Consider the following 52,587-nt stretch of genomic DNA (forward strand, 5'->3'; position numbering starts at 1 on the left):
TGCCTCTCCAGAAATCAGGCATGATGAACATAGAAGTGTGAGTGTGGTTCACCTTCGTCACGTATCTCTGCAATCTCTGCAAGTACAATCAGAGGTGCCATTCCAAAGAGGCTGAGTAGAACAAACAGACAGAGGTTAAGAACATGGAAGAAGAGTCCACTGAAAATATTAGAGAGAGAAAGACACCGTGAAATAGATGGAGATAGTGGGAGAACGAGGGAGAAAGAGAAAGAGCGAGACCTTGCAGTATCTGGTCGTTTTCAGTCCGCTGAGCACACAAGCTGTGCTGATTGCTGAGTGTCAAGCATTGTCACAGTACCACCAGCCTCCCCACAACCCCCCTCCCCCACACACCACACACTCGTTCTCCTTCCCTCCCTCTTTTTCTCCTTTCCCGTCTCTATTCCTCCTTCCCCCTCTCTCCCTCTTTCTCTCTAACCTCAGCCCCCCCCCCCCCCGCTGCCACCTTCTCTCCTTCTCCCCATCTCTATCCTTTTCATCATCTCACAACAATAGCCTACTGATGAAAGCGGCGGAAGGAAGGATGGAGAGAGGAAAGATACGGCGAACAGAGGAGATAGAGGGAGACCGCAGACTGAAGGAGGGGGTGGGAGAAGCGGAAAGAGAGGGGGAGAGAGAGGGCCGCGTGGCTTGATGCAGCTGCAATTAAGGAAGCCGTTCTGTGCCAGGGAATATGTTAATTCCTCCTTTGTGTGAGCAGCTGATTGGCTATCGAGGAGCAAGCCAGGAACGAGGGAAGGGGGAAATATCGTTACAGACGAGTGTGTGTCTGGCACCGCGTCCATCACGGGCCTCATTTAGTTCCTCAGCCTCCGCTCTGGCGCCCGTCGTTTACTCGCCGGAGAACACAGGAGACACGCTCGTGTTCTGTCCTCCCCTCCCTCGTCGTCTCCACACACAGCCTTTGTGCACCGGCTCCATACCTAGGACCGCAGGCTCAATTAGCCCGACTCTCCACACACACACAGTACAACACAGACTCTCATTAACAGACACGTATGACCTTTATCTGTCGTCATGTCTCTGTGGTACGCTGCATCAGCCCACTTATGGCTTCCCGGTCATACGCTGGGAGTAGCAGCTCCTGCGTTCTGTCTTTCTGTATCTCCTTTTTGCTCTCTTTTCTCGCTCTCTCAGCCTGGCGGATCTGTCTTCAGGCATGACATCATCAGCAGGGGACGGCACCCTGGCCTGACACCATCTGGCCTCTAAAGGAAGGAGGCACAGTGCTCCCCTCACCACCTACAGCCTCCCACACACACACACACACACACACACACACACACACACACACACACAAGCACACTAAGGAACCCAAGAACATGCAGACCCTGCCACATACACTGTCTGCCAAATGCAGTCATTCCATCTGCTGTGACAGAACACACACACATGCACACACAAAGAACTCTTTGTAACTCCATCTCTCTGTGGGACTAGATACTATATGGTACTGTATGTGGATGCATCGTATGTAGATGTATGTGTCTGTATGTGTTTATGTGTATTTCTTTATACATAAACAAGGTTATAAAAACAACCCTAGGCAGGTTACAAACCGAAGTACAAAAATATGACTGAAACACAAACCACTCTGAAGGAAAGCTGAGGCACATTAGCGGACATGTACACACAAGCACACACACATACACACCCACACACCACACACCAGAGTGTGCACTGAAATTAGACAAGTTTTCAGCTCTTTAGAGAGACTTCAGGTCTCTCCTGAATGGCTGTCCACACTCGTAGCTTCAAACATCACACTGGCTGTTTCACTCTCTGAGTCCCTAAATTAACTCTAAATCCATTTACCAGCTCCTCCAACTTAAGCTCAGCGGTTTGGTCCTGGTCTGCGGCGGATTGTGATAATTAAGTTCCAGGTAATTACTGGAGAGCTAATGCATCTTAAATGGTTTCTAAATGAAGGGTAAAGATTTCTTTCAGACGGTGTTTTGCTCGTATGGATTGTGTGCTCCAGGCTTCGTCATTTTTGAGAGTATCTCTCGTCTTTCTAGTCTAGTCTGTCTTTCTGTCAGTCTCCTTATTACCTTATTTCTCACACTTTCTCTCTTCCCCCCCCCCTCTCTCTTAATCTCTAGCTACCTCCAGTCCTTTACCCCCAGCATCACCAGTGGGGAGGCCAGGAAGGTAGCTTCAGTCCTGGCCTGGTCTTCCCAAGAGGACCTGGGCCTGGCCTGCTTTTATTCCCACTAATAGGACCAACTCAAGAGCCAACAACCCACAGTGACAGTCAACCTCACCCTCTCTTTCTCCCCTCCCCTACCCTCTCATTTCCTCTCCTTTCTTTCTAAGCTGTAGCTTGCCATGTCACAAGAAATGCATTATCCAGAATGACCCTGTTGTACTGTGCACATGATAATAAATCTCTTTGATTTGGACTTTTCTTCTCCTCTCCCTTCCTTTCCTCTCCTCTCCTGTCATCTTATTTCCTCTCCTCTCCTGTCATCTTATTTCCTTTCCCCTCCTCTACTCTTTTTTGCTCACTCCTCTCCTCCCTCCCTGAGCATGAATGAACATGCATCTTCTGCTACCTGAGGAGAAGAGGAGGAAGGGGTGTTCTCTCCTCTCTGTACCCCCCACTAGAGCTCTCTCCCTCCCTCTCTCCCTCTTTCTCTATTTCTACCTCCATCTATTTATCTCCACCTTCCCTCTCCAACACACATAGCACAGTGAGGCTTAACTGATCCCACCCTCTGAGTAGAACTCAGTCTCTGTGTCTATGACAGTGTGTGGGGCTGCTGTCCCAGTAGGACTGAACTGGTCCTTAGAGCCACAGTTCTGCTTCCTCCCCTCCCCTCTCCTCCCCTCCCCTCTCCTCCCCTCCCCTCCCCTCCCCTCCCCTCCCCTCTCCTCCCCTTTCCTCCCCTCTCCTTCCCTCTCCTCCCCTCTCCTCCCCCTTTCATGTTGTTGTTGTTGTTGCTGTCTTGCCATAATATAGATCAGTCTGATATAGTCAGTTAGCAAGTGAAACAGAAGAAGGAAAAAGGGGAAAATTAAAGATGGGAAACAGACAGAAAGTGGACTAAAGGGGTGAGAGAAAGCGAGAGGGAGAGAAACAGAGAGAGAGAAGATGAAGTCTGAAGGACGTGGAGAGGGGGAGACACAGGAAGGTGAGGGCAGGTAAAAGCGAGGCCAGCTCCTGTGGGGGAAAGATGTCAGCTGCTATAACACATGAAGACAACATGGGGAAGCGTCTGTGAGCCCTGCTGCCTGGAGACTCTCTTTCTCTCGCTCACTGCTTTTCTCCCTCTCTGTCTGTCTGCATCTCTCCCTCTCTCTCTCTTTGTCTCTGTCTCTTTGCATCTCTCCTCGTCTCTCCCTTTCTGTCGCTCTTTCCTTCACTGTCTCTCTAGCTGTCTCTCTCTCTGCATCTCTTCCTCGCTGTCTCTCTTTCCTTCACGCTGTCTCTCTCTCTGCAACCCTCCCGCTCTGTCTCACTGCATCTCTGTCTCACTGCATCTTTGTCTCACTGCATCTCTGTCTCACTGAATCTCTGTCTCACTGCATCTCTGTATCACTGCATCTCTGTCTCACTGCATCTCTGTCTCACTGCATCTCTGTCTCACTGCATCTCTGTCTCACTGCATCTCTGTCTCACTGAATCTCTGTCTCACTGCATCTGTCTCACTGCATCTCTGTCTCACTGCATCTCTCCATCCCTCTATTCTTCTCTCCATCTTTTCACCTGCGCCCTGAGCAAAACCATCACTTCATCCCGTTATCTCTCTAACTCTCCATTACTACCTCTCTAGCACTCCATCTCTCTTTCTCTGTATCTACCTCTGTATCTACCTCTTTATCGCTCTACTTCTCCATCTCTCTACCTGCTGGCTGAACACCACTTTTCTCTGTCAGCATAGGTGTGTGCTAGTTACCCTGCTAGGACAGGGAGGAGGAGTACAATGTTCTGGATCAAGAAACAGATTGTTCCTATCAATGTCTATTGAGTGTGTACGTTTGTTTGTGTGAGCTTTTGTAGAGTAGAAGTCGAGTGGACGAGTGGCTTCTTCATCGTGAGTGTGTGTGTGTGTGTGTGTGTGTGTGTGTGAGTGTGTGTGTGTGTGAGTGCTGTTGAGGGCTCCTGTCTGTCACCTCTGCACATGTTCCCCATTAGAGTGACAAACACAGACGGCATCTCATTTCCCCCCTCACAACAATAAATGGAGGATGGCGAAGAGTGAGCGTGCTGACGGGGAAGCACATCTGTGGGCTCAGAGGAACAGCGGCTGCTCAAACCAAGATGGCTGACATGCCTGACTGACTGGCACCTCACTCCAAACAGAGGGCCGCAGCCAGACAGCAAACCCTCCAGATTGCGTGACAACACTGTCGGTTAGCAAAACGCTGATGGCGCATCACTCATCGATGAGGATGCGAGACGGCGTTTTGAAGGGTCCATCAATGAGGGAGCTTTTAGTGGACAGGGTCTCCTGATGTCCAGCCGTTCTATGCTGGGAATGTGTGTGCGTGTGGGTGGGTGTGTATATGTGGGAGTCATGGTCGGTCACCAGTGACTAAGCTGAGGCCCTCCACCTCTCCTCTCCAGCCTATCCCTGTGTTGACCACAGGCAGCTCTGAAGCCGACACCTCAAGGAGCAGCCTGTGTCAGACCATTGCTAAATAATGTTGAAAACATCTGACATGCCTATTTGGGCTTGACTTCTGGTTCCTAGTGAAATTGGCTGTTTCTAAAACATTCCTTGCAAAAAACTAACTCAACTCATCTGACATTGCGGTAGACAGTACCAAACCCAGAATTTGATGAGTAAATATAAGTTGACCTGGGTCTGTTCTCTCAGTCTATCAGTGAAGAGAAGAACTAGGTCTGCTGACAGTTTTGATGGTGAACATTATAAGCAGTCAGATGTTTCCCCCTAGTGGACAAATGAAGGAATTGTATATTTCCTAGTAAGTGTATGGTATTTCAGCTCAAAACAACAAAGCTCAATTTTGACTCCTTGACAAAATTCTGAATGCATTATTTGCTGAATGTACTGTATGTGAGAAGGGCTGTGTAGAGGTTTTAGGCAACATGGCCAATATACCGCAGAGTTTTCAGTTGAGATTTTCTGAATTTTTTAAGAAAAGAGCCCTTAAGCTGCTGTTGCTTGTCCTCCATCCGAGAAACTAAATCAAATATTACAACCTCATCCCTCTTATCCTCCCCTTTTTGCTGAGGGATCAATGAGTTTTGTTATCTTCTAACAACACCTCCTGATGTTGTTACGGGTGCTTCTCCACGCATAGGCTGTGAATCAGAAAGGCCAAATTAAATTTCCTAATTGGTTTCTGTGGGTAGACTAAAACAGATTTAAATTGATTACCGGTAATGGCCTTTTGTGAGACAACGTTGCCTTCCACTGTTCAAGGAGGATTCAACGAAACCAATTAATTAGTTTCACTTCATTGTGTCTTCTTTTTCTCCTGCTCTCGCTCTTTCTCCTTTAGTCCAGTCTCATTTCATTAGTGGTTTGGTCCATGTTACTTTCTTTCATGCACTCTCTCTTTCTTTACTATATTTGTAGCTAAAAGCTTGTACCTCCAAATGTTGTTTCTGTCAAAGCCCAAGTCCCCATAATCCCAAAACAAACGTCAGCAAATACATTGACATTAATTCATTTCAACAAACACTTACAGAGGCATATAAAGAGTGCAGAAGATAATCAGGACCTGAAAGGGCACAGTTCTATCTAACAATATTACAGTGGCCAGAAAGAAATAGTCAGTAGGTCTCTGATGGTTGACTAATCCACACATTAATAAATTAACATATTTGTCCCTCATAATTTACTTTTCAAATCATCTTAACCTTCTTTTACACCAAACTTTGAACCTTGCCTCACATGAATATTACATGATACACAACCTTTATTTCTAATGTAATAAATATTTTTTTTAAACACTGGTTTCAAAAGATACTAACATGTTTGATTCCATATTTGCCACCCACATGCCCGGTCATAAGTGGGTACTTGTACTAGCCCCAGGTCTTTTGATCCAATTCCAATTATATATTTGTACTCCAATGCTGGACCATACATCCTGTCCTGAAGTCTCGACTTTTACAATACTCAAACGATGCAATGTTAATAAACCTCTCTGATCTAACGAGTCTGACTAGCTTTCGTGACCTTCAGGTCACATGACCCGAAGGTTCACAACGAACCAACGTTGTGTTGCAACAACTTTACACAATACAAAAACAAATAAAAAGCATTTTCTTTTAACCTTCGCGATGTGGGGGGTCTGAGACAGCCCGACAGTTAAAATAAAATGCTTCACTTTGTTTTTGTACGCGGTAAAGTTGTTGCAATACAACGGTGGGTCACAATGACTGATGGGTCACAATGACCCGAAGATAACACAAGGGTTAAATTGACTGATTAATACTGTACATGTGCAGACATTCCTTTTTCATTAAAAGTACATATTTAGTATTTATACATTGTTGTAGTTTTTTTTTTTACTTGAAACAACCACAATTCTACAGGAAATTACTGTAGGTACACGGGGCGTTTTCATAAATTAACTACTAGATAGCCTACATTTATATTGATTGGCCGTAAATGTAGCTATCTTTATGTACTATGCTTGTTTTTCCACTGTCCAATGAACATTTTTATATCTACTAATTCCTTAAATTGACTGAGTAGTACCGTAAATATATATTTGTCGTTTTTATACATTTTTTTCTTAGTCATTATACTTAAAAAAAACTAAAATTTAATAAGAAATTTCTTATTTAATTACTTTAAATAGACTGGAATGTTTCATGTAGTAACAAACAAATGCCCTAAAATTACGGAGATTAACCTTAGATGTAGTTAGTTTTTAAATGTATTTTAACATAGTATTTCTGTTTTTTTGCGGTTTAATCAACATTTAAGAACGGTAATGAACTATAATTTGATTAATTTTGACTGTAGACCGTGCTCTGTATTTTTACATCTTATTACATGTAATTTTGTGGTATGGTTATTTACTGTAATTTTACAGAATCGGTCTGGAAACTTTGCTCCCAGTGCTTTCTGTTTTTTTACGTGATTTTTTTTTTTACAGTGCAGGACCACCAGGAGCGCCACAGACTGCATCCTGGAGAGACAGAGACACTTGACACCAAGCCTGCCTACTCATCACCTATCGACTAGCTATCTCTGCAGGGTGACTATACGTCCTCTTTTACCCGGACATGTCCTCTTTTCGAGACCTAAAAAATACTTCCGGTGTTGTATCATCCGCACGCGCGAATCAAATAGTGAAGGATTTCGTCTTGATATCGCATTCGCAACAAAACGAAGGGGAGACAGAAGTCTCACATTATACTTTCTTTGTTATCGAAAATCCTTACAATTCGTCATTCAAACTGTATAGTTACGAACGCGAACCAACATTCTTGCTCCACGACATCGCATTCTGAGGAAATATACCCCAGTATGATTACCAAAGGAAAATTATTTTGTGTAGCAGGTTCAAAGTATTTCAGATGGCTCTTCATACTAATGTTCAAAGGCATGCGATTTTAATGCAGTTAGCCTGCGCGTAGGGTGGGTTCAGATAGGTCGAAAACAACAGCCTCCAGAATAGGTTATCAGCTGTCCTGAAAAGGGACCAAAGGTTCACATGCCTATAGCCTACAAAAGACAAGCACTAAAAACGATGTATCAACTATGTATCAACATCAAAAGAAATGTTCTCACCATCAAATCCTTTTTTAAGATAGGAAATATTACTCTTATTGTTTAAGTCAATGAAATAAATGAAAAAAATAAAACATAATCCCACACCTGCCATTGACTATTCTGATTTCAGACCTGTCCACCCTATACATACACATTAATTGGTATTAAATGTTTGCTATTAAATGTACATATTGCTGGAGTAGAAGGGAAGAAACGTATGCAGGTCGAGAGCATTTCATGGCAGGCCTTGTTTTCTATTTGATGTAAGTGCAATGCACTCCCTGCTAACACTGGGAAAGTGTTACATGCCTGAAACTTACTGTGGTTACTCATACTAGTGCCCTCAGTGTACAGAAAGAATCATTTGATGCTGGGATATACAGAACAGACAATAGAGGGGGGTGCATTTCACGACAGGCTTAATGCACCCCCTGCTATACCTGACTAGGAAAGTGTTACATGCCTGAAACTTACTGTGCTTACTCATACTAGTGCCCTCAGTGTACAGTAAGAATCATTTGATGCTGGGATATGCAAAACAGACAATAGAGGGGGGTGCATTTCATGACAGGCTTGTTGTATTCCTTCTTGCCATGAAATGCACCCGCTGCTAATTCTGACTAGGAAAGTGTCACATGCCTGAAACTTACTGTGGTTACTCATACTAGTGCCCTCAGTGTACAGTAAGAATCATTTGATGCTGGGATATACAGAACAGACAATAGAGGGGGGTGCATTTCATGACAGGCTTGTTGTATTCCTTCTTGCCATGAAATGCACCCGCTGCTAACTCTGACTAGGAAAGTGTCACATGCCTGAAACTTACTGTGGTTACTCATAGTAGTGCCCTCAGTGTACAGTAAGAATCATTTGATGCTGGGATATACAGAACAGACAATAGAGGGGGGTGCATTTACATTTATTTACATTTATTCATTTAGCAGACGCTTTTATCCAAAGCGACTTCCAAGAGAGAGCTTTACAAAGTGCATAGGTCACTGATCATAACAACGAGATAGCCACAAAACATTGCGAGTAGCCAAAACATGAAGCACACATTGTGAACAACCAAAATAAGTGCCAAAGGGCACTTATTTCACGACAGGCTTAATGCACCCCCTTCTAACCCTGACTAGGAAAGTGTTACATGCCTGAAACTTGCTGTGGTCATAGTAGTGCCCTCAGTGTACAGTACGAATCATTTGATGCTGGGATATACAGAACAGACAATAGATGGGGGTGCATTTCACGACGGGCTTGTTGTATTCCTTCTTGCCATGAAATGCACCCCCTGCTAACCCTGACTAGGAAAGTGTTACATGCCTGAAACTTACTGTGGTTACTCATAGTAGTGCCCTCAGTGTACAGTAAGAATCATTTGATTCTGGGATATACAGAACAGACAATAGAGGGGGGTGCATTTCACGACGGGCTTGTTGTATTCCTTCTTGCCATGAAATGCACCCCCTGCTTACTCTGACTAGGAAAGTGTTACATGCCTGAAACTTACTGTAGTTACTCATAGTAGTGCCCTCAGTGTACAGTAAGAATCATTTGATGCTGGGATATACAGAACAGACAATAGAGGGGGGTGCATTTCACAACAGGCTTAATGCACCCCCTGCTAACCCTGACTAGGAAAGTTTCACATGCCTGAAACTTACTGTGGTTACTCATACTAGTGCCCTCAGTGTACAGTAAGAATCATTTGATGCTGGGATATACAGAACAGACAATAGAGTGGGGTGCATTTCACGACAGGCTTTTTGTATTCCTTCTTGCCATGAAATGCACCCCCTGCTAACTCTGACTAGGAAAGTGTCACATGCCTGAAACTTACTGTGGTTACTCATACTAGTGCCCTCAGTGTACAGTAAGAATCATTTGATGCTGGGATATACAGAACAGACAATAGAGGGGGGTGCATTTGACGACAGGCTTGTTGTATTCCTTCTTGCCATGAAATGCACCCCTTGCTAACTCTGACAAGGAAAGTGTCACATGCCTGAAACTTACTGTGGTTACTCATACTAGTGCCCTCAGTGTACAGTAAGAATCATTTGATGCTGGGATATACAGAACAGACAATAGAGGGGGGTGCATTTCACGACAGGCTTAATGCACCCCCTGCTAACCCTGACTAGGAAAGTGTCACATGCCTGAAACTTACTGTGGTTACTCATACTAGTGCCCTCAGTGTACAGTAAGAATCATTTGATGCTGGGATATACAAAACAGACAATAGAGGGGGGTGCATTTCATGACAGGCTTGTTGTATTCCTTCTTGCCATGAAATGCACCCGCTGCTAATTCTGACTAGGAAAGTGTCACATGCCTGAAACTTACTGTGGTTACTCATACTAGTGCCCTCAGTGTACAGTAAGAATCATTTGATGCTGGGATATACAGAACAGACAATAGAGGGGGGTGCATTTCACGACAGGCTTTTTGTATTCCTTCTTGCCATGAAATGCACCCCCTGCTAACTCTGACTATGAAAGTGTCACATGCCTGAAACTTACTGTGGTTACTCATACTAGTGCCCTCAGTGTACAGTAAGAATCATTTGATGCTGGGATATACAAAACAGACAATAGAGGGGGGTGCATTTCATGACAGGCTTGTTGTATTCCTTCTTGCCATGAAATGCACCCCCTGCTAACTCTGACTAGGAAAGTGTCACATGCCTGAAACTTACTGTGGTTACTCATACTAGTGCCCTCAGTGTACAGTAAGAATCATTTGATGCTGGGATATACAGAACAGACAATAGAGGGGGTGCATTTGACGACAGGCTTGTTGTATTCCTTTTTGCCATGAAATGCACCCCTTGCTAACTCTGACAAGGAAAGTGTCACATGCCTGAAACTTACTGTGGTTACTCATATTAGTGCCCTCAGTGTACAGTAAGAATAATTTGATGCTGGGATATACAGAACAGACAATAGAGGGGGGTGCATTTCACAACAGGCTTGTTGTATTCCTTCTTGCCATGAAATGCACCCCCTGCTAACTCTGACTAGGAAAGTGTTACATGCCTGAAACGTACTGTGGTTACTCATACTAGTTCCCTCAGTGTACAGTCAGAATCATTTGATGCTGGGATATACAAAACAGACAATAGAGGGGGGTGCATTTCATGACAGGCTTGTTGTATTCCTTCTTGCCATGAAATGCACCCGCTGCTAACTCTGACTAGGAAAGTGTCACATGCCTGAAACTTACTGTGGTTACTCATACTAGTGCCCTCAGTGTACAGTAAGAATCATTTGATGCTGGGATATACAGAACAGACAATAGAGGGGGGTGCATTTCACGACATACTTGTTGTATTCCTTCTTGCCATGAAATGCACCCCCTGCTAACCCTGAAGTGTTACGATAGTTTTTCGAATAACACAACCTTATGTATTAGGTTTTACAAGTTGTCATTTCCCGAAGTTTCTTTATAGAATTAATTCATCCATTAGTATTCAAAATAAATAGCTACAAAAATGTTTTTGCCTGTAGAAGCTAAGTGAAAGTCTGAAGAACATATGCTAGTAAAATCTAACCTCGGAATCATTGTCATACCATTGTCGATATTAATGACATAACATACACCCATGAAGTATGTAGGAATGTCGCCTACTTTGCACACTGACTTCTTGAAGTCGCTAACACCAGAGTAAACGTTTTAACATAGGCGTAGGCTACTTGTTGTAAGCGAGAGGCCAATTGCATAAAAAATGTCTTTATATCTTGGTTTTTAGCCTGATAATTCGGAAATCCTCTCAGATTGGCAGTAGAATTGGAATTTGCAGCATTATTTATTTTTTGCATGAACATTCCCTGAAAACTCTATCAGTAGCCTAGTCCCTCCTACGATTAACCGTAGGAGGTTATCAAAACGTCTTTGTGCCCTGAGTAGGCATAAGAGACCGTTTAGGAAATAATTCTGACTGTTCTTACTCGGTCTAAATTATTTCAGACTGTGTAAGCAAACACTTATTACAAGTAATATTGTGTAGGCTACTTTAAAAGGAGGGGGGTACAGGATCTTTGTTTCTTTCTGGTGCAGTTCTTGCAGTGCTTGTAAAAAAGAGTATACAAATACAATTTGATAAGGAAATTAAAAAGGTAACATTGCATTTAAGTTAAAAAGGGCATTTATGGAAGTGTAACAACAAACAGAAGGTTTTGTTTCAAATGTTGAAATCACATTTTACACATCAACATGCATATATATTTTATTAAAATTTCACATCCAAACATTGACCAGCGCATTGAACGATCAGTGTGTTTACTGTGTTTACAACACGACACAATGGGCCAAACAATTTAGTTCCCAAATGTTTCACACAACAAAGTCAGGCTTCTTGTTAGGATGAGGAAAGATGATGTGGAGGGTGCACCATGTGATGCTCCAGAAAGAGACAGGGGAATAATAGATAAGAAAAGAGCAAGGGATGGTGAGAGAAAGACAGGAAGATAAGAGAGAGTGGAAGAGAGCAAGACAGAGTTTATATTGCCATATAAGGGACAAAATGGATGGAGGGATCAGAGTGGAGATAAGTGGGCCATGGTCATGCCTATTCATGTGAATGGAATGGACGGTTGTTCAGGTGGTGCGGGAAAAGGTCCTCCTGTCGGAAAAAACAGTTGATCAAACACAATATTAGCAGGCAACAGTTTTACTTCGATGAATAGAAAGCAAAGGGGGTTTATTTCATCATGACAGTGTTAGAACAAGATGTACTGTGGATGTATGGATTAAACAGCTTTTATAAGTGGGTAAGGCCATACCTTCTCATCAAATCGTATGGGCTCAGGTGTTGTGGGCTGTTAGAAAAGGCAGACACACGCAAAAATGTTTTGTCATAAAAGGTTATTAGTGTTATGATCATAAATATGTTTAGAATAGATACACAATCTGGTTTGTATTGATTTCAAAGGTTTTGCATCTGTTTTTTATTATTTGTTAGTGGTTTGTTTGATGTATGGTTTTAGGGAGTGTGTGAAGGAGTGTGAGTGGATCATACTATCTGGGATGGGGGTGGGTGAGCATCTTCCGGAAGCTGTGGAAGAAAAGCAGGGATAATCAGGAACAACTCAAACACCAATGTGAGGAGAACACTGTCATACGTTTGACTTGATTTCCATGATGAAGTTCTGGCTGTTTGCCAGAGGTCACATTAAAGGTGGGTTCATCATATTGTAGACTGTTCAATCTAAGTATTATTGTTATTTCTAACAGACTGCAGTGATCATAACATTGCAGGAAGATAGAGACAGAGTGGGAGAGGGAAATAAAGAGAAGGTGAGGGTGGGTATATCAAGCCAGCGAGTGAAAATGGATGGATAAATGCAAATGTAGGTAAGTGGGCCATGGTCCTACCTTTTCATCTGAATGGAATGGGTGGTTGTTCAGGTGGTGCGGGAAAAGCATCTCCTGTCAGAAAAAACAGTTGATCAAACACAATATTAGCAGGCAACAGTTCTACTTCGATGAAGAGAAAGCAAAGGGGGTTTATTTCATCATGACAGTGTTAAAATAAGATGTACTGTGGATGTATGGATTAAAGATCTTAAATTATAAGTGGGTAAGGCCATACCTCATCGTCAAATGGTATGGGCTCAGGTTTTGTGGGCTATTAGACAAGGCAGACACACACGGAAATGTTTTGTCACAAAACACTATTAGTGTTATGATCATAAATATGTTTAGAATAGATACACAATCTGGTTTGCATGATTTCAAAGGTTTTGCATTTAATTGTATTATTTGTTAGTGATTTGTTTGATGTATGGTTTTAGGGAGTGTGTGAAGGGGTGTGAGTGGATCATACTATCTGGGATGGGGGTGGGTGAGCATCTTCCGGAAGCTGTGGAAGAAAAGCAGGGATAATCAGGTACAACTCAAACACCAATGTGAGGAGAACACTGTCATACGTTTGACTTGATTCCCCTGATGAAGTTCTGGCTATGGGTCACATTACAGGGTAGTTATAAAGTGCATCTCAAAATTTATAACAGACAAGTATGATCGCGACATAAACTTTTTGTTCAAATTGAGATGGATCGTACCATGTGGTGCGGGGGTGGATGAGGAGGCTTAGGCCTGTTTGGCTGTTTGTCAAAATGGAAACATTGGGAATAGCAAAACATTCAGACATTACGGGAACTTCAGAGGCACTTATCAAGTAATTGAAACACACAAAATAACTAACACTCAAGCAAGAGTTTAGCTTTGGATTCATGAATCAATGAGTGCAGTATATTGGTTCAGACCTTATTGTCAGTTGGCCATTGGGGAGGTTTTCTTGACCTTCTTACACGTATTCGACTCTATACATAATGTTGAAATAGGAAGTGACATTAATACTGTATGACATCTTACATACATATACAAACATACAGGAAATTGAGGATAAACTTTACTAGCTGTTTGTTAAGCTGAGATCCAGAAGGGGCTCCTTGAAGTAGCTTGAGACCCATCGGGATCTCCTGACTCTCCTATAGAAAGTCAGAAAAACACAGACACTCAGGAAAATGACAACATCTTCTTCAGTACTGTTCATCTTAGAAGAAATTGGAAGTAGGAATATTCTTTTTTTAAGGAAAACGTGTGTATATCTATGAAAGTTGTGGTACCAAAGATGTCTGCTTTACCAAATCAGAGAAGAAGTTGAGGCCCATTGTGTAGGATTCTAGTCCATTCTCAGCTCGCTTGTTGTGTTCCTCAATCGTCTTCTTGTTGACCAACCAGAAAGACTTCCGTCTGGACTCCTCCTCTGCTGAAGCATACGTCTTCCCTGTAAAGAGCACAGCTGGTCTGAATGAACATCTAAAACTATATATATGGTTTTCTGCCTCATTTTGAAATTGTAAAAGAAAAAGAAATAGTACTAGTTCATTCAATTATTCAATTATTTTACTCTAAATGTTATACTGAATCAGGAGTGTTGAGAGCATCTCACCAAACTGAATCTTCCAGGCCTCAAACTCTTTGTCTACATTCGCCCCACCATCCTTGGCTACTGGTTTGGAGATGACGAATGCCACAGAGAGAACCAGGACCACCAGGAGCGCCACAGACTGCATCCTGGAGAGACAGAGACACTTCACACCAAGCCTGCCTACTCATCACCTATCAACTATCTATCTCTGCAGCTACACACCCTCACCTATCTACCCTATACCTACCCCTGCTGCCCTACACCTGTACACACCCCCCACCTATCAACCGTATATCTCCCCCCCCTGCACCTACACACCCTCACCTATCTGCCCTATATACAGTTAGGTCCATAAATATTTGGACATTGACACAATTTTCATCATTTTGGCTCTGTATACCACCACAATGGATTTGAAATGAAACAATCAAGATGTGCTTTAAGTGCAGACTTTCAGCTTTAATTTCAGGGTATGTACATCCAAATCAGGTGAACGGTGTAGGAATTACAATACATTTTATATGTGGCCCCCGCCTTTTTAACCAAAAGTAATTGGACAATTGGCTGCTCAGCTGTTCCATGGCCAGGTGTATGTTATTCCCTCATGGGAGTTCGTTATTTCATTGACAAGGAGCAGATAAAAGGTCTAGAGTTCATTTCAAGTATGGTATTTGTGTTTGGAATCTGTTGCTGTCAACTCTCAATATGAAGTCCAAAGAGCTGTCACCATCAGTGAAGCAAGCCATCGTTAGGCTGAAAAATCTAAACAAACCTATCAGAGAGATAGCAAAAACATTAGGTGTGGCTCAATCAACTGTTTGGTACATTCTTAAAAAGAAAGAACGCACTGGTGAGCTCAGCAACACCAAAAGACCCGGAAGACCACGGAAAACAACTGTGGTGGATGACAGAAGAATTCTTTCCCTGGTGAAGAAAAACCCCTTCACAACAGTTGGCCAGATCAAGAACACTCTCCAGGAGGTAGGCGTATCTGTGTCAAAGTCAAAAATTAAGAGAAGACTTCACCAGAGTAAATACAGAGGGTTCACCACAAGATGTAAACCATTGGTGAGTCTCAAAAACAGGAAGACCAGATTAGAGTTTGCCAAAAAACATCTAAAAGAGCCTGTACAGTTCTGGAACAACATCCTATGGACAGATGAGACCAAGATCAACTTGTACCAGAATGATGGGAAGAGAAGAGTATGGAGAAGGGAAGGAACTGCTCATGATCCAAAGCATACCACCTCATCAGTGAAGCATGGTGGAGGTAGTGTTATGGCGTGGGCATGTATGGCTGCCAATGGAACTGATTCCCTTGTATTTATCGATGATGTGACTGCTGACAAAAGCAGTAGGATGAATTCTGAAGTGTTTCTGGCAATATTATCTGCTCAGATTCAGCCAAATGCTTCAGAACTCATAGGACGGCGCTTCACAGTGCAGATGGACAATGACCCGAAGCGTACTGCGAAAGCAACCAAAGAGTTTTTTAAGGCAAAGAAGTGGAATGTTCTGCAATGGCCAAGTCAATCACCTGACCTAAATCCAATTGAGCATGCATTTCACTTGCTAAAGACAAAACTGAAGGGAAAATGCCCCAAGAACAAGCAGGAACTGAAGACAGTTGCAGTAGAGGCCTGGCAGAGCATCACCAGGGACAAAACCCAGCGTCTGGTGATGTCTATGGGTTCCAGACTTCAGGCTGTCATTGACTGCAAAGGATTTGCAACCAAGTATTAAAAGTGGCAGGTCCCTTTTTGGTCCCTTAAAAAGGGGGGGGCCACATATAAAATGTGTTGTAATTCCTACACCGTTCACCTGATTTGGATGTAAATACCCTGAAATTAAAGCTGAAAGTCTGCACTTAAAGCACATCTTGATTGTTTCATTTCAAATCCATTGTGGTGGTATACAGAGCCAAAATGATGAAAATTGTGTCAATGTCCAAATATTTATGGACCTAACTGTATACCCCTGAACCTGTCTACTCTAACCTGTCTACCCCTGAACCTGTACACTCTCAGCTATCAACTCTATATAACAACCACTGCACCTGTTCACACAATATGTACTCCGTCACATATACACCCTCACTTACTGTATCTACCCCTGAATATATATACCCTATCAACCACCAACCTATGGTATGTACCACTACCCCTGTCTACTGTAGAGTTCTATGGGTATTGTATCCGTGGGTATTTACATATTGCTCTAACTCTGTCTCTCCTCTCTCTCCTCTAAACAATCACAGATGCACTAAAAAGGCATACCATACCTTGCTCTCCAAATGAAACTGAAGCAGTATGTGAAGGTGATGACAAGTGAGTGAATATTATGGTTCACGGTTTCTCCTGTTCTTATAGTTCTCAGTCACACCCACAGATTTTACAATTCGAAATTCTAGTGAAATTAATTACCTAAGGGTTTATGTTTGCCAAATACAGGATATTTACCATCCATAAATATTTGCCAAATGTCTGTCTGATTTTGTCCTCGTAACTCACTCATTGATGGTGCACAAGAGCACAAAGGTATAGGAAAAACATGACGTGGATTTCAGGAGAAATAGGTTTAGTTAATGTATAGTGTAAGGCAAGTACATGCTCTTGTGGTTCTTCCCTTTGGCACTTATTTTGGTTGTTCACAATATGTGCTTCATGTTTTGGCTACCCGCAATGGGCTATTGGGGCTATCTTGTTGTTATCAGTGACCTATGCACTTTGTAAAGCTCTCTCTTGGAAGTCGCTTTGGATAAAAGCGTCTGCTAAATGAATAAATGTAAATGTAAGTCGAATGGATTTGGGAAATGGACCGGCCGGGATTTTTTCGTAGTGGGAAAGAAAGACGTACTAGCAGTCACATCGATATTGCATAATCATATAGTATGATCAAATATTGGAGGTACGTGTCCCCCTGTCCCCCCATAGAATTACGCCTATGTACAAAACGTTTATCATCAATTCATAATCAGTCAAGTGTTTCTGTATGTTACTACTATAAAGGCATTGTGTGTTTATAGGTGTTCCTCTCAGGTTCTGCCAAGGTACTTTTCCAGATCCTAGAGGTGACATATGATTGGTTGACAGACATGACAGACTAAGCCTGGTTAAACAAGGGAATGGCTTTCCTTGAATAGGTGAGGCCCAGGACATGGTACAATCAATCCACTCAGCAACCCACTCACACTTTCTGTAACCTTACTTTTAAATCCTCTTCTATTTAAGTTTAAGCACACCACACAGATGAGCTGTCTACAATGTGTCGGACAATCATTCAACAGCCAGCATGTGCACAAAAGGACATGTTTTTTTAACGTTAGTAGTTTTACATCTCTGCATTTATTTCCATTCATGAAGCTTACAGTACAGTTTGGGTGCCCACATGGCTTTAAGTGCATAAATGTCTCCTGGAGGTATGGAGAACGGACTCGGAAAACTGCCTACTTACAAGAATTAGTCAGATTTAAATTTCTATGAAATTACATTGAATGATTTATTTAATCTTCTCCTCCATGGGTCTCACGTAGTGGTGCTCCTGAATCATCTGCGAAGGCAACATTATACACGTATGTAGTCAGTACATTAGGTGCGTTTTATTTGTCTTCATGTCTAAAGAGCTGCCTCTTTTGGAGCTCCACTGGTTTCCCTGCAGAGTGTCTCCAGACTTACCCTCAGACCAGAGGGTAGCTGGCTGCGGTGGCAATGCCACACTGGTTCTGCTTGTTCCTGGTCATCATGATGTAGCCCTTGGATCCCCAACTCAAGCCCCAGCTAGACACCACCCAAACAAAGACATATTACAACTTAGTGAGACCTTTCGAGAGAGATTGAACAATATTTGTCAATCCATTGTTGGAATCATCAGCATTTTAAATAATGGGTCTCTTGACTTGTGTGTGTGTGTATATGTGTGTTACCTGTTCTTCACCATCCAGTAGTCCTGTTCGTTGTCAGTGCCATAGCCCACAGCCAGAACACCATGGTCCAGCTCGGAGCTGCTGCATTCAGGCTCATCATACACACCTGGGAGAGGAGCCAACAACCAACCACTAAGTGTCAGCACCAACACTACTACCTTGTCCCCAAACACACAGCACCAACACTACTACCTTGTCCCCAAACACACAGCACCAACACTACTACCTTGTCCCCAAACACACAGCACCAACACTACTACCTTGTTCCCAAACACACAGCACCAACACTACTACCTTGTCCCCAAACACACAGCACCAACACTACATTTATTTGTCCACAAACACACACAAATACCCTACTTTATACTGACCAAACTATTGCTTCAATCAAAGTTTGTTAATGTCTAAGGGACACTGTGCATGTGACTAATTTATGATTGAACATTATGGGGTGTTCACATCAGTTAGTCTTATCTTTTCAGACGACATGGCAAAGTCATGTACTTTGACACACATTTGCTCGTGCTAGAGGTCACTTCAATCTGATAACCCAGTTACTGTATCTGTATCTCTAACCTGATTCGTAAAGCTGGAAGGAGGAGTGTCCTGCGTCAATGGCAACAGACACAGGTCCAATAGTAGCCACAGCTTCCTGTAGGGCGCTCTCGTCACCAGATGTAATGTCCACAAAGCCGGTGCAGGTGGCACCAATGCTTTCGGGCTTGTAACGGCACTGGCCATCCTGGGTGTGGAAGAGTTCATGTTTGTTCAACTATTAAGTGTATGGTGTGTTTTGTGTAATTTTTTCTTGACATTTATTTAACAGAATATCACAATCCAATCCTTCTGTAAGTGTGTAAGGGAATATTATTCAATCGAGTGTTTGGAGTACAACGTGGAAAGTTTAGGTGCAGAGGTGCATCACCAAAGCTATCCACTAGATGTCTGTATTGCACTGCGTCAACACAACTTAAATTAACTTAGGTAAGACTAGTCTGGTCCTGCACACTGTTTCGTGTGTGTCTATGATTGATTGAGTGAGTGAGGAGTGTACGTGGGTGTGTGTGTGTTTCCACCACCCACCTCAGCCTCGTAGGGGTACGAATCCTCAGTGTCCAGGCCTCCGTTGTCCTTGATGTACTGGAAGGCCTGGTCCATGAGGCCGCCCATGCAACCCATGTTTCCATAACTACCGGAACAGTCCACCAGCTGCTGTTCGCTGAGCGACACCAGCTTCTGGGTCTTCCTGTAAGTCTGTCCCTCCAAGGAACCCGTCTGAGAGGGAGAAATAGAAAAAGGGAAAAGAGTGAGAGAGAGATAGGGAATTGGCCAATGGGTGAGCAAGTGGGAAAGGTAAGATATACATAAATATACAGTACATAACATACCATACACAATATCATGTATTTATATATGAAGGAAGCCTTTTCACCTTGCCCCTCCTTCACCCAAACCCTACAGTGGTTCGTTTCCTTCCCTCTCTCCCTCAATCAACATCTTACCGTGCTGAAAGCCCAGCACGAGCCACAGTCTTTCTGGTCCTTGACATCGGTAACGTAGCCCTTGTCCCTCCAGTCCACATTGTTGGGCAGCTCAGCGTGGCCCCCTGCCTGTGGGAGGAAGGCGGAGCCTCTGCGGGGGGCAGAAGAGTTGAAGGAGCCCAGGCAGCCCTGGGAGATGAGACGTCTGTACTCCTCGTTTTCCTGGAAGGGTACAATCAGCGTTTGAACCACAGAGCATCATCAGACAAAAATGACCCAAAAATCCTCGGAGAGAAGAGATGAGATTCCATGCATGGACAGCTCAGATCCAAAGATGTTTCATGCACTTACAAAGATAAACGAGTTAAATTATTACATTTGTTTGGCTCTACTGAGTACAACCCACCATGTCAGCAAAGAAGGTCATGCCCAGGTAATAGGACTTAATGCCCTGGTCTGCCAGCATATTATGGACCAGCACCAGCTTGCGGTTGGAGATCCAGGTGAGCCTGCGCTGGGCCTCCTCTGCTGGGGAGGTATATATCTTTCCTGGACACACACAAACACACACACAAACACACACACAAACAAAATGTAGAGTCAGAAGACCAGCTTGTTACATTCTAAGACCAGCTAATAGAATTTAACTTCTGAAATCAGCAGTGAAACGGGGCTGTATGCCCTCCAGCTGGACCAGGTGTTGGTCTGGTCTTTTATACCTCTGTTCATAACTGGTTAGCAATATTCAAAACAAGAGTGGGGTTGAATGGTCGTTTATTTCAGGTAAAACAGAGCATTGGACGTAGCAGTTATGTAAAGATCATGATTTAGAGGCAGGAGGTTCTCCAGTGGTTAGTGAATCAAGATTTAGTCAATCACAACATTGTGGCTGTCTGGGGCACACCACAAAATCTGCAGTTCTTCTGCCAATACAGACAATATTGTTGCAAGAGATAAATAGACTGGGTGAAAGATGAAGACGTCTGTCCTTAAGAGAGCCATAGAGATAAGGAGTGGAGGAGCGTGTGAGACGGCAGGTCTCTTACCATACTTCAGCTTCCAGGCGTGGAACTCTAGGTCCTCCAAAGAGAGACTGGCAGCACTCGCCGCCACCAGAACGGCAGCAACAACAACCAACAGCTTCATTCTGGTGGAGGCAGGAGAGGAGGCAAAAATGGTTGACTGAGGTAAGAGGGTAAGAGGGTTTGAGATTTGAAAGTCTCCTTAAATAGTCTTTCTTGATTTTCTCACAGGTGCATACTTTTACGATTCTTTCGTTCAATGTTTAATTGTAGCTCTTTGATTATAATTATATCTCTTTCTCCTCATTCTCAATCAAGGTTTTGTAATCACTCGGCATCTGAAAGTTACAGGAAACTAGTAAGTGTGTATGTGTGTCTTCATGTATATGAATGTGTAGTGAGTGTGAAGTATGGCTGCTGCTTACCTTTCTGTTTGCGGTGGAAGTTGAGGTAACACGTCTAGAAACCACCTGCAATGGATAGAGATTTTGTCTGGGTGCTGCTCTTATATATACAGATACACACACTTATATCGCAGTGTGTCAGGTGCTCGATGGTCTGTCTGTCATAAACATTGGCATGGGGAAGACAGGAAAATGAAAGGAGGAAACAGAGAGAGAGAGAGAGCGAGAGAGAGAGACAGCGAGAGAGAGGGAACATGGGGGAACAGACAGACAGTCTGGTGGGTTCTTCAGAATCAGAATGGGATTTATTCGCCATGAAAGTTTGCACAGACAAAGAATTTTCTTTGGCAGGAAGGTGCATACAATAAACATATAGGGACCTAAAATTTAAATATGTGGACTATCTATACTAAGGGTACATAAACTAGCAGTACTAAGTGGGATTAGAATTGAATTAAATATACAATAAAATATAAGTTGCCGTAAATTACAATATAAAAATACAAAAATACAAATATTACAAACAATACAAATGTACAAGATACAATTTTGTAGTGCAGTACAAAAAGCAATGTGTTCTTGGACAGAAGCTCCTACTGGTGCTTGTTTGTTCAATCTGTGAGACCACATAAAGAGTTGCAGCACTTTAATCTCCTAAAACACCAATTACACAGGCAGAGAGAGAGGGAGAAATGTGTGGTTTGTGGTGGTATTAGCACAAGACTGTTGCATGACAAATAGATTATTGTGTCAGGAAGGCAACATTTGGATGACATAATCTCCCCCCTTACCCAGATCTGAGGAAGACCTGCTTGTTCAAATTCTCAAAATTACTTTTTAATCATCAATCCCTGGTCTTATGTTTCAACAATGTCATTACCATCCATGCATTATTTTGCTGTGGCTTTTTGGACCAAAGAGAGATAACAATAGCAATTGACCAAACATCTTTTACAGAAATTCCCATGTCTTTAACTGTAAGTGGTTTGACTGTGTTTGTTATAGTGGTGGTGGTATAGTGTGTGTGTGTGTGTGTGTGTGTGTGTCCGGAGGGTCTTCCAACTTTCTTCCAGTCCAAACAAGGGGAAGTTTCCTGCATATTTCCGGGCAGTGCGACTCACATGCTGCAGAAGATTTCTCTTCAGCCACAGGTGTTCTTGGGGAAGTTTGACTGAAGAGGAACCAAATATATAGAGAGAGAGAGAGGAGAGAGAGAGAGAGAGAGAGAGAGAGAGAGAGAGAGAGAGAGAGAGAGAGAGATAGTACACAGTCCCCACACAAGCAGAGATAAGGCACACACACAAACATGCTGTGCACGCAGACTAACACAATCCTCACAACCCACAATATTATAATACAAGCCCATTCATCTGATTTGTAGCTTCGTTACATTATAACGGCAACTCGACAAAGAATGCTGACAAAAAATCCCGTATACATCTTTTCTTGTTCTTCTGTAACATTTCTCTGAAATGTTACGTGGGTAGTATCCTTCCATCACTAAACCACATGGCAGCAGGGGAAACTGTGGTGTACGCAAAGCTTGGTTTGGTCCCAGTGTTCACTACCATTGTATGACTAAATGTTATTTCTCTCTTTGTATGTATGTATATGTATATACATGTACATATGTGTGTATATATACAATATATATTCTCATACATTTTTTGTCTTCATCCACATTTTTGTTAGTTTTAATTGTCAAGAGAATCTCTGACTGAATTGCTTTTGACTTTGCCTTTTTTTAAACCATATAATTAACCTCACTGCCTATGCAGAATACATCTTGTCTGGGAGTTCAAACCTTGAGTCATCTCATTCTGTTTCCATCAATGACAGATCACCACTTCCTGTTATCTCAATCACATTTCCTGTTTGCAGCCTAATCCATGTGCTTTTACTGTAGATTCAATCTGAATTGTTCTTTCTATTTTAAATTCAGGGCAATTCACTCAGTTCAGTGTACTATTCAGAGCCCAGATAGGATTTCGTCCCCCTGTCATTTGAGCTATTTAATTCAGCCGTTAACTATATTCACACAGTCCTCCCTGCAGGATGATTTAGAATATAGCAGAGCTTTAGTGAGCAGCCTTGGTGACTTAAGGTAGATTCATGCAGTCATAGAAGGAGATGCAGAAAGGGAATGATTCCTGATGTGTCATTCAGTCACAAGACAAAACCACATACTGTAAAACATTACAAAAAATATATACAAAATATCCTATAACACTCATGTCAGTGAACTCATTAAACACACTTTTTCTTGATAACTGCATGTCACATGTTCAGAGCCTTGTCAGCATTCAGCCCCACACTCATAAATGCCTCCCCCATGCGAATATCGCTTACAAACAGTATGTCCTGGACAGCTTGTTGTCTAACACGATTTTCAATTTTACAACACTGAATTGAATCTGAACCTGATTGATTATTCAAATATCAGCTGCAAAATGATCACCATAAACAACATGTATAACTGTTCTAAGATACATTTTCACACAAATTAGTTCATAATGTTGAAGACATGTTTACACTGACATACCATTTGAATATTGAGAGCAGAATTTCTGGAGGTCTGATATCACCTCACCCACAGGAAGTGACATTTTGACACAAAGCGAGACCACCAGAGTTGTACAGTGTTACAGTGGAGCTACCACACATACACATAAACACCCACAGTTGACTGTAATGAAAAACCTCATGAACTTTGTTCAATGAACTCAGGAAACCTTGGTTTCCTGGTATTCTTAGGTTGGCAGGCGACCAAAAGACTGAATCACCTGACTAGAAGGCTACTGCATTGGTTATAAACTTTATACACACAGAGTATCACATTTGTCAAAATTCTATTAAACATCAACTGAAATCTCAGGCTGAGAATGCGGACTGAGATGGAAGAGAGTGGAAGCAGGTCATTATATTATATACCACTAAATATATGGAGCTGACATTCAATATCGAATTGGCATCAAAGGGACTCTTAGCTCATATGGACAAGAGGCTAATCAAACACAATTATATATTTTTATGAAACTGCTTGTCAGTAGGTTATCAAGTGTGTATCGGAGTGTCAGATGGCTGAGCGGTTAGGGAATCGGGCTACCAATCGGAAGGTTGCTGGTTCGATTCCGGCCATGCAAAATGACGTTGTGTCCTTGGGCAAGGCACTTCACCCTACTTGCTTCGGGGAAATGTCCCTGTACTTACTGTAAGTCGCTCTGGATATGACTAAATGTAAGAAATCACAAGGTTCCTGACCTTGTTTCTCATCTCAGTGTCAGGTGCTCACATGGTCAGACTGACCACAGATCTGTCCTAGGTTTCTATCTCTTTTCAGCAAACCATAACTGGAAGTATTAGGGGAGTTTAGATTAGTAAGACCTGATGACCTAAAAAAGTTCCCTGAAAGGGCACCAAAAGTAAACCTCCTTCAAATGTGCTGTGTAGACCCAATGACAAGAATAAATGACCAATTCAGACACATGATGATTATGGCTAACAGCAGACTGGTTCTTTCAGTAACAGGTCATCTGTGGGTTCGTATGATTACGTCAGCAGGATGAATAGGATCTCGCCAGCAGAGGGCAGCACAGTCCTGGTGTTTGGGATTTGTTGCGTCCTCTGGTGGCTGAGACTACATGCAGTACATGGTTAACTGTACATGGGGTTTCGCTCTAGGCATCTTCCCCAGGCATTCTCAGGAGGGCAAAAATGGTTCAGGGTTCCTTGTAAACCGTGTTCACCCAAGATGGTGCTCAGAGAGCTGCCTAAACTGACCAATCCGAGAGGGCATCTTGTATCTCTGCCCTGCTGGTAGGTCACCTCATCCAGATCACACAGATAGTGAGCCCTTTCCCAGCCTGAAGAGGATGTAGACAACTATGCACTATATGTTTCATCCACCAGGGGTCACAAAAAAACTGTGAACCCCTTTGACAGTGCTGCCCTCTGCTGGTGAGATCCTATTTGATCTACTCCTCAGGGTTCAGACAACCTACAGTGCCTACATGTGTAGGATGTCGTGTACAGAATGGCTGTGACCAGGTCTCGTCCACTGTTCTAATTGGGGCACCAGAATCATGTGCTGTTACAGTTAAAGAGTACATTGAAATATGACATCATTACATACGCCCACTGGAGAGGCATTTTTACCATCTCAACAACTCGAGTCATCTTTCCTTTAATGACACAGACTAACCAGAAGGGTCACACTGTCCTTGTTTGTTGGCATCAGTGATTGCAGTTGTGGCACTATGGCCGTCACTAGGAGCAAAGCGGACCTCTTGTAAACTTTGCCTAATTTCATTACTCTGCATGTGTTTCCCCAGCTTAGAGGCAGCTTAGAGGCAATCACATCTCTGGCGTCCTCGCCGGGGGAGGGCCTACAGTAATGTTAGTCAGTGACCACTGCGCCACTGCCATACCTCAACACCATTTGATTATTGGGTCAATAACAGAGCAGACACTTGCGCATAGCTGGAATGGTTGGGGCGTTCTCCCATTACACATGATTGGCATTCCCAACTCGTTCCCACTTTCAAGGTGACAAACTGTGAATCTGGGTTGGAATGTAAATGGAAGTGTTTTCAATTGAAAGTGATTAGGAACTTATATGCAGGACTGCAACCCTGTTGAAGGTATTGCATTCAAATGTGTGCATTTATTCACTTAGCAGACACTTTCTCCAGAGTGATTCAGGTAATAATTCAAATAATTCACATTGAAAATGTTACACGGAGGTCACTGGTGACTATGTTTACTAGAATAACTTCACTACCTTGTTCAGTAAGGCATGTCTAAAAACATTATTTTCACGATTGGAGCCATTAATGTTTCTGTTCACCTGTCTCAGAGGCACCACTAGGTGATGAGGGGGATGGGCAGTCCTGGGAGTTTCAACCATGATTTGATCAAGTGAGGATGAGTGATGCGGTGCACATACACTGATGTGTAATATGACATTCCATATCATTATTGATGCAAGATCTTGTCTTAGGCTTACTATTCATGTTTTCTTCCCATACACAACCTGATTTTTTTGATCATGGCACTGAAGATAAAAACCTGAAATTATCATAAAAATATTTATTGACAATCATATTCTTTTTTAACAAAGGCCAGAGAAAGGACACCATGAATAACATATCAGAACAAGACTACGGTCCAAATTCAAAACATTCACAATCATGTGTAACAACAAAAGAAACGAAAATAAAACATTAAAGGAACATGTTGAATGATAACAGTTGCTGTGAGAATCTCCAGTCTCTGGGATTCTGAGCAGATCAGCTGTGGTAAAGCTTGATATGTTTACATTTGAAATCACGTTTTGAAACAAATCTCAAACTGAGATATATGTTTAAATACATGCTTCAGTTAATTTTGTTCAACACATTGACAATCTTCTCCATCAATTGTCACAAGAAAGAAAACTGGCTTAACCACAGTATTTTCAGATCACTGGCCAAATCAAAATATAGTTTTAGAAACAAACTATAAACACCAATAAATAATACTTCTCAGGAAAAGAAATAACTGAAACAGCATAAAGATTACAATCACAACCCAGTCTTGGACACAGCCAGACGGACATCCCTGAAATGCCGATAAATTGAGATGGATGCCACAGTCCCAAAGGAGAAAGAGGCAGAGACAGACAGAGAGAGGGAGATGGTGAGAGAGACGGGGAGAGAGAGGAGGGAGAGAAAGAGATATGGCGTGGTGGAGACAGAGATAGGGAGATGGTGAGAGAGAGGAGGGAGAGAAAGAGATATGGTGTGGTGGAGACAGAGATAGGGAGATGGTGAGAGAGAGGAGGGAGAGAAAGAGATATGGCGTGGTGGAGACAGAGATAGGGAGATGGTGAGAGATTGGAGGGAGAAAAAGAGATAAGGTGTGGTGAAGACAGAGATAGGGAGATGGTGAGAGAGACGGGGAGAGAGAGGAGGGAGAGAAAGAGATATGGCGTGGTGGAGACAGAGATAGGGAGATGGTGAGAGAGAGGAGGGAGAGAAAGAGAGAGAAATCAACTAATCCAGTAACAAAGTGATGGTAAGTTGTTCTGTCCCTATGCCATCTTTTTCCTCCTCCCATCCTCCCTTCTGTCTGTCTGCTTTTGTCCAAACAGGTCAGTGTGGCTGACGAGATGCCAGAATCCCTCATGCTGCACCAGTGAACCGATAGATAGGAGCGAGGGATGATCAGGAGGAGGAGAGAGGGGAAAAAGAGGAGTCAAACACACACATACCATAATCGGGTCTCCAATGCTCTCTCTATCTCTCTCTTCCTCCATCTATCCCTCTCTCTATCCTCACCAGAAGGTCTTTATCTCCATGGTGCACACACTCAAGCCTGGAGAGAGGGAGTCCTGGCACCATGGACCGAGGATGGAGGAGGAGGCGAGGGAGGTGGGGGAGACGGATGGAGGGAGGAGTGGGGGAGGAGTGAGGGATAAAGGACAAGAGGCTGTTCAATAGGACCTGTCCAGAAGCAAGTCTAATTGGCTGTGGTAATGATGGCTGGATGGAGACGGCTGTGTGTGTCTGGAGTCGCTAGTTAAAACCAGTACAGCTCCTTGCCTTTCTTATGGTGCTGAAGGCCTGAGAGAGAAGAGAGAAAAGAAGACAGAGAAGAAAGAAAGGAAAGAAAAAAGGGCAGAGAGACAATAGTGAGCAACACAATGAGACACCTTGAATCAGGCTGTCGGTCGTCATGGCTGCTATAGCTACCTGACACCAAACATTCAATTGCTTTCTAACTCAAACCAAACAGACAAAGCAAAGCAGATGAGGTTCTTCCTTTTAAACTATAAAGAGAAACTACATGCTGCATGACACTGTATACTGCATCGTTGATTATAATAAACTTGTTTATTGTTTATTGTTTGCATTGGAAAGAAATTATTTATGTTGTTGCTTGGTTAGCAAAAAAAACTGTCCATGAGACAGTATTCAAAGTGTACTGACTAAAACAGTGATGAAACAACCTGTCGACCAACCAGCCCAGGCAGGAACCCGTGAGGCATCATACCTGCATCCATGTTGAGGGCCAGAGTCTGGCTCACATCCGCAGGTCCCAGCAGGCCAGGCCAGGCAGATGTGGGCTCTAGCTTGCTGACCTCGTAGTGCCCTGGCAGGGTGCCCAGGTGTGGGGGCCTGACGGTGGGCATGAGCAGGGAGCCGTAGTGAGGCTCCAGCCCCGATGGGGAGTACAGTTCATGGAGGGGTCGGGGGGGCCCATAGGCCTGGCTCTGGGCGTAGGCCCAGCCCTCTGAGGGGTGAGGGTGGGCATGGGGGTGGGCGTGAGGGTGAGGGTGGGGGTGCGGATGCGGGAGGCCTGGGTGCATCCCAGAGGCGTAGGGGTCCATGGAATAGTGGGGGGCCCCCTGGTCACAGTGGGGCCGGCTTTGAGGCGTGGGGTAGTTACTGTCCCAGAATGAGGGGGGGAAACTGCGTCGGCTGCTGGGAGACGGGGTGTCTAGAGAGGACAGTTGGGGGTGATGGGGGAGAGAGGGGAAGAATGGGACAGAGAGTGGAGATTAAACAATTAGCAGTTTATAACACTTTTGTCATACAGTTTGCTGTATTATTAAAGAAGGATTTCCGGAATGAATGACCCTTTACATTTTTAACAACTTAAGTATTTGGTGAGTGGAGACTGCTGGAGCACATACAGGGCAGTTAGTCATATTTGATTGTCTTTTGTAGGGTTAGGGTTAGCCTCCTGGGAATTTAGTCAATACGCAAAAAAACGAAAGACGGAGAGACACAGAGAGGGACAGAATGGAAGAGGGGGAAGATAAAGTAAAGAGAGAGAATAAGAATGTAAAAAACACAAATACATAAAAAGGTAAAAAGAGAAGGGAGAGTAAGAGTCAAAAACAAGAGGGAGAGAGAGAACGAGAGAGAAGGATCGCCATGGCCGTGCGTATTCTGCCAGACTATATAAGGTGGTAGCTTTAAACAGGAAAACAGCATGAGGGCCACAGTGCCTTAAATCACTTGTTGTGGCGACATCTCTCACTCTTGTGTCAGCCCACCACATTCACAACACTCCTCCCTCCCCCAAACAAGCCCCAGTCACCACCCCCTCGCCCCCTGTCCCCCATGCTAGCGCCCCTCCCCACCTGTTGTTGTCTCGGCACCCTCCCTCTCCCGTTTGCCCCCAGTAGAATGTCAGGAGGCCGTTTTATGTTTTTAGGCCATTACTTTTATATTTAGAATTCCTCTGAAAAAAGACACCCAGGCCAACCGGCCATGTAATGTCGCCCTAATCAAACGCGAGGGGAGCAGCAGTTGCAGCAGCAGATAAATCAGACAGCGACTGAGCCTCCATTGTGGGGCCAGATGACCGCGCACAGACTCAGGGCCGTTTGAAGGCGATATGGTGGCCAGGCGGGCGGGCGGGTTGCAGGGCTCTATGCTTACGACCGAGTATAAACATAGTATCTGTTGTGAGGCAGGAAGACTGTCTGCGCGCTGAATGAAGATGTCCAACTGGAGAGAGAGAGAGGGTGGGAGAGAGAAAGGGAGAGGGTTCAGAGGACAGGAGGGAGAGAGGGAGGGAAGGAGCGGGGGGCGGAATAGGCCACACAGAGGGAAAGAGAAAGAGAGGGAAAGACAGCGAGAGAGAGAGAAAGAGAGAGAGAGAGAGGTAGGTAGAGGGAGAGCGAGGGAGTCAGAGAGAGAGAGAGAGAGAGAGAGAGAGAGAGAGAGAGAGAGAGAGAGAGAGAGAGAGAGAGAGAGAGAGAGAGAGAGAGAGAGAGAGAGAGAGAGAGAGAGAGAGAGAGAGAGAGAGCGAGAGACGTGAAAGGAAAGTATCCCTATATGGATCAATACAGCCATGCTAGCAGAGGAACACACAGGACCTTTGAATTGGGAGTGATGGATTTTGGTAATTAATACATTTGTAATTAATTCCTTGCTCAATAAGATTTTTTTCTAAGGTAAGCCAAAAACAAGCATGTTTCTTATACACTATGAAGTGCAATACCTGCCTGTGTCACTACACTTTGAGTGACAATGGGCCATCTCAACCCCAACCCCTTTGTAATAGCAATGCCTTCTGGGAAACTCACAGTACCACCATATTTTTTATTTCTATCATGGGATTTCACCACTGTTCAGGTCATTTTTGAACCACATCCTGGACCTCCCAAGGATACCCAAGTTTCCCCCCAACCTCTGACTTGGTCCAATGTTTGGGTTTAGAGGTTGTTTGGGTTTCCATTTGCAAAACATCAGGAGTTTCAATACCACTGTCCACTGCTTGATTGGTCACAAACGTAAGAAGACACTGTGATGGCTTTAGTTTGACACAGCACATAGTCATCAAAATCAAGGTGTATATTTGCTCCGGTTCCATAGCTACGACAAGGGATTCAGTTACAGCCTACTCTGCTTGTTAACCTCTGACCTTTGACCCCCAGGGACATCAGGCCCCACCACAAACCCTGTCTTCCGTTCTGGTGTTCTCATATCACTTGTCTGTTACACTGCTGCAGTCTGCAGGGCTGTCAACTGTGTGGCCTCTTTGACAACTGACACACACAAACACACCAAAACACATGCACCCACACACTAGTGGTTGTGTATGTACCTGTGGCCAGTTCCGCTGCCCTCCTCTTGCCCTCCCCCTCCATGTACGAGCTGAGAGCTCTGGAGAAGTGTTCATCTACCACGCTGCTGATGTCACCATGGTAATAGGTGAAGAGGACACAGCGTGACGTAAGGTACTCTGCGTCGGGCGTCTCCTGTTTGCCTTTGGGCCCGCCGTCCCCTGCTCGCCCCACCGGATAGGAGGATGAGGAGGATGAAGAGGAAGATCTAGCACCTGTGCTGGGGGCCGAAACCCCGTCCGGAGGGCCACGCGGGGTCCCCATGCTGTCCATGAGATCCCGGCTCTGAGGAGAGGGACTTCTCAGACCGACTGGTGTCTTGAAAAAGGAGCACAGGGTTAAAGGTTTAAAGAAAGCACAAAGAACTTGGCACAAACCCTTATTCACACAACTGTCAAGTACATAAACACCAAGGAACAACCAGAATAGCAAGATATAACCTGGGACAAGGTTGTCAGTAGGTTGAGCTGGGGGCAGGAGGTCAGGTTGGGAGGGGGTGAGGAAAGATAGTTGTTAACTGGACAGATTAGAAGCTAGTATCTATTGACAAAATGTTTGTGTGCGTGTATGTGTGTTTGTGTGTTTGAGAGAGAGAGAAAGACAGAGAAAGGGAGCATCAGAATATTGTTGTACTGTATGTAATGTACTGTACTAGTTATACTGTTTGACAAGTTTTGAATTTTGTAAAAAGAAAATATGATACATTGACATTTTAAAGGCTAGATGTGTTTATTTACTTCATATCTGATGCAGAATTGCCATACAACTAATTAACGAATTTAAGAAATAAAGCTACTTAAACCACATAAAAATTGGAGACGGTGGTGACTTTTTGGAGAAGAGTCACACTAAACATTTGCACAGGATTTTGCCATTTCGCCATGAATCACTAAATCAAATGGCTATCAATGTTTTACACGGCTGTCTGTTTATAGTCAATAACTTTTTGCAAAGCAAAGTGCTTCTCATGCCTTGAAGAATAAACTAGTTTACGCAATTGTTCCTTGCTGAAAGTACTCCCTTACCTGTAAACTGTTGATGAATGCGGGAGCGGCTGGCGCATACGGTGCGTAATGTCCATAAGCTGGGTACATAACATCCAGACAACTCATGGTAGTGGAACGGTGTCCTCTCCGGCAAGGGACGGGAAGTGTCGCACTGTCGTATAGAAACCAACGTTTTGAGACAGCGACAACATTCCGTTTGCAACCAGCAAAAAGTGCACTCTCTCGAGCTCTCCGGTCTGGGTCAGTGCGCGGCAAGCAGCGCGAGGCTCGACATCAACCAACCTAAGGCGCGCGCTCTCCGCTGAATGCGCAACAACAGCTGCACTCGCAGATTATGGCGAGGTTTATAGAACAGACACGAGACTGTCCTGTACATCTTTCCTCCTCAACCCCACCCGCCCTTGTTCGCTGTCCCCACCCCCTTCCACGACACAACAGTTTTCATTCTAGCTACACAATGGTGTTCTGTAATTCCCTTGTCGTCAATATTTTTTTGGGTATAGTCATACATATATTCATGTGCTATTAAGATGCGTTCTTCCGTGACAATGTCTGGACTATTTTCTGTCACATTGTAACCTTCACATTTCTGATTATAAAACAGACAAACGGAGTGTAGTACGTTCTGTAATATGCCAATATAGAACCCCAACTCTACTGGGGCTCAGTCCTCTTTAACCCTATGACCCCATGAACTACAGTTAAACAGAGTGTTACATAGCAACACATTCCTGGAGACAGTTAAAGATGGAGAAACATGATTAAATGTTTTAGTGTAGCTGTTTTAAGTGATTGTTCTATCCCAGTGTAATCTGCATCATGGTCTTTTAAACAGACATGAGTCGTTGCCAAGTAAACTCTGAAGTCATGTGAAGTATTCAGTGTGTTCTCAGTGTGTCACATAGGTGTCAGCTGCAGGTTGCACACACTAACCATTCCAACACAGGGGAAGAAATACTCTACACAAATGTATGACAAATTATCACCCATCAGTTAGACAAACAAATAGAAGTTTTCACACACTCCACACCACAACACATGGCAAAGCTAATTGACCTAAATAAACTATCTGTAATTTCCCTCCTGAAGCTAGACTGCTGTGAAAATATTTTGAAGACTTCCTATCAGGTTTAATAGTTTTGTCTCTATTGGATTCTCTAAATGTTTTAAGGTACTTGGTTGGCCTCGCTATGCCAGTCTTTTTGACAGACACTCTAGAAGGCCTGAGAGAATAGTGTGGAATATTTGCAGAATTCCATGGACGAGTGTCAACTGAGGTGGAATGCCTCTGATGGCCGTGTGGACGAGGTTGTTGGGAAGTTACATCGTCCCTCTACTACGTACCTAAGGGAGGGATCAGGGGTTTCTGCCTGTAATTCCATGTCTCACTACGTACTGACCACACTCTGTTACTGGGTGTGCTACTGGATATAATGTCATGAAAACAGTATTTTTAGCCTGCGCAGCTGCTTTGATTTGCCAAAAAGCATCAGACTGTTTAAACTCTCTGAACTCTCCTATTGTTCCTTTGCATTGCATATCTTTATTTTCACAAAAGACAAATATTACTGTAATATGTGCATTAAACTGTTACAGCCATAAATGTCATCATCTGCTGAGAGATTGATATGGGGTGTTTATCCACAGTAACACAGATGTCCTTCAGTAAATTGTACTTTCATGCTTCATGCTTTCAGTTTTAGAAGTAGTCCATTTTATTCCACAACTAAAGCTCCAGAACTGCTGTGCGTGTATGTCTGTGTGTGTGCGAGTGTGTGTATGTGTGTGTGTGTGTATGTGTGTGAGTGTTGTCAGGAACGAGCAGGGCAACACGGGCCAGTGTAGAAGTGATGCAATATTGGACGACTCAAAGTTACAGCGTGATCAACAGCTGCAACTGACGGAAGGGAGACCTCGGGTATTAATGACCATGACTGAATCTCTCTCTCTCTCTCTCTGTCTGTCTCCATTCCTTCTCTCTCTCTCTCTCTCTCTCTCTCTCTCTCTCTCTCTCTCTCTCTCTCTCTCTCTCTCTCTCTCTCTCTCTCTCTCTCTCTCTCTCTCTTTCTCCCTCTATTCCCCTGTCTTCCCCAGCAACACATATACCTCATCCATCCTTTACCACCCTGCCCTCTCCCTGGAACAGCCGCCTGCAGTCATTTGTCTCTGCTAGGCAGGGACATGTATGTGTGGGGGTGTGGGGGTGAGTGGGTGGGTTTGAGAGTGAGTGTATGTGAGTGTGTGTGTGTGAATGTTCATGTACATTTGGTACATAAACACTTGTCATGGGGTTACCAAACTAGTGAAGGGTGGAGGGCTGGACAGATGACTCTCTTGACAAGGAACACACTGATATAAATATGCACCTGTGTGTTTGTGAGTGTGTTTTGATGCACGTTAATTAAGATGTGCGTGCATAGAATTTGCACCTCCAGCATCTGCGTGTTCACTTGCCTGTTTGTGAGGGCATGTGCTTGTGTGTGTTTGTTCGTTTACGTGTATGCTGAAAATAAACTTAAGTTACGTCACCCTTTGCCTGTGACCCCTTACATCTGAGCCACGCCCCTCTGGGGCTAAATGTGAACTCCTTGGGTCCAGTTGATTGGTCCGCCTGATTCCTATGCTGCAACAGTAACAGCAACCAAGTTTATTTACAGTACCATTCAGATCATAACACCCAGAATACTTTATTAACATTACTAAAAATACAGAAGCTGTTGAGTAAAATAAAGTCACATCTAAGGACATTTATAAGTCCTGCCATGGTCAGCCAATACAAACTAACACAAGAAAAGGTTATTTGAAGAGTGCACACCAAACAGCACCTTAGAATCAACCACACACACAGTTTGGACATAGTTAGATGGACAGTGCAAGATGAAACTGAGACAGTTTAAGCTAACTCCTGAAACAACACAGTCTTTATTAAGGTCACAGCCTGGTGAATACCCAAAGGGTCGGCTCCAAGGATTCCACTGTTGTTTATCCATGCCTACTTTAGCCTGAGTCGTAGATGAAGTTCTGCTTCGAAGTGTGTGCGTATGTGAGTGCGTATGTGAGGGTGTGTGTATGGGCAAAAGAAAGAAACAGAGACATACAGCTGTTGCCCGTTGTCCGGTTCCAGATACACACTTGTGCACACACACGCACACACACACATGCACAGAGACCTCTCAGCTGTCCAGACCCATCCCAGAGGACTGACAGACACTGGCCCACTTATGGACAGGTTTGACAAAGGCCACTTGCTTCCCCCAAATGTTAGTGATAAATCATGAGAATTAAAGCCAGTATATCCATGCAGCAGGTTTGTCTTCTTAAAGCTGTCATGTTCAACTGACTTTTAAAGTCCATCGTTTTCTTTGTCCAGCTTTATGGAAACAAAAGTCAATTTTCAAGTCAGCCATAGCCAAATCAGACATTGTAAGCAATTACATTTTCGCACACACACTGCTGTACAAACACATAAACATGCACATACAATGACGACTGCTAAAAACTCTATGGACAAAGAGCTATTGAATGTTGCATTTATGGTTGAATTGTTGATTCAAGGTTACCATTATCTTACTCACAGTGTACTTATTTCATTCTGAGATGCTGTTCAGAAATATATTAAATAAACTGTGTTATTGTAATGGCCATGCTGCAAAGAGTGTGGTTTTTGACGTCCCACACACACATAATGTGGGAGTCAGGTGGCTGAGCGGTGAGGGAATCGGGCTAGTAATCCGAAGGTTGCCAGTTCAATTCCCGGCCGTGCCAACTGACGTTGTGTCCTTGGGCAAGGCACTTCACCCTACTTGCCTCGGGGGAATGTTCCTGTACTTACTGTAAGTCGCTCTGGATAAGAGCGTCTGCTAAATGACTAAATGTAAATGTAAATAATGTACATGCAATGCAGCTTACAGCAGCATATATATACATTCACTGTCCCTTAGGCTGGCCTGGCCACTGTTTATTAAGGACTAACCCTCTCAAATGGACAGAATGTGAATTAACAGCATCCCAACCATGGCTGGCGAGTGCCACATTCCTGATGTCGTCCCGCCGTGCATCCCCGGCGGCTCAAAGCTCGAGGCACTGCTGTAGGGTCGCTGATGTCATGCACACTGCTCTGGGGACAGGGGATTGTCACCTTCCTGACGGAAATTCCAACAGAGCAGGACCAGGGCTGGGGAAGTTGAGATAGAACACATTGAATGGAATGTCTTTTCTGCAAAACATTTTCCCTACATTTCACCTACCTGTAGGGTTGGTGAAAACGAATTAAATGAAAATTTGGTTTAAATTAGGTTGTATGTTCCGTGACAGCTGGATGGCATTGGCATTGACAACGATGACAAGACATATCCTGTCTGCTGATAAGTAAAACATTTAAGCACTAGCACCTGGGGGTACAAATCTGTTATATACACTTTAATTCTAAGGCTCCTGACAGCCCCAAGTCTTGGAGAGAGAAGGGGAGTTGGGGAGTTGGAGGTTAGTTCAGTAACATGGATGGCAGGGGGAAGTGGGGGGTGGAGGGGTTCGGGATCACAAATGTGGCATGTCACATGGTCAAACAGCAAAGATTTACAGGCGCTCTGGTTCCACATCAGCTGCATGGTGTTGGCACCTCAGAATGCCAGGTATGGCGGTGAGATCACGCCACACTTTTAGATGACGGTTCTTTTTCAGCCTTGAACATGACTGAAGATGGTGAAGATGGAATAGATGGTTGGATGAGGGCACACAGTGTCTCCGCTATACATCTCACCATGTACCTACCACCTTCTCTGGCCACATGATCCTACAAGGTGCCCTTGTGACGGCGGCTCATAGAGAGTTCAACCAAAGTGTTGCCATCAGAGAGTGAATAGTGGCAAGGCTAGTGAAACATGAGCGTGCAAGCTGAGAGGCGAGAGCCAGGGTAAAACTTAGAATAAGGAGTGAGACACAAATAGAGAGAGTGGCGAGAGAGCGAGTGACAGAAAGGAGAGAGGTAAAAAGAGAGAAAGAGAGAAAGTATGGGGTGAACCACGACACAACAAAAGAGGGGGAGTACCTACGGTCTCCTCTCTCTCTCTCTCTTTCTCCTTCTCTCTCTCTTTCTCTCTCTCTCTCAGTACGGGGACACAGACATCCAGACAGGGATAGAAATGGAGTGGTAGAAAGAACAGAGAGATCAAGAAGAGGTGTAGCGTCCCAGCAGGCCTGCAGATCATTTCTACTGCAGCGTCTCAGTGATCCTGAGAGTTCAGACAGTGATTTATTCCTCGGTGACATCATGGAGGCTGCAGCTATTTTTACTGGCTGAAAAACTGCCAGGTCTGCGCCACGCTGCACCACCTGTCCAATCGGCAGCGGCCGCAAGAAACTCTCCCTGGAAAATATTTTAACACCCCAAAAATTATTCTGACCTGAAAGTAAATATGTGACAGGCATGCTGCTGTATCAAGGAATCAAAGAGTATTTTCCTAGTATACCAACCTTTACATCCTTAATGTTTATGTTGTCGCTAAGGGGGTCAGGTGGCAGAGCAGTTAGGGAATCGGGCTATTAATCAGAAGGTTGCCGGCTCGATTTTGGGCTGTGCAAAATGACGTTGTTTCCTTGGGCAAAGCCCTTCACCCTACTTGCCTCGGGGGAATGTCCCTGTACTCACTGTAAGTCGCTCTGCATGGGAGCGTGTGCTAGATGTAAATGTAGTTTATAGCTTGCACATTTATGTAAAATGTAAGAGCACCTTTTGAGGTTGCCTCATGATGACCCATGCCTTATTCCACTCCACCACAAGGCCTCTCCCGTAAAAAATGATTACTGTTACATAGATGAAACGGAAAACTAATGAGGTGACTTGTTTATAAAAAGGCTGTGTGTGTGTATGTGTGTGTGTATTTCTGGCCGCTTGTCATGCAGTCTCAGGTACCAGTCACATACCATCTGACCAACACTTACCCCTTTCAATAACTGGTAACAGGGTTACAGTCTTCGAACCCCAGCTCATGATATCAACTTTAACTGGACACTGACTGAACAGAGAAATACAGGTGAAAGAATTGTAAAGGTATATGCATAGGTACAGATTTTTTTCAATATATAACAAACAAGAAGCACACACACACACACAAAAATAATGAATGATAACAATTAAAGTGAAAGATGTGCACAATTTAAATGGTTTAATTATACCTAGCACTAACAAACAAAATAGCCCCTTGATGTCAGTGGGACTTTTTAATGAAGAGGCAGCTGTGTGTGGTATATACACCGCTAGAGGATAAAGCCTGTAGTTTCTGTGGGAGTATGGACCTCTCTGCTCATTAACAATAAACACAAAAGTGGATGACAGGCAGATCCAAAGAGTAAGTCTGTAGTGCTTCATCACGATCCAAACAACACACTAACTGACAAAGGATGAAAGGGTAACTTTATTATAAGGACGTGCACATGTGTGGGGGCGAGGGAGGGAGAGTGAAAATACATATATAACATGTATATATGTGTAATTATTGTGTGTGTGTGTGTGTAAATATAAGTATGTAAGAGGCTGTGATTTATATAAATATTTCTGTGATTGGCAACATGTTTGTGAGAGAGAGAGAGAGAGAGAGAGACAGAGAGAGAGAGAGAGAGAGAGAGAGAGAGAGAGAGAGAGAGAGAGAGAGAGAGAGAGAGAGAGAGAGAAAGAAAGAGAGAGAGAATGTTGTGATACAATGGTAGTGAACACTTGGACCAAACCAGTTCTCTTGATAAGGCCATGTATAGAGAGGGCTTCGTGTACACCACAGTTTCCCCTGCTGCCATGTGGTTTAGTGATGGAAGGCATAGGCGGGAATCCCGGGAGGGGGACACGACCCCCCCAATCCGGGGAAAAATATGATTTGTTCCTGCCAATAAATCCCTGTAAACATAACTATGTAATTTGAATAATATTAATAATACGCAATGAAAGCGCTTTGCTGATTATGGACACAGTGGCGCTTTTTTAATGTGCTATGTGTTACAGCAGTAATTTTGGTGTCCCCCTCAGGAATTGCTTTTGAGATGTCTTGTAATTGTCCGCCCCAAAGTTGATAGCAGATTTTCGCCACTGAAAGGATAGCCTACTACCCACGTAACATTTCAGAGAAATGTTAGAGAAGAACAAGAATAGATGTATACGGGATTCTTTGTCAGCATTCTTTGTTGAGTTGGCGTTATAATGTGACGAAGTTATTTAGCAAGAGACTGAAAAACATTTTTAGCTGTCCACTTCAATCTTCTACAGCCTTCCACGCAACCCGCGACACGGAGGACATCTCCTGGATGAGACACGGAATGACAGGGAGGCAGAGGCCACTTAGAAAAGTCGCTCTTATTTTCCATGACATATCATATCAGGAGTCAGTTAAATGTTGTACTACCAATCGAATATTTAAGACCACTAATGTTTGATTTGGCTTAATACGTAGAAAACCCCTAGGCTACTGGGCTTTGATGATTTTCTTGTCTCCCTTGTTATCCAACTTTTCAACAAAATATTTGTATTTAGCTGACCAACTATATTGAGCATATTACGTTTTGGGTTCATTAGTTTGATTCTATAGCATAATATAAATCTGTTTGCGTTCATGTAACATTGGTTATTTATATTTTGAATTTAGAGTTACAGTAGGTAGGCCACGTTAAAAAAAGCTCCTCCGTGCCATTGAGGGGCGCATGTTCTTCATGAATAAATGCTGTCGGTTCGCTGTGGTCGCTCAGCCATGTTGAATCGACTCTCAGCGCTGAGATCGAAGGAACTGCAGCCCGCCATTGTGTAGAATCTAAGCTCTGTAGAGAGAGAGGGGCACTTGGCTAACTATTAAATAGACATTTCTCACACCCTGTTGCTTGAATTAGAAACGAATTAAATTACAAAGTCTCCAGGGAGAAAGACATGTCAGCCAGCAGCCTTCTTGAACAGGTAAAGAGAGGCACTTTCTGAATATTTACGAGGCCAAATTTCCACCGAGACGCAAGGATAGCGAGTTAGCACCAAGACAGTGTCTCTCTGTAGCTAGTGCAGTAGGCCTGACCACCTGCTAAAGGACTGACTGGTGACTATAAATTTCTTCATATATTTTTCCCTTCCTCTCTTCTCATAAATCAAACCTTCATGAATCACCTGGACCCAATCCAGAGACCGAAAGGCCAAGGAAATAAAGGTAAGATACATTAAGATGTTAAGTTAAGAAGGTTGAGTGAACGAATCTTTTACGTGCTGCCTGGTAGCGTTGGGAGACCCTGCTCGTGCGACGCGATGTGTTAGCATGCTGCTAGCTAGCAGTCCAGCAGGCCAGTTACTCAAGCTTTTTTGGGCTACATAACTCGTTTGCATAGGTATTCGTAAATATGCGGAGTTAATGCTTATGTAAATTGCTTTTAGTTAATTCACATAGTAGCTGCACGTGGATATTCGGCATTTTATTAGCCTAGTAGGCTACAGATGGCTAACACCGTCAGCAGGAAAGCCATCTTCAGCTACAGTAGTCAGCCAAGCCACCTTCCTTCCTACAAAAAATATCACGGATACCACTTCCAGCCATAGTGTTAGGTTATTTTTTTGAGTATATTCACTTGTCATATAATAAGTTACTTAGTTTTAGCGTTAATTTTAAGTAGAGGAGTAGGTTGAACTTTTCTTGTAGCGCAGCTGACTAAGTAGTTGATATTTTGCTTCGCTTCTGCTGGTAGCTGCTAAGCGTAAAACTGGTGGTGAAGTCAAGAACATTCTTCGCGCTCTCGTCGCATGTTTTATTGCTAGCTAGCTAGCGAGTAGCAATAAGTGTTAGCTTTTCTGACGAATGACACGTCTTCCGACATGCTGCCCCTGGTCAAAGTTAGCTAGCTAACTGGCCACTAGTGTTTCGGTCTCACAATTCGTATGATTGTTTACGAGTCCACCACCCCCTAAAATGTTTAGTGCTACCGTGTTCACATTACAGTTAACCTGCGATTTCAATTCACTTCGGTGAATGTCAACAAGTAAAATGTTTTCCGCATGTGACAACTTGGCTGCACCCATGCTAGTACAACACCAGGCTAATTGCATCTGTCTATCAATATAGTTAAAATAAACAACATGGTCAAAATGTATAATGGCTGAGAGACAGTCACACTGATTACGCTAGTTTGTTTTGAAGTATCTAGGTGTTTTCTGCAGCATAGCAACAAAGATTACGGTCCAGTGCCCAACTGCACAATGTTTTTATTGAATGCCTTTTGAAACAGATTCTTGTACAAGTAAATTACTCAGAGAAATTGAAATACCAGTGATGTTAATTTAGGCTGATCACACGTACATTAATCAGCAACTGATTCATGTATGTTTAGATGCAAGTATTTGTTTGTCTCTAAGCATGATGTGTTCATGTCTCACATCTCCTCTTCTCTTCCAGTGCAAAACGGAGCTGTGACCCAAAAGGATACTTTGAATGATGATGAGTTTGAGCCTTACCTGAACACCCAGGCTAGACAGGTGAGTCCAGTGATGCCCTAAAAAGTGATTCACACTTTTTGGGTGCATAATCCATTACAAAAACCATCTGATCACGCCTTTATAGTTCATGACTCGTATACTGTAAATTACTTTCCATTGATCATCCAAACCTGATTCAGGCTCCCAGACTTGATCATTCAGTTAATACAATGTCTTAATCCACTCTAAAGTAATTTATACATTTGATGTAAACCCTGCTTTTTCCAAACTATCTTAACCAACCAATGTTTCCATCCTGCCTCCCGCATCTTTTTCCAGAGCAATGCCTATACGGCCATGTCGGATTCCTACATGCCCAGCTACTACAGCCCCTCCATTGGCTTCTCCTACTCCCTCAACGAGGCAGCATGGTCCACTGGTGGAGACCCTCCCATTCCTTACCTGGCGTCCTATGGACAACTGAGCAATGGGGAGCACCACTTCCTCCCGGACGCCATGTTTGGCCAGCCTGGCCCCCTGGGAAACAACCCTTTCCTGGGACAGCATGGTTTCAATTTCTTCCCCAGTGGCATCGACTTTTCTGCCTGGGGGAGCAGCAGCTCTCAGGGACAGTCCACACAGAGCTCTGGCTACAGCTCCAACTATGCCTACGCCCCCAGCTCACTAGGGGGTGCCATGATCGACGGACAGTCACCCTTCGCTGCCAATGAGCCCCTCAACAAGGCCCCTGGCATGAACAGCCTGGACCAGGGCATGGCTGGGCTTAAGATTGGTGGTGGTGGGGATATGGCCCCCAAGGTGGTGGGCTCTGGTCTCCCAGGAGGGGGGCCCCTCAGCCAGGTCACTGGAGCCCCCAGCATGCCCCCTGTGTCCATCGCCCCCGCGAAGGCCGCCTCCTGGGCGGACATTGCTAGCAAGCCGGCCAAGCCGCAGCCCAAGCTGAAAACCAAGGGAGGCATGGCTGGGACCAACCTGCCACCTCCCCCTATCAAACACAACATGGACATCGGCACTTGGGATAATAAGGGGAACATGCCTAAAGCTTCCACCCCCCAGCAGGTTCCCCTCCCCACCAACGGCCAGCAACCCCACCAGGCCTCCCCCCAGTCTGGCTCCACCCCTGGAGGGACCCCACAACTGCCCCTAAGCAACGGACAGTTGGTTGGTCCCCCCCACACCCACATGGGGCAGCACCAGCTACCTCCTAATGGGCAGCCGGTGATGGGGGTTCCTATGCAGTCTCTCTCCCAGGGTCCACCCCCTTCTCAGCCCTCCCAGCCCTCTCGATGGGTTCCTCCTCGGAACCGTGCCAACGGGTTTGGGGATGCAGGGGGTGGGGTGGGGCAGTCGCCTCCCAACTCTGGAGTAGGAGGTGGGGTGGTGGTGCCCTCGGAGCCTCATCCTGTCCTGGAGAAGCTGCGCCTGGTCAACAACTACAACCCCAAGGACTTTGACTGGAACCCTAAGCAGGGGCGTGTGTTCATCATCAAGAGCTACTCCGAGGACGACATCCACCGCTCCATCAAGTACAACATCTGGTGCAGCACGGAGCACGGCAACAAGCGTCTGGACGCTGCCTACCGCTCACTGGGCGCCAAGGGCCCCCTCTACCTGCTGTTCAGCGTTAACGGTAGCGGCCACTTCTGCGGCGTGGCGGAAATGCGCTCGCCGGTGGACTACAACACGTGCGCAGGGGTGTGGTCACAGGACAAGTGGAAGGGCCGGTTTGATGTGCGTTGGATTTTCGTTAAGGACGTTCCCAACAGCCAGCTGAGGCACATCCGGCTGGAGAACAACGAGAACAAGCCAGTCACCAACTCCCGAGACACCCAGGAGGTGCCCCTGGACAAGGCCAGACAGGTGCTGAAGATCATTGCCGGGTACAAGCACACCACCTCCATCTTCGACGACTTCTCCCACTATGAGAAGCGTCAGGAGGAGGAGGAGAGTGTGAAAAAGGTAAATGTCTAAAACGAATCGGCGCTTGTTTTGTCTTTTTTGACTAGCCAACCCCGGACTTTCACCAGGGATGATGAAAATGATTATACATTCTGTGAAAATTAAAGTGTTTTGTTAGGGAAACGTATAAACCATGTATATAAATGGTTTTGAGCTCTCAAAGAACAGTATGCAGAGTGCTGTGCCCAATTCCACCCAGTCTCTCAGGTGTACACTTGTCCACTCCCCCACAAGGATTTGAAAGCACAGGAATAGTGAAGAGCCCCATGCCTATTCCTGTCCTTAGCTTTTTTTGATCTAATGCACGAGTGAACAGGTACACTTCATTGACAAGGGAGGACAATTGGGATGCTTGGAAAGTGTTTGTGTTTACGGTCAAATTAATTGTGGCATGTGCTTTCAGCTGTTCAATTGACCAACATGTAGGTATACAAATATTACCCTACCATGTACCCATAACCGTCTCCAGTATAGATGTCTACCTTTTGATGCTTAATGAAACTGAACTGAGACACTGCAGTCTTGTCTATTTCCAGAGCAGCCAAGTCAATTCAAAATATTCAGAGAAACTGGTTATGTCAAATGTTAGCAGTAGTCTGATCCACAAGGACACAATTGTTGCTATTCTTCAGAACATTTTTAGAAAATTCTGAGAAAAGTATCCTTGACCAGAACTGTGGTGTGCTGGTGATTCTGCCTGTGCGTGTTTTCAGCTTTGTGTTATGCGATGAGGTCCACCCTCTCATTGTCTTGTGGGGAAACGGCCACTCCTTACATTAAACATCAGTGATGAGTAAACGGCACTGATTCAGTCTGTTGAAAGGGTTTTTCATTAGTAGTTTTTGTTTTTTCCTTTTCGGAGCTTCCTATTCAAGGCAATGCAAGCAAACAGTGTCTAAGCACTGTCCAGCACTGTTTTGGAGTCATTAGCATTGTAACCTTCTTCACAATGAGAGGGGCTGGTATTTGAGAAGGGCCATTCACTTGCCTGATGGCTTTCATTTTACATGTTTGGGTCCATGCAGGAAGCCACACGGTTTGTTTTTATCTTGGTTTTCGCCTGTCTGTGTGCAGGTTTATCTCTTGAAAAGCATGATTATAGTTTTCAACTCATGAAATGTGTTCCCTTCCATCAAAAACAACTCATTGTTAATTAATTGTGTGAATAGTTGTCTGCATTATTTATGTTGGCAAGAAACCTGTTTGTTACCAGGGACTGGAGCGGTAGTTAAGCCCGCTCTTCATTAATCGACATGCATTACTGCCTGACTGTATGGTTAAACTGCGAAAGTTTTGCTTTTACTTCTCAATCAGGTTTTCTCATTCTCTCTAACTCATTAGCTTTTAGTTTGTGTATTGTGAAACTAAGTGTTTCATAGATTTCTGCCCCAGGGGCTGACTCATTGATCCTGGCCAGGGATGTTGGTAGTTTATGTAATTATTCATAAGTATTTTAGTAACTGACGAGGTATATTAGGAAAGCCAAGTGTCCGATGTCATAAATACTCATTTGTTCTAAGTATAGAGCGTAGATATGCTGAAGCTGTGCATGACAGCGTTGAGACCCAGTACTTACTAAAACAAGCATGAGATGAATACATCAGTTTTAGGTTAAGTATGGTCAAGAGAAATGTAAACCCTTTTTCATTTTAACTTCAGTCAGACCTTTCTAACCAGGCAGAATGAATAATAGAAGGCAGAATGTAGAATTATAAATTTCTGCTGTTTTAAGTGCCCATTTTCCCCTTTAAAAACAAACAACCTTGGTGGTTTTGTGTGTGCAGGTGGAAGTCCAGGGGAGCGATCCTTACTCCAGTAACCCCAGCAACAGGAGTCATTACCGACTTCAGGTAACTCCTTAAAAACCCATCTCCATCTGTCCATAATGTCTATTTTATTTGGAGGCTAAATTGCTAGTGTACTTGTACTCTCAAAATTGTCTTAAAAGCCTGTTGTGTGAATGTATGAACCCACAAGTGTCTAATATTTGCGTAATATTACACATTTCCACTTAACTGAACTCATTATTTCTTTTGCTCTTTCTTTTCATCCTTCAGGAGCGCCAAGGACGTGTCAAGTAACAGTTGGTACTGTGGGCAAAAGACTGCAATGCCCCCCCCCTCTCCCCTCCCTCTCCTGCCCGTCACAACCAGATCTCAGATATCTTACGGGAGGAAATTAACCAAGGACAAAAAAAAAGAGAAACTAAATGAAGACTTTCTTGATTTCTTTTGACTTTAAAGACTTACTTCGAACTTGTAGTAAAAGAAAAAGAAAACCATTATTCATAGGACTACAACTAAATGCATAGCATCCTTAGGTGAATCCTTTTTTTGACGCCCCGCTCCTCCCCAGTCCACTACGTATGCTTTCTCCTTGTATGCTCTGTTTCCATTTTTTCTTTTTTATGATTATCCTCTTTATTTCTTTTTTTTTTTTTCTTTTTTTTTTTACAGTCCAGGAGCAACTCTGTAATTTTCACAAAGAAATGTAGTGGATGTTTTTTTAGTGTTGATGACAACGACTACTACTTCTAGTTCCCCCTTTGTGGAGATGGGGATCAGTCTGTCTCAGTCTGTTCTTTGTAACTAGCTCCACCCCACCATGGGAGATCCAGTCATCCAGCCGGGGCGCAGCGGATGTTCGTTGTGGGTCTTTTTCGTCACCACCTCCACAAGAGTTTGTTTCTTATGACTCCCATCTTTTGTTATGAAGAGAGAACTGAAGCTAATGTTCAGGATGGCCCTGTATTCAGTTGTTTGCGTTGGGCAGAGTATGTAGAGAAGAGGGGCAGGGGTAGGGAGACTGGAGGGGGAAGGAAGTCGAAAGCAAAAAAATAAGTTAAGTTAAGCCTTGGTCATTCATTGTATAATTTTATAGTGTAATTGGGCCCTGTTTGCAGTCTGCTGAACTTATTTTACTGACTGTTTCTCTCTTGGACAAGTTCATTGTTGCTGTGGGCTGCTTTTCTCTTTCTTCCTCGTTTAATTTTTTGTTGTTTTTCCTTCCTTCCCTCCGCTTTCCTAAAACCGCAAAATGCGAGTGGCCATGCCCCCACTCTTTCTCTTAATCAGTTCAAAGTAATAAATGTGGTATACTCAGCAGAACTTGTGTGCATTCCCCTTGTTTTACTGTAAGACTAAGAGCAGGCACCATGGCTGTGTGCACATCCCTTTCTCTCACTGTTACATTTCTAAGGGTATCTGAATGAATGTTTTTTACCTTGTAAACCCTCCCCCTCCACTTAATTCTCACAGACGCCCAATCCTTGCACCATTAACCACAGTCCCCCCCGTCCCCCCCCCTACCCAGCCTCCCACTCACAGCCCCTCCACACAGGCTTCTGAACCATACCATCATCACCTCCACTATAGCGGAATGTCAATGTTGGTGAAAAAATAATGGTCCTATTCCAAAACTACTGGCTTATTTCTGTGGCAGAATAAAGACGCTCCACTAAGCTGAGCTTGGGATGGTTTCCTCATTCTTGATAACTAGGAATGTGAACATGTCCGTCAGGCTCATAGGCCTACGTTTTCTATTGTTTTAGCGCTACCATAAATATGTACGTTGCGTTCCTGCTTTGTGTTCATTGTTTAAATATTTGTGATCCTGATCCTTGTGATCTCGAATCTAATTTGAAGCTGTCAAATAGTTATGAAACGAGTTTGGTCTGTCTAAAGTTGACGTAGGCTAAATATTGAGCCAACCAGTCGGATATGAAAAAAGCTTTAGGGATCGAGTTGCTAATCAAATATTAGTTGTCTGCCAACGAGCGTCGTCCGTAAACTCACTAGATTCCATCGCCACCTTGCGGAGCAAAAGTGTCATATCCCTGTGATCTACAAAATATGCATGTGAGACTGGTATCAATGCAAACTTGAATACGACATCTATGAAATTAGTAATGGCAGCTTGGTTTGTATGGTTGCAACTGTTACTGTTCGTTTTGTTCAAATATTAATTCAGAGCTCGTGTTTGGGATCCTGAATGCGCTGGATGTGCATGTTCATTGAGAATCTATTAGAAGACTAATATTAAGAAAATGGCGGATACAAGAGGGGACAACCATACGGCCACAAGGGGGCGACAAAATATCATTTATTTGAGTCCACATTGTGCACACGAGAGATGGTTCCAATAATCTGGCCTGGCAGTAAAGATGGGTAATCTTTCTGAGCATAGGAGGAGACCTGAAGATATGTCTCAGGATTAGTTGAGTTCAGAGCTCAATATCAATGATTTCAGAAAATAGTTTCTTTTTAGCAAATTTTGTTTAACCCTTGTGCTGCCTTCGGGTCACATGACCCAAAGGTTCATAACGAACTATCGTTGTGTTTACCCAATTTTACCCAATACAAAAACAAATAAAAATAATTCTCTTTTAACCTTTGCAATGTGGGGGGTCTGAGACAGCCCAACGGTTAAAAGAAAATGCTTCACTTTGTTTTTGTAGGCGGTAAAGTTGTCGCAATACGACGGTGGGTCACAATGACTGATGGGTCAGAATGACCCGAAGATAACACAAGGGTTAAAAGCTATGTTGGAAGCCCCCCCCCCCCCCCCCCCATGCACCACACTTGGAAGAAGAAAAAATCTGTTAGTTTACAGCTGTTAAAATTGCAGGTTGCCTGAATGTCAACTATTCTGGCAAACCTTTTTCGGAAACGGTTTACCGCCAAATGAATACATTTTATTAACAACTTTGAATGTCTATGCGTGTCCTCTTGATAGGCCTATTCATTTTTCTAGTAGGTTACTTTAGTGGGAACGAACTGAGTGAACCTTTCTTTATCATCGGGGGCTCAGGATATTAATGCACTCTGGTGATGAGGAGGGGGAGGGAAACAATAAAAAGGAGGAGGGAGATGAAGCGAGGGAAGGGGACGGCACGTGTCTTGCTTTGCTGGGAGCGTAAAAGTGGCAGCCCGAGGGTCTCTCCAGTGACCCTGATCTGCAACTCTGGGGACTTGAGCCCCTTGTGGGATGCAAATGAGAAGCCGTGAAAGGGCTGGAAATTGAACCAATGAGACGACGAAAAAAAAATGAAATAGGACCATAGGGAGTGTGGCTGAGGAGAGGTCATAAAAGCGGCGTACGTGAAAAATACTCTTCTCTGACGTGTGGTAGCTTGAAAGCTAGTTTTCTTCACTGTCGAAAATGTTTTGTGTGTGCATGTCATAACATTGGTGGAAAAATGAGGCCTCCAAGGTTTTGATCAAATTAGCTCTAACATTATTATGATAGCTTATAAGAAATGGCTTAGGCTATGAGAATTGGTTTTCTTTGGAATTTGTGCATCCTTGTTCAATTTTCATAATAGGTGGAAAGGACGACTGAATTACAAGGCTATGCGAAAAAATCACCCTAACCCTAGTAAGATGGTTTTCAAGTCAATCCTATTAGACTGGACCTCGATTACACCTTTGCCTATACTGTGGAAATTATATTGAAATACCAAAAGACAAGAACTCATTTGGTGAGTGTTGTCTGTTTGGCCCTTGCCTATAATATTTGTTTAACAAATCATAACGCTCTAAGGCTTAATCAGATGGGGCGCGCAGACCTTTTCGTTAACAGACATGTGCCCCTTATCATAAAGCAGTCGTCAATTTCCATTTGCTACGCTACGCCATGTCTAAATTAGTTTTTTTTCTACGTGGTCATTTCACACAGTTTATTTTCAAAAGGATCCCGACTTTGATGTTTAAAATAAAATAGCATTTAGGTCAAATTAGCCGTTAGGATAGCCCGTAGCCAACGCTATGCGAATGTTAGACAGGTCTGACCTATTGCATCAGTTTCCAATATGTAGGCCTACATATTTTAAATCAGTCAAAACCTTTATCCACTTAATTGTATTTTTTCTATTTTAATTTTAATTGTTCTTGTACTGAAATCAAACCTGGGCCTCGGCTACATCAAAATAGGATGTTTTTAAAAAGCACATTAAAATGATTACCATTAGACTAAATAGGCTATGTATCTCGCATCTCCAAAGTATATATTTAAACTTTGATTCAGAAAGATATAAGGCCTTCTTTCCACCATGGAACTCGTTTTCAACATGCCTGTCTTCAGAATAGCCTGACGGTAGATTATGCCCGATTCCTTTATTGATAGCATCCCTGAATTTTCACTCCAAACCGAAATCTGTATCTGTGTCTGAGGCCAAAATATCCTGTTAAAGGTTAACACTCAAATATAGTCTATATCTTTGCATTAATTTCAACGTCTCATATCCCTAATTGAGTCAACTGTCATAATGATTAATGCGCTTAAATTCTGTCATGTCTTTCGTTGACTGCACCATTCCGGGGGTCACGCTAGGCAGTGACATGTTTTCTGTTGGTCTTTTTGTCCTTTCGATGGGTTTTGGAAAATGCATAATGAAGTGCGGGTCAAACATGGAGCTGTAAACGTTGCTGACCTCTATCAGCATATGGCGCGTGCCGGGGTGAGCGATTGATTTCGACGAGTGTGGCCTTTTGCCCTTTAGGGGTTGGTCCAGGCTAGTCAATTTAAGAAAGGCACAAGGGATTATTCGTTTGTATCAGCTGTAGCCTAATAATGATCAAAATCATCTGCCATTGCCTGCCTATTTGGTCGAAGGCTCTTTTTGTTGGATATGTTTCTGTTTCAAGTTTCACATGTCTGATTATAAGCAATTAATCTTTGAAGGGAACGTTTGAGTTTGTTGTGGGATCCTCAATTTAAACATTCTTATTATCTTAGTTTGAGTATATGAAGATAGCATAACTCAGCCTAAAATAGGATTGTATTTGAATGTTGTCCACTATTCTTAAATAGGTAAGGTATGCCATCTTTTGCTTCTGTCACACAAAATGTTTTTGAACCTTTTGAAGATTTAATGCAAACTAAGATTAACTGGAAATCATATACATTATAATGCCATTCTTGATCATGATGCTTTATTGAAGATATGTCAAATAAACAAAAACAGAGACTGAAATAATAAACAATTAATAATAGTACAATAAGCAAGATGTAAACAAGGTCATGTGTGTTGCATGGAAATAGCAATGAGAAAGGAAAGAGAGTATGCAATACACTCCTACACTACAATGGGACAGGATTGTGTTGCATTTCATATATATATTCATAAATTAAAGCATGCATTTGCACATAGCAGGCCTTGATTTAAGCCTTTATAGATAGATAGGCCTATGTTTAGTTTAAAACCATGCTGAAATTACAGGAGAAATTACAGCAGAGCAGTAGGTTATATATGCCTTATATAACTCATTCTGATGTAAGGATTGTTCTCTCTCTGTCTCTTTCTCTGTCTCTCTCTCTATCAGAGGGGAAGGTTCACGCTCATGCGTAAACATGCGTAGATGTGAACCTTTCCCCACATGGCCATGCAGCTTCACCTGGTGTCATCCCTCTGTCCGTTTGGCCCTCCAGAATCCACCACTCTGCTAGCCTACTGTCCGTTTGGCCCTTCCACTACTGTTCTCTCTGGCCTGGTCCTAGTGTTTGTTTGGCCACGTTGTTGCCTTATGATTCACTGGAACATATATCTCTGGGTAAGGTATCTCCTAGAATCTCTCTTTCTCCCTCCTTTCCCGCTTCCCTCTCTCTCTCTCGCTCTCTCTCTCTTTCTCTGTCTCTCTCTGTCTTTCTCTGTCTCTCTCTCTCTGTCTCTCTCTCTCTCTGTCTCTCTCTCTCTCTGTGTGTTTGGTACTTTTGATCCTTGCCCCTGTCTCAGAGTTTCTATCTCTTCGGTCTCTCAGGTGAGTGATGACTGTGGCTCCTCTCTTGGCATTCACCGCGTGCCTTAATTGTATTGAAATTAAATCAAGGTCCACTGTGAACACAAAGAGCTCAAACCCAAGTTCCAACCCTTCCCTCTCATCTTTCTGTCTGTCTCTATCAGTCACCTTGTTTTCTCAGCGTCACTTTCACTTGTTTCCGCTTTCTGCACCTTCTTCTTTCCATGTTCCTCCCTTTCTGCTTCTCTGTCCTCTCAATGCTACAGACTGCATTGCGCCCCTTCATGGAAGTGCGGTCACCACATAAGTCCTGTTTTAGCCTATCAACTCCAAACCTGGCCTTTGTTTTGTCCATCCGCACATGTCCACTGGTTTGACTTTGTCATCCCTCTCTCCTCACCTGTCCTCTTCCTCCGGGCTTATTCGGTCCTTCGCCAGTTGAATCCCATTACATGCTAATCCTACGCAAACATGCGTAAGCGTTCTAGAAGGAAACATGGACATACACCCTTACGCAAAACATACATGCAAAGATACAACGACTGACTTTGCCTGGTCTGCAGTCTGCACTGTGATGTGTGTTGTGTGAGCGTGTGCATGTGTGTGCACAAGCCTTTACAGCAACACACAGGACAAGACAAGAGAGCAACACATACCAGTCACTGTAACGTAAACATTCACATTGGTCAGCCAATCATATTTACACATGCAACAACCCAATCCTAAAAAAGCACCAGCAACATAAAGAGAGAGAGAGAGAAAGCGAATGCGAGAGAGAGTGAGAAAGCTACCTTTGTTGCACCATAAAGAGAGCAGCACTGGCACCTGCTTGCTATATCATTCCTGCAGACCTCCTCCCTCGTAGCAAAACAAAGAAGGTGGACATGATCTCTGAAAGAGATGCACAGCTATGTCTCCTTCCACTGGGACCTCTTCTGTGTCGTCCATGTTGTAGTGTTTCTAAGCATTTAGCCAGGACACAGCTTTTTTTCCCATCACAGCTGTGTCGCTATCTCTTCCTCTCCATCCCTCTTTCCCTCTATCCTCTCCCTCCCTTGCGCTCTCTTGCTCCCTCTCTCTTTCTCTCTCTCTCGTTGCTCTGTTTCTGCGCAAGCACGTATCTATAGGTCTTAAAGCCATGTACAATCAGAGAAACAGATCCATTTAAAGGCTCTGTCCACGTGCGAAATGACGTACATACATAATAACAACAAGTAAACAAATGAGTAGGTAAATGAGTCAAAATACATATATCAAAACAAAATAAGCATAAAATCAGCGCCTGTATAAATATGCCAAATAATCCGTTCAAAGGTTATATACATTCCTCT

At 43.7% G+C, this 52,587-nt stretch overlaps 4 protein-coding genes across 8 annotated transcripts; 1 reads left to right on the plus strand and 3 right to left on the minus strand.

Annotated features, from left to right (window-relative positions):
• Positions 1–12,475: 12,475 nt before the first annotated feature.
• LOC134026659 (cystein proteinase inhibitor protein salarin-like) lies at positions 12,476–17,052 on the minus strand. Its single transcript, XM_062469550.1, has 11 exons — positions 16,943–17,052; positions 14,683–14,807; positions 14,375–14,517; positions 14,144–14,218; positions 13,994–14,050; positions 13,790–13,831; positions 13,552–13,587; positions 13,318–13,353; positions 13,101–13,154; positions 12,745–12,780; positions 12,476–12,544 (listed from the first exon to the last, which is right to left on the minus strand). The coding sequence occupies exons 2-11, from the start codon at positions 14,804–14,806 to the stop codon at positions 12,476–12,478; spliced, it is 672 nt and encodes a 223-aa protein (XP_062325534.1). The 5' UTR covers position 14,807; positions 16,943–17,052.
• Positions 17,053–17,986: 934 nt separating this feature from the next.
• Positions 17,987–21,211, minus strand: LOC134026858 (procathepsin L-like). The gene is made up of 8 exons (XM_062469857.1): positions 21,111–21,211; positions 20,471–20,613; positions 20,086–20,286; positions 19,667–19,858; positions 19,160–19,325; positions 18,584–18,689; positions 18,336–18,437; positions 17,987–18,210 (listed from the first exon to the last, which is right to left on the minus strand). Exons 1-7 carry the CDS (start codon positions 21,208–21,210, stop codon positions 18,338–18,340), a joined length of 1,008 nt encoding a protein of 335 aa, XP_062325841.1. The 5' UTR covers position 21,211; the 3' UTR covers positions 17,987–18,210; positions 18,336–18,337.
• Positions 21,212–26,563: 5,352 nt separating this feature from the next.
• vgll2b (vestigial-like family member 2b) lies at positions 26,564–32,462 on the minus strand. 5 transcript variants are annotated; one of them, XR_009931391.1, is made up of 7 exons: positions 32,135–32,462; positions 31,550–31,576; positions 31,091–31,427; positions 29,920–29,988; positions 28,523–28,969; positions 27,808–28,092; positions 26,564–27,656 (listed from the first exon to the last, which is right to left on the minus strand). XR_009931391.1 is itself a non-coding variant. In XM_062469859.1 (6 exons), exons 1-6 carry the CDS (start codon positions 32,219–32,221, stop codon positions 28,049–28,051), a joined length of 1,011 nt encoding a protein of 336 aa, XP_062325843.1. In that variant the 5' UTR covers positions 32,222–32,462; the 3' UTR covers positions 26,564–28,048. The 5 variants fall into 5 exon arrangements, 4 of the variants coding, with proteins under 4 accessions (XP_062325843.1, XP_062325845.1, XP_062325846.1 ...); XM_062469859.1 differs by having other exon boundaries at positions 26,564–28,092; XM_062469861.1 differs by lacking the exon at positions 31,550–31,576 and having other exon boundaries at positions 26,564–28,092.
• Positions 32,463–39,800: 7,338 nt separating this feature from the next.
• On the plus strand, positions 39,801–46,627 carry ythdf2 (YTH N6-methyladenosine RNA binding protein F2). The gene is made up of 6 exons (XM_062469172.1): positions 39,801–40,046; positions 40,263–40,287; positions 41,521–41,600; positions 41,880–43,520; positions 45,305–45,370; positions 45,578–46,627. Exons 1-6 carry the CDS (start codon positions 40,020–40,022, stop codon positions 45,599–45,601), a joined length of 1,863 nt encoding a protein of 620 aa, XP_062325156.1. The 5' UTR covers positions 39,801–40,019; the 3' UTR covers positions 45,602–46,627.
• The last annotated feature ends 5,960 nt before the right edge of the window (positions 46,628–52,587 follow it).

The sequence above is a fragment of the Osmerus eperlanus genome, chromosome 9 (assembly GCF_963692335.1).
Source record: "Osmerus eperlanus chromosome 9, fOsmEpe2.1, whole genome shotgun sequence".
NCBI classification, from domain to species: Eukaryota; Metazoa; Chordata; class Actinopteri; order Osmeriformes; family Osmeridae; genus Osmerus; species Osmerus eperlanus.

What these genes read in the sequence shown, in the direction of transcription:
- ythdf2 (XM_062469172.1), top strand. Translation starts at nt 40,020, where the DNA reads ATGTCAGCCAGCAGCCTTCTTGAACAG. An exon ending in GAAAGGCCAAGGAAATAAAG is followed by an intron (nt 40,288 to 41,520) that starts GTAAGATACATT and finishes CTTCTCTTCCAG; the next exon opens with TGCAAAACGGAGCTGTGACC. An exon ending in AGGAGGAGAGTGTGAAAAAG is followed by an intron (nt 43,521 to 45,304) that starts GTAAATGTCTAA and finishes TTGTGTGTGCAG; the next exon opens with GTGGAAGTCCAGGGGAGCGA.
- vgll2b (XM_062469859.1), bottom strand. Translation starts at nt 32,221, where the DNA reads ATGAGTTGTCTGGATGTTATGTACCCAGCTTATGGACATTACGCACCG. An exon ending in CATTCATCAACAGTTTACAG is followed by an intron (nt 31,577 to 32,134) that starts GTAAGGGAGTAC and finishes TCCTGCCCCCAG; the next exon opens with CTCAACCTACTGACAACCTT. An exon ending in GGCAGCGGAACTGGCCACAG is followed by an intron (nt 29,989 to 31,090) that starts GTACATACACAA and finishes CTCTCTCTCCAG; the next exon opens with TTGGACATCTTCATTCAGCG.
- LOC134026858 (XM_062469857.1), bottom strand. Translation starts at nt 21,210, where the DNA reads ATGAAGCTGTTGGTTGTTGTTGCTGCCGTTCTGGTGGCGGCGAGTGCT. An exon ending in CGCCTGGAAGCTGAAGTATG is followed by an intron (nt 20,614 to 21,110) that starts GTAAGAGACCTG and finishes GTGTGTGTCCAG; the next exon opens with GAAAGATATATACCTCCCCA. An exon ending in TACTGGATGGTGAAGAACAG is followed by an intron (nt 18,438 to 18,583) that starts GTAACACACATA and finishes GGTGGTGTCTAG; the next exon opens with CTGGGGCTTGAGTTGGGGAT.
- LOC134026659 (XM_062469550.1), bottom strand. Translation starts at nt 14,806, where the DNA reads ATGCAGTCTGTGGCGCTCCTGGTGGTCCTGGTTCTCTCTGTGGCATTC. An exon ending in CTCAGCTTAACAAACAGCTA is followed by an intron (nt 14,051 to 14,143) that starts GTAAAGTTTATC and finishes CATTATGTATAG; the next exon opens with AGTCGAATACGTGTAAGAAG. An exon ending in AATGGCCAACTGACAATAAG is followed by an intron (nt 13,832 to 13,993) that starts GTCTGAACCAAT and finishes TTTGACAAACAG; the next exon opens with CCAAACAGGCCTAAGCCTCC.